The sequence below is a fragment of the Ictalurus furcatus genome, chromosome 2 (assembly GCF_023375685.1).
Source record: "Ictalurus furcatus strain D&B chromosome 2, Billie_1.0, whole genome shotgun sequence".
Taxonomy (NCBI): domain Eukaryota; kingdom Metazoa; phylum Chordata; class Actinopteri; order Siluriformes; family Ictaluridae; genus Ictalurus; species Ictalurus furcatus.
In genome coordinates this window covers 16667209-16739297 of record NC_071256.1, presented here as the reverse complement: position 1 = coordinate 16739297, position 72089 = coordinate 16667209, and the positions used below count along the sequence as shown (strand labels likewise).

Genomic DNA, 72089 nt, shown 5'->3' with positions numbered 1-72089 from the left:
CCGTGGTGAACCTCATCAACTACCAGGATGACGCTGAACTTGCCACCAGGGCTATTCCAGAGCTCACCAAGCTCCTCAATGATGAAGACCAGGTGAAGATTGCTTAGTTGTTGTGGTGTTTTTTGTTGTTGTTTTTTCTACTAAAGATGGTGTGTGTGTGTGTGTGTGTGTGTGTGTGTGTGTGTATATAGAAAAATTTTAGTGGGGTATTTAAAGTAACACTAGGTATATTTAAAAATAAATTGGTTATTTTAAGGTTGACCCAGAAAAATATGTGCTGTCACAGCTTCACAATAAAAATAAAAAGGACATAAGGACTTCAGGTAAAAATTTTCACAGAACTGGAGCAGCATGTTTCATTTCTTAACCGTTTACCGTTTCTCTCTGGAGGTGGTGGTGAACAAGGCGTCCGTCATGGTGCATCAGCTGTCGAAGAAGGAAGCATCGCGGCACGCCATCATGCGCTCCCCTCAGATGGTGTCCGCCATCGTGAGGACCATGCAGAACACGGCTGATGTGGAGACGGCACGCTGCACTGCTGGCACACTGCACAACCTCTCCCACCACCGGGAGGGCCTCCTCGCCATTTTCAAATCCGGCGGCATCCCTGCTCTCGTCAAGATGCTCGGGTAAGAGCAAGACTGAGGAAACCTTGTTACGCAAAGTGGTTTGTAGTGGCGGTGGAATCTCCGCATGATCTTGCGTAGTTTATTCAAATATTAGCTAAGTATAAGTTTACAAAATAGTCTTAATGGTGTTAACACTACACTCTAAAGCATTTTATTGCTTACGTGCCTTGAACTTGTTGGTATAATAAAATGCATTAAATATTTCACATTTTATAGTGTTCAGTTATACAAATGATCACAATTCAATAGATTAACAGCTATTTTTAATTGCTTGAATAATGGTCTGTGTGTGTTGGGGGCAGATCTCCAGTCGACAGTGTGCTTTTCTACGCAATCACCACCCTGCACAACCTCCTCCTGCACCAGGAAGGTGCTAAAATGGCCGTCCGCCTGGCTGGTGGCCTGCAGAAGATGGTTGCCCTGCTGAACAAGACCAATGTTAAATTCCTGGCCATCACCACAGACTGTCTACAGATCCTGGCCTACGGCAACCAGGAGAGCAAGGTGAAAAGGGATTCCATAAAAACACGATTGTTTGTGGCTGCTTTGTACTGTCGTTGCACCATATCCTGGCCTATTTCAGGTGTCTAAGCAAGCTGCCTTTTTGTTTCTTTTAGTTGATCATCTTGGCTAGCGGCGGCCCTCAGGCTCTGGTCAACATCATGAGGACCTACACATACGAGAAGCTACTGTGGACCACCAGCCGTGTTCTCAAAGTGCTGTCCGTTTGCTCCAGTAACAAACCTGCCATTGTGGAGGCTGGTGCGTTTATACAGACAAACACACACCCGCACACAATGATCAAAGTGTTCAGGTTTTTATTGGCTTTGACTTGAATGCCCACGCAATTGCAAAGTGTCTGTGTTTCGTTAGAAAACGTTTGTTTGTCTGAAATTACTCTACAAATGCAAAGCCTTAAATTTAATATGGATCACTTTTTAGGCTGTTTTTTAAAAAAAAAAAAATTTGCATGTTTTTCATTCTCCTTATTAGATCAAGAAATGTACTTGGAAGATGTAATTATCCAGAGTGACTTAGTATTGCACTGAGCTCGGTCAGGATTCCTGCTCATGGAGCTATCAGGGACAGTTTGAGTAAATGCAATAATCGAGCAGACATGGCTGGAAAACAGAAAATAGTCCAAACTGGTTACACTGCCAGAAGCATAGAACCTCACCATGTAGTATATCTGCAATGAATTTATACATATAGCAAATGTGACTGTGTGTGATGCAAATTAGATCTTATATGAAAAGTTTTTTTTAGTTTTTTTTTTATTTTTTTTTATTTATTTTTTTTTTAAAAAGTCCTTTGTTTTAGAATACATGTGCACACCCTGCTTGCAGAAATTGGCAAGTCTGCGTGTTTATTTTCACACTTTTTTTTTTTTTTCTTTTCAGGAGGCATGCAGGCTCTTGGCCTTCACCTGACCGACCCCAGTCAGCGACTGGTACAGAACTGCCTCTGGACCCTCAGAAACCTTTCAGACGCTGCCACCAAGCAGGTATAAACACACAGTTTGTAATTTATTACATAAAAACGAACAAAACCTGTTGTATGTAGGTATTTCTGTTCTATATTTTCAGTCTTGTTAACCTGGCTTTATTTTATTTAATTTTTTTTTGCGTGCTACAGGAGGGTATGGAAGGCCTGCTGGGCACCCTGGTCCAGCTGCTTGGCTCAGATGACATCAACGTGGTGACCTGCGCTGCTGGCATCCTGTCCAACCTTACGTGCAACAACTACAAGAACAAAATGATGGTGTGCCAGGTCGGTGGCATCGAGTCGCTCGTGCGCACCGTGCTCCGAGCCGGAGACCGTGAGGACATCACCGAGCCGGCCGTGTGCGCCCTCCGCCATCTCACTTCCAGACACCAGGATGCTGAAATGGCCCAGAATGCTGTGCGCCTGCACTACGGCCTTCCTGTTGTGGTCAAACTGCTGCACCCACCCTCACACTGGCCTCTTATTAAGGTAAAAGGTTTTCACCAACTGTTCAGAATTTGCTTATTTAAATGAATTATGGGGAGAAAATATTAATTAGATTATCAAAGTACTTATGTCAACCAGTTATGCAAATTTATTGATTAATCGCCTTCAAGTTAGCTATACATGTCTAATCATTCCGTTTTGCTCCCCCTCCCAGGCCACAGTTGGTCTGATCCGTAACCTGGCGCTATGTCCAGCCAATCATGCCCCGCTGCGTGAGCAGGGTGCCATACCCCGATTAGTCCAGCTGCTCGTGAGGGCACACCAGGACACCCAGAGACGCACATCCATGGGAGGCACACAGCAACAGTTTGTGGTGAGCATTTTGGCGAATGCCTCGAGTTAAAAGGACTATTTTTGTGGAAACTGTTTTTAAACATAGACTTAGATTGTGATTGAGTTCATTTTTTTTTATGCATGCTCTACAGGAGGGAGTTCGAATGGAGGAGATCGTAGAGGGCTGCACTGGCGCGCTCCACATCTTGGCCAGAGATGTGCACAACAGAATTGTTATCCGAGGACTCAACACCATCCCTCTGTTTGTTCAGGTAGGCTACAGCATAATGTTTTGCATATCATGCCAATGCACTAATCTTATAAAGTTCATGAATTAAAAGCACCAATACTCAAGAGCTGCCTCTCTCCTTCATCGTGCAGTTGCTGTACTCTCCGATCGAAAACATCCAGCGTGTGGCGGCCGGCGTGCTGTGTGAACTGGCGCAGGACAAGGAAGCGGCCGAGGCTATCGAAGCCGAGGGAGCCACTGCGCCCCTCACTGAACTGCTGCACTCCAGGAACGAGGGAGTGGGTGAGTGTGTATTTAGTGGGGTGGTCCAATCTAAACTGTGTTCCTAATCTTAGACAAATGATTAATCCCAATTTCATTCATACTGCCCTCCTTTTTTACGCTCGTTAGCTTTTTAGAAATGAGAATTTTTGCTGCATTTCGAGACACTTTCCGCTCAAAAGTACAAACCATGTGCAGGGGCCTTTTCTTTGCTTCAGCTTTTTTAGTCAGGTACAGTCTGTTCTATTTGGAAGGCAGCATAAGGACAGCTGTCATCTGAGGTTTCCTACTTTGGATGAATCCAAAGTAGCACAGTGTGTCCTCATTTGGAAAAGGGCAATCCCATAATTTGTTTCATCGGACCATGAAAGTTTCAGACTTACTGCAAACAAGCATTGCTCTGACGCTTCATTTGAAATGAGCAGTTAAACACGAATACAATATATGCTATTATAATAAACCTTGATGAAGACCAGGCAATTATTCTGATATGAAATGAACATGTTGATAAGGTTTTAATATCTTTCTTTTTCTCTCTCTAGCTACATATGCGGCAGCTGTGCTGTTCCGCATGTCTGAGGATAAACCTCAGGACTACAAGAAGCGTCTATCCGTTGAGCTGACCAGCTCTCTCTTCAGAACAGAGCCCATGGCCTGGAATGAGGTACACACACTTGGTAATGGAGTGTGCACACATGATTTAATTATATGGCTGTATTTGATTTTCTGTCCATCTTTTTTAGACTGCTGATATGGGTCTGGATATAGGAGCTCAGGGAGAGCCTGTTGGATACAGACCAGATGGTAAGGAGCTCTGCCATGTTTACCTTGTTGCATCAGGTTGACTCAGTTGATGGCAAAAGTGATCCTGATTTATTTTATATACTATTTATAGTATTAAAAACCATGATTCATTCATACAAATATTCAGAAAACTTAGGACTGATGGTATGAACACACTGAAACAGCCTTTTATTTCAGAGTGTAATTCTAACCATATCTTTATCATCAACTCCTAGATTGGTGAATGTATCAAATATGGAGGCGAACATATTCAAGTTTTACCTGAATGCATCATTAATATTTTGTATTTAAACATAGTGTGTGTGTGTGTGTGCCTGCCTGCACCACTACACTGCTTAAATATATCATTCATGTCTAAATATGTACACCCCTCCCGTCATAGACCCCAGCTACCGCTCTTTCCACTCGGGCTATGGTCAGGACGGGCTGGGCATGGATGGCATACTGGAACATGAGCTGGCTGGCCACCATCCTGGAGCAGAGTACCCAGTGGAGGGGCTTCCTGACCTCGGCCACAGCCACGACCTGATGGACGGCCTTCCTCCCACAGACTCCAATCAGCTGGCCTGGTTCGACACGGACCTCTAAACACATTCTCTCACACATACAGTCTGCAAGTAGAGAAGGTGAGAGACTCCCAAGTGGTGGAAGAGAAGGGGGGGGCTATGCTACCAGGTTTTATGTTTGTACTGTCTAGAATCCATTTTGGTGTGGTGTAATGATTAATTCCTTCAGAGAGGAGCAAGGTTAACATAGGTTAGCATGTTACTTTTTTTTTTATTTTAACTTCTTTCTCTTTATAAGATCTTTGTGGGTTGTACCCTCCATGATCTAGCAAATTTCTATTTTTACACTCATTTCTGGTAACAACTTGTTCCTATAATGCTGAATTGTTTTTGTTTGTTTGCAGCTGTATTGCGTGAATGAATCTGCATTGTGATATTTGCCTAAGGAGTCATGGAAGGGTTGCGGTGGGTGGGCGAGCATATCGGAAAGTGCCTGACACAATGCGCACACACACACACACACACACACACACGCGCACACACACGCACACGCGCACACACACGCACACACACCTACACCTGTTGGAGATGAGAGGGAGTTTTCTACGAGGAACAAGAGGAAGGGAAGCCAATCTCCCCACCCCTTTTTTGTTATTGTTATTATTCTGGACTTTTTTTTTTTTTTTTTTTTTTGGCCCTGATGGAGGAAGGAAAGTCAAGAGGGATTTTGGGAGCGGTTGCTTTTTAAGACTGGAGAAGGAAGGTCTAAAGATGGAACTGTAAACCTTTTTAACTTTTTATTTTATTTTTTAAAAAAAAAAAAAAAAGATGATCAGTCTATGGTACTGACCCTCCTAGCTTGGTTTTGACCTCTAGTATGTATTCATTCCCCCCCACATTTTTTTTTACACTTTGTTTCAGCAGTAATTTGTATTTCCTTTTTATGTCTTCTGTAGTTTTGAGTTATAGTGGACTTGCCTCATTTTGGTTTCTCAAATCTTTCTCACGTAAATGGTGTCGAACACTAATAATCGGTTTCCATGTAATCTGACTGAAAAGTGTAACGATGTGTAGCTTTTTTTTTTATTTTTTTTTTATACGATCAGCTGTTAAACCTTGGAGTATTGGGGTGGGAGAAATATATGCATTCTTATTAAAGACAAAAAAAAAAAAAAGTATGCCAACAGAGGCGCTTTTCAGTGTCTCAGTTCCAAATAAGGTGTGGGGTGAAATATGGAGAGTTTAGGGGAGGAGAGGGGGGACACGGGCTTGACAAAGATCTTGGGTTTTTTTTTTTTTATTATTTTTTTTTTTTTAATAAATGCTATCTCGAGGTAGTCTCTATTGAAGCGACGTCATTGTTTTTGTTTGCCTGTGCAGCTTCTTTTGGGAACATGGATAATGCCATAGCTAAACAATAAAAGACTTTTATTCCACTCTGTATCCCAGGACTTTATTTTTTATTTTTATGCCTCCAAGATTGGATTTCACTACCATGAGGTGCTGATTTGTATGGCATTGTTGGTTTTCTCAATTTTGATCAGTCAAATTTTGTAGTTTTTCCTTCCCCCTCCACAGGAGAAATGAGGATTCTCATTATCAATAATTAGCGTTATTGGCCTCCTGTGAAGGTTTTATATAAATTAATAATACGAATCACTGCAGGACATGTTATTTTGAGCAGAAATACACAGGGGTATTGTACACAAAGTGCCAGTTTCAAAAGTATCAAGTAATATTTACTTATACCCTTAAGTAATATCTTGTGATTCCAGACCTGAAAGAAAATACCATTGTGAATGATGGATAATGTTTCATGCTTTGGGTTTTTTTTGTAACATGAGCTGCATTCTTTTGAGAGCATACCTGTAAACAGATAAAGTAAGACATTTCTTTAATAAATGGAAATTGTATTCCTTGCCCAATTGCTGTGCTATTCGAGGAGTAAAACCATTCAGCACTTATAAGCATGTACTTATGGTAAAACTTTGGCTTGAGTCTTCCTTAATGTTTCCATTTTCCTGTCGGTGTGTCCTAATCAAACTATTTGCACATCTTCGTGACACTGCTCTAAATTGTATAGCATCATATCTTAGCCTGTCTTTCATGCTTCAGATTGATCACAGAGTGGTGGGTTGTGTCATCATCCGATTTGAAGCCCTTGCGTGTAATTGAGTTAAGGTCACTCATCTACAAAATCAGCCTTTCAAGGGAAATAAAATGATCCCGTGTGTGTTCAAAGGGAGGCATAATTGAGTGTGGGCACATGCGAGTTGCTCCAACCAGCTCTCTTAAAAATAGAACAGAGCCTAAGCTTTTCGGTAGCCATATTAAAATAAACGTCGAAAATCAGGTGTCGCAACTCTGTACTTTTGCTGCAAAAGTCTAAGCAGATGTATATTGAACATGACAGGTAAATTTTTTTTGTCATAAATATGTATGAGCAAATCATATTCAGATATGCAAATGCAGCAGCTGTAATTTATTTCTCATCCCTCATTTGTCAAAGAACTCAGTTGGTTCTATTTCCCGTAAATCTAAACAAATCGGTAACTTAAAACCATAGCGACCGTGAGCACCTTGAATATGTAACTTCATACATCAGCGATACGTCGGACTTGTGATTTCTCGGAAGAAGAAACAGAAGATTGGTAATAAGGAGTTGCTTTTACTACATGTACCAATGCTACTAGCTTAACTACAATTTTTAGTACCATTGGAAGTATTTACTTTTCATTGCAGTGTCGCATGGTAAAACTAGCTAGTTTTATCCATCATGAGCTCCATCAAATAGGTAAATTAGCAGAATAGAACAGTGTTTGAATAATAGACATAAAACCTTTAACCTTTGTCAATGTGTTTGGTGTCGTAAGTGTCGTTCACCCAGCACCAGAGTTTCCCTCCACAATTGAACTTAATTCTTTTATTAAATTCAGTATTTTCTTGGGGATAATTTAGAGATCATTGAAGTTATACACACAAAAAAAGAATTTTAATTGAATCACTTATTGATGATTGTGTGATTAATGATGTGTGCTTTGAGATGCTTTTAAGCCATTTTGGAAATGTACATTTAATGGAAATATGGGTGTGTGTCAATCAGCTACCTAGGTGGTTAATCTGAATGTGGTGTACACAGGTTTGGGCAAGGAGCCTGGCTCATTACAGACTGGGACACATTGGCAACATGACTACGTACTCGCACTGTAAAACGTCACCACTGGCATTTATCAACAACAGGTAGAACCGATAACGTTGACATTATGTGTCTCATAAATTTGTTAGCTTAGCTAGCTAGTGGATTTTTGTAAACTCATTAAACAATGTGTGTAGTGGCTAACTAGTGGATTTAAAAAATATATAAAAAATCATTAAACACTTAAGTCATTAAGCCTCAAACAAACTGTATATAGAACGTCAAAGTTAAAGTCGCTAACTTAAGTAATCATTTGAGAGCTACAACAATGATAATAAGCTACTTATGTTTGTAGATGAAGTTGGCTGAAAGTTTGTCTGCCTTTTTTTTCGAGCGGAGAGGCTTCAGAAAATATGACCTCATTTACAGCAAGGAAACATAATGGGCATCGATGCACCCTGGCTTTTGCTGTGCATTGTGGGATTTTCCAGAGTTCTGGAAGGACAGCCCTTAAGATGGCGGCCCCCCTGTTCAGCGGCCTGACTACTGAACTAGGGAGCCGATTGAGACGCACCCTATGTCATTGGCGTTACTTTCAGTGGTGCAACAGCCTGTGCTTATGACCATGACAATAACTCCAATGCCTTAAAGTAATGGCACCACACTGAAGAGTTGGTTATTCATTCAATGAGAATTTTCAGCCACAATTGCCAAACAGAATATGAATACAATTCAAGATTAATGTTCAGAAAATCTGCACTATCTATTTTGAAAATGATTGAGCGGCTAGTTAGGCCTTAGTAGCTTGTAGTGTAGCTAGCAACTTTATTTACCTAAAGTGTAGTTTAGCTATTAAAAAAAAAAAAAATTATATCATGAGTCGCTTGACAAATAGCAGTTAAGACACACACCACTAATATATGAAAAGAAGTAATGGTCTGAATATTTGCATTATTTATTGAAAGCAGAGATGCTGATGTTGCTAGCACTGTAGCACATGCTCATACTTGCGAGGCAAAAAAAAAAAAAAAGTTTTCTTTGTTGTGGTGGGAGGAATTTCACTGAGCCCTTGCCAAAGCGGCCGGCTCTGGTTTGAAGCCATGCCACGGCGCTTTGGCTCTGCCGGCGACTTCAAACAAATACCACACGCTCATCCCTCCATCTCAGACCGAAGAAGAAGAAGAAGAAGAAGAAGAAGAAGGATTCATCCAAATTGGCCCGAATGGCGGTCGTTTGTTTGTCTTTGTAATGAGCATGTGTTGTGCCGCAAAAAGAGAGGTGTGAGGGTTCTGAGATTTTTCCTCAGCTCTCTAGCAGCGCCCCTTAAATACACACACACACACAAGCTGAAACACACCGGAGTCATATATCAGTGGATCAAAGGGGAGCGAGGGGAAGGGAGATAAGGGAGATGGAAGGAGATTTTAGACAGAGCTCTCGAGAGAAAGAGAGGGGGAGGAAAATACGACAAGAGAACTCTGTGACCTCCACTCCCTCACACACACACACTTTGCTGGAGGCTACACACTGCACCTGTGTGTGACAGAAGCCCACATTAATGAAGACAGGGTCACAACCCGGCGTTTCTGAGCTCCATGATTAAGACAGAGACTTGTTTAACACTTTCTGGAAAACAAGTACATCCATTCATTTGACAGTCACTTTTATTCAAACTGGCTTAGAACTGAAGGAACTGAATCAACACCTTCTGGCCAATCAGGATTGAGAACGGCTAATGGAGGCGGAGCGGTTCTGAAAATGGTCAGATATGGGGAAGGTGGTTCACACATAATCGACCTGAATGCATAGTGTACGGGCAATTACAAATTTTATTTATTTATTTATTTATTTTGAGTGTTAAGATGTTAGAGATGGAAAATGTCTATCAAAATTATGAAATGAACTTTGTGAAAATAAATAAATGCAGTCTATAGTTAGCAAGAGTTTATTCATCTACATAGTGATATAAGCTAGAATACATGGTATATATGTATAAGATATATAGAGAGTATACAGTATATTAGCTAAGATTTTATGTGGTGACATTTTCTCTCTCTCTCTCTCTCACACACACACACACACACACACACACCACAGACTGCTTTCACAAGAACAAGAGGACTGTTGCCTGGCAACCGCAGAGGCTCATGGCCTTGAGAGGTACTTGTCCACACACACACACACACACATAAACGCACACACCCTTGCATATGGGCAGGTGTTCGCTGGTAGCTGGAACAGGAAGATGAAAGCCAAACGTCAACAGATCAAACAGATCACCTTTGAGGTAAAAATCCAATAAGACAGACTCCAAGCTCGTCTCTAAGCAGGTTAACACTAAGTGAACACTCTCTCTCTCTCTAACACACACACACACACACACACACACACACACACTAACTCTTGGCGCTATCCAGTGCAGGACACAGAATCGAAGGCTCGATGTCACATAAGTGATGTCATGTGTGATGTCGTGACTAAATGATGTCACAGCATTAGGACTGATGGAGCTATGTTAAAGTCTAGATGTCCTCGTGACTCCTGATATACAGCCAAATATGGAATGATGTGTGAGGAGGCATATTGTTACAGGAAAATAAATCGACGAATAAAGCTGAGCTACTAGTACTGGAGTGTTTTATTCCTCTTCCACCACTGTGATTTGCAAACAATTACGACATGTTGTTTGTTTTTGACTCTTTGACTATTACAAAGCACTGGCACTGGAGACTCCTTCGAAAAAATGATAAAACTATGACCATATCAAATTTACACAAAGTTTATACAAGTTCCTGTCTGAGTACTATAGAACTATATTAAATGTATTCGTATATTCGCTGTGAATGACCACTGTCAGAGCTACTGTTATACAACACCTTCTGACCAATCAGAATCGAGAATTCAATAGTGCTGTGGTGTAAAACATGGCATAGTAAACACAGGGAAGCACAAAAATGAAGCAGGTTCATGTGATTCTGAAACACTTGTGTTCTCAAGTGAATTTGACTGAGAGGTGGTCAGATGAGACATCCTGTGAACGTGATCCACTCCACCCTCAAGCAGCATTAAGGGATCAAGGATCTGCCAATCACACATCGCCCCAGGCCATTGTTCCATCTCAACGCCAGAGGCAGGTTGAGCTGTAGCTCCACCCCCTCGACCCCAGACCTCTCCCTGGGAAATCAGACACAGCGACCTTGTGACCTCGTGACCCGATGACCTCTAGAACCCCTTGTCAACCTATTCAGAAGATTTCCTTGTGTGTACAAGAGCACAATTTTTGTGAAAGACATTTAACATGGAAATATAATCCTCACTTCTTTGTGAAGATTAGATCTAGACACGCATGCTCACACGTTGTTTGTTTCTGGCTTGCAAAAAAACATGGAAAAACAGTGCGACAGATATTAATCATTACTAAAATATAATATTTTGTGCAGAACCGAAGAAAAGTTACAACAATCCTTTATTTTGCCTCTAAGCAGGTAAATTGTAAAATGGTCCTGTCTATTTTTATTATTTTTTTTTTACCTCAAGAAAATAATTTTGATGGCCTACAGAGCTAGAGTGAGACTCGTTTTAGCCCACGAGACAGACTAACCCTTCCCAAATACTTTTTTTAACATAAACAACAGAACAATGAAACCCAATAGTTGATACAGCTGTGATATCTCTGAAATCAACTGAAATCATCAGTTGACGTAGACATAGCATTCTAGCTTCTGGAAGGAAAAATAAACATTGCATGATTAACATCAGCTCACAGAAAACTTGTTTGCCTTAATTTCAAATCCCTAGTCCTTTTGTGCTTTGACATCATGCCCAAGTGATTATTAAAAGAAAAATGATTGACAATGTTGTATTGATTATAGTTTTACAAATAAGTCTACACAAACAAGAGAACACTGCATGTGTGACAGCAATTAATAATAGCTTAATGTCGACTTGATATCTCCAACATACAAACTCAAAAAAGTACTCAAAATACTCCATTTTAAAAATTGGTTTCTTTCTTTCTTTTTTAAAATCTATATATTATTTGAGCAGTTGCAGTTCAAATGAAGTTCAAAACATCTACCAGGAATAAAACACAACCTCCTCACTGACATCGAGTTAAAACAGATTTCAATTCACGTACATTACTCATGAATCAGTCCCTCCAGTATCTGGCAATCGCAGAAGCGAATGCAAAATCAAGCAAACTCCGCAATATTCAGTGGAGTTTGCAATTTTTCAAAATTACCGCAGATTTTTTGCAGATTTGGGCCAAGATGCGTCATGTGACATCATCACGACGTGCATTCAGCCAAAGCACTCTTCTATTCATGTGTGTCGAACATGAGTACAGCTAAAAGGGCTCCTTTACCAACAAACATCAGTGTGAAAGACTGTGCCCCCCCCCCCACCAAAAAAAAACAAAACTCTGCAAATCACATCACAAAATTTAAAAAATAAAAAGGCACAGCAAATTCAAGCATTTTTGGCCGCTACAATCACAAAATAAAAACTCAGCAAAACTCCTACACGGATTGGATAATACGATTAAATCTCGAGAGCAAGCTTATTGTAGCTAGTTAAGGAGCGGTCACGCTACACTTTTCGTTCCACTGACTTCCATTCATACGCATGTGAATGGTGGAGACAGGAAATGCAAGCTTCATGCGAAGAAGTTTCACATTTTGCTGCGTTCCAGTTTGTTCATTTTTGGTGAACTCTGACCTGCAAATTTGTATCACCTGAAGACGTGTGACCAATAGAAGACTGACACATCATGGGGTGGTCCATGGGTGTAGGAGCCATTATACATTTCAAAATCTAGGTCCCCCAATTTTCCTAAACTCAAATTTTATTTCACATTGCCTGCCTGTCTCAGAGGATTTCTGAGTTGGACAGTCTCCAAATGAATCCATTCTGCAACTTTTAGAAACATAATTCAATATAAAAAAAAAAGCTAACTTTCGCTATAATAAGCGCAGGGGTCAGACTCGAGTAGCTAGGGCTTGCTGAACCAAGCTTGACCAGAGCATAATGTCTGTCAGTGCAAGGTAACAAGCGAACCCTGGTATGTATTTTCAGAAAGGTGGCTACTCTTACGTAATGAAAGCGGAATGGATTAATTTGGAGATGATTCGAATATACCGTGATCAATGGAAAAAACCTTGTCCTGAGGTGAGGTCAGTTATGACACATCATTCAGATGCTATTGAGCACACTAACGTATAGATGAAAGATTTCCCACTTTGTATTTGAGGTAGGATATCATAGCTATTTCAGTGCATGAAATTGCTGATTGTTTGCTGGTTTTGATCGACAATTTTGTTGTCAAAATAATTATTTAGACTATGAATCTGCCAAATATGCAAACTCGATTTGCAAGCTAGCTAGCACACCTAAAGTGGGTGTATATACCATCGCTATGTGTCCATAAACAATTTAATGGTAACGTTAGTCAAAATGTTCACACAGAGATGAGCATCCTACAATATTTGAAGAGGAAGAGGACAGAGGAGGATGAACAGCAAGTCATAGGAGTAGAAAAGACTGGGGAGGACGAGCTTGTAAGTTGTATGTATAGCTACCAGTTAGACAGCAAGTTCACGTTACACCGTGTTGGAGGTTTGAGACGGGGGCACCATTGTGTGAGGATCGCTTCCGCTGTTGGTGAGTTGGGGCTATGAGTTGGAGACTGTGTGTTTTCATTTTCTGTTGTGATTCTGGAAAACGTTGTTTATTAAATAAAGTATATTATGCAGTTTATGGTATGTAGTAGTTTTTGTTTTATATTATAGTCTGTCTCTCTGACTGTGCACCCAAGTCTTTATAATCTGCCCTCCCCAGTATTCTTAATCTTCTGTCACTGCAAAAACCCTCTTACAACCACACTAATTAGTACATTCTGCTCCCCAAAGTCATTAGAAATGAGCATTTAAGTGCTTTATTTAAAAAAAAAAAAATCTTTTCGGGGAAGCATGCGCCCGAACCCCCCTAGCATTTCAGCATCCCCCCCCCGTTTCAAATTCGCACCAACGCCCCTGGAGTGACCTCTTCATCAAGATTATAGCAGTGTTGCACTATCCCGTTTTATGCCATTTTATACAACACAGCTTTAAATAATGCAGCTGTTTGTGGAAGCCCATTTTCACCTCGGAGAAAAAAAATAAATAAAAAAGGTAATCTTGACTTTTTCTCGCAATTGCAAGTTTAAATCTCACAATTCTGACTTTTTCCCCCCCGCAATTATGAGTTTACATCGTGCAATTCTGACTTTGTTTTTTCTCGTAGTTATGATTTTACATCACAATTGTTTTTTTTGCAATTATGAGTTACCTATATTGTGGTGTCACTGCATACAGGGACAGATGGTATATTTTAACATTGGCGTATGATGTCTTATGCGATTTTTTCACATACTGAAAGTTTATTGTGACTGCCGTTTTAGTTGATACATACTAGGATATGTAAGAGGGTTGTTATGTTACAGTGTGCAACAGAGAACAACAACAACAACAACAACATAGCAAGGGTGAAAACACCCTAATGGAATACTTTGTCACCTCTGGAAGGAGGTTATGACTTGGCAATAAATAATAATAATGGCCACATTAAATGCATCCAAATAAACATAGAAATGGTTATTTGAGGGAAAAAAATCTATCAGAGATTTGCAATGACCATTTGATTCTCCGATATTGAACGCTATTGAAAACTGATTAACATCCACAACCTTAAGCATATAAAGCAGATTCAAATGTTCTGCAATGAGTAGTGGACCACGAGTCTCAAACTGTGCTTGACATTACAGGAAGAGACTCAGTGCTGTTATTCTCACAAGGGAATGCTTCACAAAATATTATGAAGCTATTTCAGAAAACATTTTGTGTGTGTGTGTGTGTGTGGGGGGGGGGGGTAGATGGGATGGAGAGTAAATGAAACACCACGTTCCCATATACTTAAGCCCATCTCCCTCACTGCAAGTGTAATTCATTTTATACATTCATTCTGCTTGTTTTGCTGACTGCACACACACAGTCAGGGTTACTCATTCGGTGGTACACCCTTAAATATTCATGTTTGGCCACAGCAAGGCCCAATAGGGGGATAATGAGGACCACTGGGACACCTACCGGATTCCCTTGAGACTTTAATCTGTCTGTTTCTCATTCACACACACACAAACACACACATACAAACACATTGGACAGTCAATAATAATGAATGTTAGGAGGACTGGGACCATGTGTACCTATACACACACACACACACATAGAATAACAGACCTATCAACTTTAAGTAGGGTCAAAGTGCACTGCAGTAAATAAATAATTGGCCATGGATTCGGTTCTTGTTATTTTGACACAACTCCAATTCAAAATGTTAATATTTATATTTATTGACCCATATCCATTTTTGTTACATCGTCCATACATTTTGTTTGAAAACATAACTGTCCAGTTATTTACAGACTACGCCATGTTTCACACTGTGTGCTGAAGAAACATGGAGGAAAACATGAAATGTAATACACAGGTGGTAATGCTTTTCATTTGTGACATGAAGACAACACTGAAAAGCAAACATTTGAATGTGCATGTACATTTTGCAAAATTGAGTAGAGGAAAGGACACAGCAGGCTGTATTTCAACCATTGCGTTTGATTCCTGGGCTTTAAGGGAATACTTAAACACTTCATACATAGTATACAAGAACACACGTCTTTGCCTAAAGAACAGAAAACCAGTTTGCATCAAGCTAGCTTATAAAGAAAGTCTAAGAGGACGTCTTTGCAGTCCATCAGTAAATATTCCTTCCATCCATCCATCCATCCATTTTCTGTACTGCTTATCCTACACAGGGTCATGGGGGAGGCTCAAGCCTATCCTAAGGAACTCGGGGCACAAAGTGGGGGACACCCTGGATGGGGTTCCTATCATTTGCATGGCCCAAACGCACACATTAACACACTACGGACAATTCAGGAAATGCCAATCAGCCTACAACTCCCAGCCTTTGGATGGGGGGGAAACTGGAGTACCTGGAGGAAATCCCTGAAGAGGCAGGAATTGAAATCCAAACCCCGGAGTTGTGAGGCAAATGTGCCAGTAAATGTTCCAAATATGTAAATTCAAAAGGTACAGTAAAGTTTTTCGAGACAATTTGGATGGCTGTATTACAGTAAAGTCACTCTTTCTCAAAGGAGTTCTGGTATCCATTTTTTCTAACCTCTTTTTAGAAAAAAATTTTTAGAAAATTTTCTAAAAAATTTCTAACCTCTGAATAAGTCCTGTTTCTGAAGGGACCAATTTTTACATATGTTTCCTCTAACAGAAAGATTTATAAGAGCCTTCTACAAAAATACAGAACTAACAACTGCCCTGAGACTACCATGCTAAGTGAGATTGGAGTTGGCTTTCTACAGTAGCCTACAATGAAATGTGAAATTACTGTCCTTGGTAATTGTTAACGATGGCACTGATCCAATATCAACAAAAAGTGATGGATCTGATATAGGATATCAGGTTCTGTGACAAATAGCAATGATTGGAATTGGATTTGGAAAAGAAATTTCTTTCTGGTACTGGAAATGTTTACATACAGTATAAAGAGACATGACTGGTTTTTCTTTAGGATTTTCATTAGGATTGATTTTACTATATTATATTTATACTTTGTTATTATATTTACAATGTCAAAGACTTTTTTTGTATGCAAGTTTAAATGTGAAGTGCTTCAGTTAAAAAAACATTTCCAAGCATTAAAGAAAACAGATGGGTATTGGTATCAGTTTTCGATATCAGTATTGGAAAAGAAATTACAAATGTGATATACAATGGGGTCCTAAAGTGTGAGGCTAGTGAAACCACTTCTATATTGCGTTCTTTTCTAATGTAGCACTTTTTTCCCATTACTTGAATGAAAAGTAAAATCTTAGAAATATTTACACGTATTTAAGTATTTCTTAGCATTTGCTTTAAAGTTTTGCTTAATGACAGTGTGCACTTGAGTTGGCTTAGACATAAGTTTGTGTGAAACCTGACGATCCTGATGATGAAAGATCAAATCCATCATGTTTCAAAGGAAGGGATAAGACTCAAGGAAAAGCTGACCTCTTGTACATAGGAGTTAACATGGTTAGCATAAAAATCTGATTAATTTAAGCAAATTATGGTACAGAATCTTGATATTGGACATTTCATTTTTTTGTTTTAAATTTTTTAAACTTTGAAAACTTTAAATTTTAAATGGGGAAAAAAGCTTAAGCTTTAAAAATGGGTGGAAATATTTCTATAACAAGTTAAAAAAAAAAAACTTGAAGGTGTTTTTCAAAAGTTGGAGATGTTCCACAACAAAACACTTCAAGAATGTTGTCATATATGCATAAGCTTTCTTGTACAATGAAATTATTAGTTTGAATGTTCTCATAGAAAATAAAGTAAATATTATAAACAATAGAACGACGTTGAAGGTTTAAAATGTTAAATATAGGAACAAAGGGAGTACAGAATTTTCAATTCGTCATATAAACTCATCTATGACTATTTGGTGTGTGGGTGTGTTTTCTTTGTGGGGACCAATTTTGTGGCGGCATTTGGCTGGTCCCCACAAGAAACTGTTTTTTTTTTCTTCTTTTAAACAAAACCTGCAGCTTTATTTGATATTTTATAGTTATATAATTTGTAGGTTTCCTTTAATGAGTTAGAAGATAAGGGTTAGATTTAAGTACATTAATTAGATGGATTAATAATGATGTCAATGGAAGGTCCTCATAAGGATAGTATACATAAGTGTGTGTGTGTGTGTGTGTGTGTGTGTGTGTTTGTTTCTGTCTTTTACTGTCATTGAATGAAGTTCATCGACAAATAGAATGAGCAAAGCGAGCGATGACACTGCTGAACAAACATGTGCACACACACACACACACACACACACACACACACACACACACACACACACACACACACACACACACACACATATAAACACATGAGAATAACACCTCAGTAGACACCAAGTCTTTTTTTTTTGTTGTAAATCTCGCCTGCCTGAGATTTACACACACACACACACACACACACACACACACACACACAGATTAAATATGGATTAAGCCGATTTGCATATAAATCGCTTTGTGGAATATTAGTCACGCGTAATGATGCAGTGTTTGTGTGGTGTAGCGACATTGTGATGACTGAAAAGCTGCAGACCTCCATCATTCACCAAGAAGAGGAGGGGAGGCTGAAAGTGCAAAAGTTTGGCACCCTTCGGACAAAATTATGTGGTACAAATTCGATTTGATTGCAAGTTAATAATTTAAATATAAAACATAGAAAAAGTAAAAGAAATAAGTCCACATGTGGAAAATGTGAAGTAGAACATGTGAGCTGTGTAGAAGCCACATTAGGGGTTAACATTCTTGTTAAATTGTTTTGATAAATTTTTATAAATTGTAAAATAGAGAGAGATACTGTATCTATATGTATAATGTGAATGTAAATAATTCACTGAGCTCATACATACTGCTCCTCCATAAACACTTAAGAAAACCTGACCCTACTATCAACTGGAATCAGTCATCCATTTAAAAAAACAACTTTAAAATCCATGCTGTTTAGTGCAGCTGTGCTTTTAATTCCGCTGACAACACTAGACTAATAGTAAAACACTGAATGCCTGATTAGCCAGGACAGGTGTACCTGATAAGGGTTAGACCCAAACACACGTCCTGTACACCCACACTGCAGTCAGACCACGTTAGTCAGTCTTTTTGTGAGGGTGCGTTGTTTGGGCATGAGATTGATGGATTATATTGTCTTTTATCTCACCGATATGTACAAAACAGTCCAAGACTAAAAGTAGTCAGATTGCGATTGAAGGAAAGGCCTTTTATTTAAAAAGGAGGAGGAGAAGGAGAAGGAGGAGGAGGGATGTGATCAGTCTGGACATGTTGTCTCTTTCTTTGTTTCACTCGCTTTGACAGCAGACTCATTCAGTCTCTAAATCAATCCTTTTCCCCCTCCTCCCATCCTTTTAAAGCAGCACAGGTGGGATAAAGACCTGCAGGGACCTGAGTCTCTTTTATGTCAGGTGACACCCCCATGCACACACACACACACACACACACACACACACACACACACATATATACCATGACTGTGAGATAAGAAATGAATATTCTTGTACATTCTTGTCAGTAAATCATAATGGTGTTAAATCAATTAAGTCAGAGCTTCAGAACAGCACCAACACTGTTCTTAATATGTATTAATATAAATATATTGTGTAAGGAACTACACTATATATGTGCTTACACTTACACTTAACCTGTCATAGATCCACGGCTGAAAAAAAAAGCCAACTCGTCCTTTCTCAAGACTTGTCCATGTTACAAAGCGCTGACACCAGAGACTCCATCCCTCACCACATCAACAATTAATTTTTTTGTTAAATAACTTTGTTTGGTAAATTCTTAGATTTTCCGATCTTTGATCCGCCATACAAGTCCATAAATGAAGGTGTTACTAAGAAATGCTAACATATTACAACAAGCACATTAATATAAACCTCTGGTTGGAATTAGAGAATGTCAAAACTACTATAATAGAAAATTACTGAACACCTTCTGGCCAATCAGATTCAAGAATTCACCCAGAAGTAGACAGATCCAATAATAAGTGTCCTTCTTAGGCTGGCATTGATTTCTGACGATATTTATAAATGTCTAAATTGGGGGAAAATACATACCTGAATTTTTTTCGATTGGTATTACTTATGAATATGTTTACATTACATCTGTAGGGAATTTAATTTTACAGCTGAGAGAAGAAGGTGGGCCAATATGGCTGACTAGAGTATAAATTGGACTGCCATATTCCCTCTGTATGCAAAATTGCTGATAATGTAAAAAAACAAAAAAAAAGAAAAACAAAAACAAAAAACATTCACCAAATGTTTAAAACTTTTCCATTAAGCCCTTGTTCTCAGTTATAAATTCCTGGTCAAACTAAAAGGCATTCATTTTCATCAATTTCCTATGCAAATCTTGTTCAGCCATGCTTCAATCCAATTCCACCCAATTCCATCTGCCCTCATTAATCCCCTTCAAGGTCCTGATGGAAGCAGCAAAAATGAGGCATATTTGAGTTCCCTTATCATGAAGCTAATGTGTCAGGTTTAAACATGGTGGCTTTACAACATCAACATACACCATGATATGGGGAGTTCATAGATTAATATTTGAAATCATTGCAGATCAGAAGAAGAAAGGGATAGTTAAACTCTTGCATATGATAGATAGAGGTCTTTCTTTGTAATAGTAAAGAGCCAGTATTGCTGAACAGGAAGGTTTCCAGAACTGTGCGTGCGAACATGACATTCCCTGAGGAGTGATGTCATTGAGGCCTGGCCTGGAAGGTACTGCTGAAGTCAGCATGAAGCACACAGTACAGAGCTGAGCAAGATGATGAGTCTCAAGAAGGTGTGTTATGGCAGGGAATACAATGAATCATACAGTGCTGCGAGTGATTTCACAATTTATTTATTCTGTAACTGGTGTGGAGTGAGAACTTCATTTCTGTCATTTTGTAGATGATTTTCTTCAAAATGACTTACACATGCTCTTTATTTTTTTCCTCCTCCTCATCATCATCAATAAATTGGGAGAGTGTTGAAAGTTAATACAGTGGTTCAGCATCGGTGCCATTGTTGTGGCATCTTCATAATTAGGAAATAAGTTTCATGTTATGTTGTGCATATTGTGCATATCAGGTGGCTATAAAAATTTAACTACATGCATTTATACAGAAATGTATATGGATAAGAACATGGCTCCAAATTGAAGTTCAATTTCTAACAAAATAGTTTTATAGCTTAACAATGTCACAAAAGCCTGAAGATTTGCGCATGTAGTAATCATAAAGATAGCTTTGTAGCTTCAGCAAAAACCTAATGAAGCTGAGTGCTAATTGGGTTTATTTATTTTTAAAATTAGGTCTTTAAGAGGATCACTCCTAGTCTGAGGTGTCATAAGGATATAAAATACATTGCTTTTCAATGTGTGATCGACAGATTTCCTGGATCCTTGTGTTTTGTGAATCCTCTTTCCTCAGATAATAAGGAGCAGGAATCTGAAGTTACAGAGGTTTGTAATTGTTCAAAACATATCCAAATGCTCTGTGGAAAATATCCAGTGCCCATAATGCACTGCAACAGATTTCTAACGAGGATCCAATTACCCATAATGCATTGTGATGTTTGTAAGAAATTATTGAATGGAGCGACATTTCCAACACACGGGTTTTCTATGCACTGCTGCCATCTGGTGACTGTTTAACACACAATAAACATCTTACACCATTTTTTTTTTTTATCATTATGATGATGATGATAATGATCATCATCATTATCATCCAAGCCTAATTCTGCCAACCTTCTGAGTAATATAGATCTATATGAATCTAAATGATTGGACAGATGTGTTAGATGTATTGTGCAGGTTCATATTGTAAGTATTATAATTACTTAATGTTGGCCCAAAATGCATGGATTCTCAAAGTTTCTCTCAGTGGTTCATTCCTTACTTATCAACCTAGTGTATTCTTCTGTAGACTTAAAGAAGTAGAGCTAGAACTTTATAGATACAATCAACCTTAGCCATCCAAAATACTTTTAAGAAACCCTTTTATAAGGATGTATACATTTTCCAGTAACTACAGCTTTAGAAGAAAGACTGGAGGTAGAAGGAAAGAAGAAGAGAAGAAACCTTTTTTTTTCTTAGAATGTAATTGATAGAAATAGGCAAAAATATTTCAAATATTTAATTTGATGCTTTTACGTGATTTATTCATAATTTCATGCTTTTACGTGTTTTGTTCATGTTTTGATTTTATACGTCCCAGCTATCATATTTTTCCAGAATACATATGGCTATGTATAGGGACATAACACAACAGTGGGCCAAAATGTTTACAAGGCATTTGGAAATAGGATCAAAAGATTTAACCACCAATATCTGATACTTGAGCCTTGAGGTCTGGGCAATAATGTGGCCTGATTGTAACTTCTGGTCCATATCTGAGATATCAAGGATGAGTTGTGTCTGTTCTGGCAGCCATATCCAGATGTGCTCATCACCATTGTTCAACAGCTGTATGTGGGCCAGGTGAGAGTCCTGGGATACCAAGTCCCTTATTTGCTATCTGGGTCCATATACATGTCTGTACTAGGCCAAATTTAGAATATTTCAAGAACAATTTTCTGAGATTAAGCAGATCATTATACTATTAGTAATCATTAATGCCAGCAGTGTCAACTTAGCATTACCTTTAAACGGTATCCTCACCCCTTTAATGGACAGAAACAAAGCTACTGTGTCTGTACTTAATTGTCGGCACATTTAGAATTGTTGAGCTCCAGATACAGTCGCACATGACAACTTTAAGAGCTCAGAAATGTTCAAACATTCAGTAAGGAGGTTGTGGGGAGGTGGTGGCTGAGTTATGAGGCTGTAAATTGACTCAGAGCAAAAACTCATGGGGTGGAGTCAGACCGGATCAAGCTGGGTGGAGTCTAGCTAAAAGTCCTGTCATGTTTCAGGCTAGATATGTGTTGTGTGAGTTAGGGGTTAAGGATTAGAGTTCGGTTTATAGGAGGAGTTGGGTCAGATCCAGCTCCACCCCCTGCTTCAGCAGTAAGGACTATTTCTACTGCTTGGAGCCTCAGGTATGGCCTTCCTCCCAAACTTCTGTTATTCCATTTTGTAACTCCATAGAGATTACTACCTTCTGGTAGACAAGACTAGAGCGTTAGTCAGATGCTTTACTCACTTCGCAGTTGAACATAATACATTTTTCTGGATATCTTTTTGGGGGTGACAAAAAAAGTGTGCAGTTGTGCATACAAATTAAAATCTTATAAAATCTTAAGTGAAATTTTCTCACCAAGATGCAACTTTATAATTCTAAGGTCATCATACAACTTTTGATTAATTTCTGGCAACAATACACAATACAGCATGGAGGAGAAATATATGTGTTGCGGCTTAATGATCACAAACACTTAATCTTAGATTAATTACAAAGGACATGTATGTAGTATGTACAGTATGTAGCTTACTGTCCCTCCAAAGTCCTTATCTTCTTTTGTTTTTGTTTCCATATTAGCTTACAGAAATCAAATATAAACAACTTTTATTAAGTGTTTTAATAAATAATTAATGTATGTGCACAACAGTTAATGACAGCACCAGAAAAATAAAAGGAAAAGCATGCACATGAAATAACAAGTCTGCTGCATTATGACACAATCTGGAGTGTAAGGTCGAGCGTGACGTCACGCCCGGTGCGGCGGCTGTGGATGATGCTCTGTCCTTCAGCGTAGAAAGAGAAGGAGAGAGAGAGAGAGAGAGAGAGAGAGAGAGAGAGATGGATGGATGACAGAGAGGGGAAACGTGGAAGACGGGACGAGACGAGTGTGTAGAGTGTTCTGGGAACTGGAATACCGGAAATGTCGCCATCTCTTTGTGTCGGAATTGAGCAGTATTAAACCTCACGCGCTCAGCATCAGCAACCTCCATCATATGTGACCTGATCATCTGTCCATCATCGAGCCCAGGACTGAAGAACTTTCACCTGCTTATTTCTTTTCATCGCTCATCTTAAAGCCTTATTATATACAGACTTTTTTTTTTCTGAAAGGAAGCTATATACACATCACTGCGTGTCACAGAACTGCGCGTTGTCGTAAGTGGCCCAAACCGTTCTCTAACCGGAAAGATAAAAAAGAAGACGTTTTATTCTTTACATTTTCACAACCCCTTTGACTTTGTGCTTTGAATTTGTGCTTGATCGCCTGAAATCGGTTTGTTTACGCAAGGTGAGCCACAGCATCCTTGCCACGACGTCATGACGTCACATACACACCGATAGCGCGCCGACGTGTTGACGTTGCACAGCTACCGGAAATGAAGACATTTATATGCACATGTGTATATTTTTTATTCATAGTTTTGGGTATTTATTGTGATTATATGTGTAAATTACTTCAGGGTTATACCTTTTTTTTATTTTAATTTTTTTAAACCAAAACTGTTTGAATGAGATATACAGTACCTATGGCATCTGTTACTATGGTTCATTCCATTACTCAAAAGTACACTTCCCACAAACACCTGCTCTACAGGTGGCGTTAGCGTGTGGCTAAACTTGACTAAATAACCACCTGGCTCATATGAGGCAGTAGTTACATACCTGTTTATAAGGATTTATTTTAGTTACATACCTAGTTACAGTTATTAACCCTGGTTTAGTACAGAAAGAATACCTGGCTTGATGAGATAGCAGTGTAAGATGTGGTTCTTGTGAAGAGAAAACATTAAGTACCTACATGTCACATAAATGGATTCTTTGGTTTGTCCTTCAGTGTTCTATGAAGAACCCCAGAAATATAGTTTTAGTATGATAAATGATGGTATTAGAATGCCATGATTTTATTATAAAATGTATTGCTGCTTTTTTTGTTTTGTTTAATACACCACAATGGTTGTGGTACAATACACTGTAGTAGTCATACTATATAGCTATAATTGTCAGTTTGTCTGCTATAGTTGGACAAAATTATGTTGGCCCAACGTCTCTATTGGGTGGCGAAACTGGGATTCTCTAAATAATGTTTTGATAACATTTGTTTCCAAAGGCACATTTTTCATAACAACCCTGTCAGTGTTGAGCCAACATCAGCAAAGGCTCACTTCTTGCACCAATGTTGCCAAATGCACACTTTTTACAAAAACTCTGCTAAGGTTGGTCCAAGGTGGATTTAAAAGTGGCTGAACATTTGTCAACCCTGATGGCCCAAAAGACAAAATGACATTGGGCCAACATTGAGTGCAAACAGCAGACATTGGCCCTACAATGGCCCGATTTCAATTTGCTACTTGTGCATGATTTTAGTGTGATGTACTGTTTTATAATGATAATTACTAAACTATCAAACACAATCCAATGATGCTACCATGAATTTACAGACATGATTTAGGGCATGTTCTAACATTTTTGTAGCCACAGACCCCTTTACAGATTCATGTTAATATTATAAATATAACCCAACTGTTTATATGCACCATAAGCAAACAGCTACCATCCATTATTTATTTTAGTGGTGAGAGATTTTTATTTCTTATATTTTCTACCCACAGAACCCAAACCAGTTACAGGTAATAACTTGGTTGCACTTTTGGGTTAGCTTTATTTTAAACCCATTCATGTGGCTATCCAATTAGGCTATAATAACTACATTACATTTACATTTATTCATTCAGCAGATGTGTTTATCCAAAGCGACTTACAAATGAGGAAAAACTAAAATAACGCCTATTATGTTTTTTATTTATTTATTTAATTTATTTTTAAAAACCTCATGGATCACCTGGTTATGCTTCATGGACTCCATGTTTTGAAAAGTTGTTTTACATTAACATGGTTTTTCCTCTTTGACTGCACAATCATTACTGATTACAGCAAATATCTCGGGAGTACATTCACTTACAGTTTCTTACCACAAGGTCACCATCAGAGACCAGCAGAATTTTGAAGGACCCTTACATCCCATTAGAAATGAATCAAATGCCTCCCATTCATGGAGATGACTATGCTTTTCTTTTCGCTCTCCAGCATGGTTGTCAAAACCACTACAAACCAAGCCATTTGTTTATCAATGCAAATTCAAATTCAGGCTTAACATAAAGGAATGTCTCTCTCTGTGTCAGGAGGTCCAGTGTCCCATGGCAGACATTCTTGGTCCTCGGTGAGAAGTTGCCAAGCTGGACGAGTTGGGCTTTGACCGCTCGAGAACAGGCTCTCACACGCCGCTCCCTCTTGGGTCCATTCAGGAGGAGCAGTATGTAGGTGACGGAACCAAGGAAGCTGACCCTCTGCTGCCACACACTGCCTATCGGGACGCAGAGACCATCACCGGTCAGTGTAACGTCCAAGTGCACATGCTTTTAATAAACCTTTAATTTAGTCACTCAGTGCGTTTACATGGACAAGAATAATCCACTCTTAAACCGGTTAAGATGATAGTTTGATTAAGAAACTACCATGTAAACAGCAAATTTTTAATTACCTTAATCTGATTAAGGTCATACTTGAAGTAAGCACTAATCGAATTAAGACATGTGGAGTACTCCTGTTTTAGTCGCATTATCGACGTGTATTACAGACATGTAAACACCTTAATCACATTATGAACGTCGTGAGAGAGTTTTCACCGCATTTTGTGACAGGACATGATCACACACGGCAGTGCTCAACATTTTATGGCGAACAAGAGAGCATGGCTGCGTCCCAAACTGCATACTTGCCTACTATAGGCCTGTAGTGGGGAAAAATACATGTATCTATAGACGGAGAATACACAGTTTGGGACGCAGCCCACGCCTTCATACAGTTGTCTATTTGCACGTACAGCATGACAAATAACTAACTGCACTTAAAGCGTCCGTATTTTTTTTTTTATAAAAACACCCAAAACTGTATACGGTACCATAATGAAGATGAACTGTATGTTGATACATGAAATTCTGGAGGGACGTCGAACGGCGTGGCGCGGTGATGTAATGACGTGTGCCGTTAATCTAATTATGTTCTATAACATGTAAAACGGTACATGAAAGGTGTATTCTAAAAGCGACTCATGTAAACACCTTATTTCACATTATTATCTTACTCAGAGTAAGGTCAATAATTAGATTACTGCTGTCCATGTAAACGTAGTCACTGTCAAAGGCACACATCATATAACATCACTGCAGGTCTTTGCTTGTTCGAGTGAAGTGCTTTTGCATTTGGAAGACCAATAAATGTTAACACGGCTAGTTGAATCTGATACTGTAGCACAATCCCATCCCAGCAAAAAGTAGCACAAATGAAACATACATGAATGGCATAGGTTTGATGATTATTTAATTTCAAGGGGTGCCAACTTCATGTTGGTATCTTCAGGGGGTAGTTTTCACTGAGATTATATATGTATGCGTGTGTGTGTATATTTCTAAATTTTTTTTTCAGAGGTATGTCTTTTCAGCAGTTTTGTCTTTTTTCCTGACCATGCCTTAAGTCTCTCTTGTCCATATTTCCTCCACTTTCATTCTGCTTTAATTTTCTAATTCTTATTTATACCAGTCACCTCTCTACATATGTGTGACAAAGGGCTGCCTCCAAGACTGTCTTTAAGTAATCCGCCTGGTAGGCGCGGGCAATCCGGGTTAATCAGCCTGGAGAATTCTGGGCAACTGAGTTCACCCTCATGGCTGCGCTCACTGCGCTGCTGCCCTCTGCTGGCTGCGGGTGGTGTAGCATCTCCTCTTACAGTTTAAGCTAGTTTTATGTCTTTTTGTGCGTTTTTTCAGACGTAGTCGACTTTCATATGGCTGTATTTGTATAACTGAGGAATCAACAAGGCATCGATTAGAATTTTGGGATGCACCCAGTGTGCTCAGATATATTGAATTCCTCTTGTATTTGCAGCGCTGTTGTTCAATGACTGGCCACTACGTGCTTTAAACAGAGCCTTACCTTAAGGTGAATTTACACAGTTATGTTTAAGGAATGTAAGTATGTCAGTAATGTCAGTTGTTTTCTGTCTCTGCCGTATCTGTGCGCAGATGTGTGTAACAGCACCGAGCTCCCTGAGGTGGAGATCATCAGCCTGCTGGAGGAGAGGCTCCCAGTGTATAAGCTGAGGGCTGACAGTGTGTACGGCTATGAGCACGACGACTGGCTGCACACTCCTCTCATCTCTCCGGACACACACATCGACCTGACTGCCGAGCAGATCGAGGAGACCCTCAACTATTTCTGTAAGTACGGATGGGTCACCCTAGTACACGGTCTCCTCATTCTCTATCCACCATCACTGATCTGTTTGAGCAGAATGCACACACCAAAGGACTAAAGTGCCACCGCATCACTCACTTTAAGCAGAGATGAAGTAAGGGCTTTTTCTTGCTTTAATGATTTAGTGCTGAAATGAGAACATGTCGATATTTTTGGTGTGTAATCGGGACAGAGGATGTGAAGTACAGATATAGCAGTAGTGATGGAGGGGGGAAGAGGACTGCCAAGGGTGCTAAAAATAGGTAGAGAACTTACATATCTAACGTACGTACATATCTAATGCAGAGGGGTAATTATCACCTCTCTCTCTCTCTCTCTCTCTCTCTCTCTCCCCTCCTTGCATCACTTGGGTGTTGTGTGGCTCTTGCGCTTGCAGTACACACATGACTGTGCTGCCGGGGGAGCTTTAGAGCTTTAGCTAGCTTGTGTGTTTTAGAATAGAAAACGAGATCGTCAGAGAGAGAGAGAGAGAGAGAGAGAGAGAGAGAGAATGAGTGAGTGGGAGGATGTACAGGAGTGTTAGGGATGAGTTCACAGAGCTGGAATGCTTCATCATGGACTGCACCTTTGGTAATGTGTGGGTGGGTATGTGTGGGTATGTGTGGGTATGTGTGGGTATGTGTGAGGCTGTGGGGGTGTCTGTGTGTGTGTGTGTGTGTGTGTGTGTGTATTGGACATGTCCTTTGCATGTCTTGCTGTCTTCTCTCTCTCGCTCTCATTATTGTCTTTCTGTATTGCTATTCTCTTTCTTTCTTTCTTTCTTTCTTTCTTTCTTTCTTTCATCTTCTCTCTCTTTCCATCTTGCTATTCTCTCTCACTCTGTCTCTCGTAACCATCTCTCTTTCTTTTCTGTCTGGCTATCTACCTCTATTTGTTTTTATGTCCTTTCAATCTGTCTCTCTCTCTCTATCTTGTTCCTTCTCTTCTATGCTGGGTATTGTCTTTTTTCCTCTCTTTTTCCCTTTCATTCTTTCCCCATCTCTATACCTGTATCACCTACTTTCTGTCTTGCTGTCTTCTCTCTCTCTCTCATATTCAGAGTGTTTGAATGTATGAACTTGATAATTGAAAAAATATTATTATTATTATTATTATTATTATTATTATTTTTCACCTGTCTGTTGTGCCAAATCAGCCGCAATGTATACATAGTGGAAGGGGAAGAGCCAGCAGAGGGTGCTGCTGTATTGAACATCAACATCAACACATGAACACAAGAGTTTGCGTAATGCGACTGTAGGGCAGGTATTAAATTTATATAAACACATTTTCTGCCATTTGAAGATTAAAATAAACTGTTATTCTGTCAAAGTTTCTCAAAATGACATCTCTATAAAATAAAAAGAATGCTTATTAACATTAATAAAATTAATAAAAATATGACTGCAGTAAAGTTTTTTTTTTTTTAATTTTTTTTTTAATAGTATTTAAGCTTTTCCACACATCCGCACCTTTTTATAGCTAGTGAAAGTGTTTTCTTTATATTTACTTTAAACATATAGGAATGCTTTGGAGTGTAGTTCAACAACAGAATTTATTTCAGAGACTTTGCTGCAGAACATGGGGTTTCCAAATGATAGGCACCCTTACAGTTAATATTTGATGAAACCCCTCCTGGAGAGGGATCTTAGACAAAACAATATCTGTTGAGGCGCAGGTTGTGTGATGCTAAACTGGTAGCTGTAAGCTTCCTCTAACTGTTAATCGTCTAATTGTCATTTCCTATATTAGACATACAAATTGTTTAAATTTCTTCTTTTTTTGGATGAAAGAGTGAGAATCTGTCCTTGAGTATTCCTTTAAATATAAACATCTTAACAGGAAATAATTTCTTTGCTTGTTGTGTTTGAGGCTGCGAGGAGGTGGCTCTGCCTTCTGGATGTGTGTGTGTGTGTTTGTGTGTGTGACTGAAACAGCAGAGTTATCTGAGCTGATGCAGTTGCCGAGTGCTGTCGGCATGGCAGCAGTTGCCGGGGTAATCATGCTCTGGCGTTGGCGTAGCGAGGATCATGTTAAGACACACAGGGAATACCTTGAACGTGTTCACAGCCAGGCGCTGACTTTTTATCATAACAACATTGGAAATTCACCACTGCTGTAATTAATAACTGGTGTAGATTTATCGCATGGATAAGCCTGAGAGAAGAACGTCTGGTTTCTATGAGGGTCTCTCTTGGTTCTACCCATAGTGCTATGCGCTGAACGAGTGGGCCAGATGACTAAGACCTACAATGACATTGACGCTGTCACCAGACTTCTGGAGGAGGTGAGCTGAGGGCTTTTTGAATATTTGGTCTGAGCTTAATCAAGAACTTTGAATGAACCAAGCAGTTTGGAGTTACTTTTTTTCAGCTTTCAACTAGTTTCATTACTCATAATGAATAAAACACTAGGGTGTGTGCTGTTCTATGAAAATAAAAAACACCAGTGTGGTGCGATGCAGTCCAGTGCAAAGTCCAGTTACTATTATCATCCGGAAGCCGAGCATGTCCTGAAGCGTTTTATTCTTCTTATACCACAACAATTAGCCAACAATTAAAATTTTTCTTTGTTAAAGAATGACACGTTGTACATTTTATCCATTTATAGTTACATTTCATGTTCAAACAGATGTGCATCTCTTTAAGTTAATAAGGCTGAAAAAGTGCAGCTTGATAGAGAGAAACTGTAAAACTCAATGTCCTCAACATTGAAGACATTCCCATGGTGGAAAACCTAAAGTTACAACTTTACCTCTGCCTGAAGACTCCTTCCATAAAATATTAAATAAACATCTTGTAGGAAGATTCACCGTATCTTTCGAATGCTAAATAACAACACATTTTAAAAATCGGTTTATGATTAGTCTTAGATTAGGCGTCTGTTACACAAGCCTCGTGAATGAGCTGTTAGAAACAATAATGTATTAGAATGTATATTTTGAATCATAGGACACCTGGCAGCCAATAGAAAACGAGTATTTATCGTTAAAAGGAATTTAGAGTATTTGGAGCCAGCAAAACTTGAGTTTCAATAAAAATGAGTTTAAATACAGCTTGTATGTGAAGTCTGTAATACAGATATTCTAATCCTGTGGCTAATCTTATCTAAATGTACAGTATGTTAGGGCTTTTTTTTTGCACAAATGCACACAAGTGAGCGAAACATCTGTGTGGCTGTACAGAAAGAACGGGACCTGGAACTGGCTGCTCGGATTGGCCAGTCCCTGCTGAAGAAGAACCGGACTTTATCTGAGCAGAATGAGTACCTGGAGGAACAAGTGGGGAACATCAGAGAGGAGGTGAGACTGGTTGACCAGTCAGAACCTGGCAATCCTTAATCTGTTACTGCATGGTGTTGCCATATGGCAACAATTAATTTATCTCCAATTTTTTGATAGGCAATAATACAAAACTACTATTTTCCTATGTAATTGGAAAGGGGGGGGGTTTAAATTTGACAAAAATCAAAACATAATGTGAGAAGTTAAAATGTATTTTTTTGTCATTTAAACCAGTTATATATTTTGTTAAGTGGTAAAATGTAATTGTTGCCATATGGCAACAACATGTGATAATGGTAATGTGGTATGTGCGTTTATGAACTGAAATAGATCTACATAGCAAAAACACACTAGGCTTCCCTAATAGTATATTTAAGTTTTTTTTTACATTCAAAGTAAGAACTGTTGTAATTTCAGACATTTGCAATTGTACCTTATTTTCGAAAAAAATTTTATGCTTCAAGAGAAAGAATTAAGATACTTTCCACCATTGCCACACAGTAACAATTTACCAACTATCCTCCCTAAAAATGTTTTTTTCCCCCCCACATTTTTAAAAACTAATCCAAGGCATAAAAATTCATAAAAACATTTTTTATGTATATGTAATAATTCATGCAGTAGAAGGTTAAAGCAGACTGTCAGACTCTTCTTCACATCTGTGGCTATATCTTCTATATGTTAGTGTTTATCAGAAGAGTTTGTAATAAAAGACATTTTAAGAACTAAGAACTGTTGAGAAAACATCAAAGCCTGGCACATTGGATGGATACTATAAACAGCATGAGATTTGCCAGTATATCTAAAAACGCAAATGCCAGAGTTTGATTAGTTCTTATTATTCTACTAATACTTATTATTAAATTCTTATTAATATTCTACTTTTTTTGCTCAGTTGTACATATCTAACTACATGGTGAATGAATGGATAATAGAAGTTGCACGCTTCTATTATCCATTTCTATAGATCATTAGAAAATAGTCACACATTTAGCTACGCCGGACAGAACACTAATGCTAATACTAAACAAATACAACATGCAGATATATGCTTTAAATAATGTAGCTAACTTTACGAACTTAACTAACTGACCTACTTAGTGCCATTTCTCGATGTTAAACCTGACTTACATTTACATTTATTTTAGCAGACGCTTTTATCCAAAGTGATTTACAAATGAGGAAATACAAGCAAAGTGATATATCAAGCGGAGAACAATACAAGTAGTGCTACCATGAAAGATTTTTTTAAAGGTGTAAGAGCCAGAATTTTTTTTATTATTATTTTTGTTTAAACAAGGATAATGTGTGACCTGCGTGAAGTTGGCCCCCCCACCAACGCAAAATGTCAGCAAAATAGTCTCAATCGTTTGTGCTCCGTTTGTGCTGGATTGTGCCGTAAAAATTTTCGTTTGTGCTGCTTCGGTTCAGGAGATATTAAAAGAATATTCAAAGGTCATTCTGAGTCTGGTCACCCAGCCCCCCCACACACTCAAAATTAACCCGAAATAGTCTCAATCGTTTGTGCTTCGTTTGTGCTGGTTTGTGCTGATAAAAGTTTCGTTTGTGCTGCTTTCGTTTTTAAAATATTAGGCATTGAATTATGGTGTGGTGACGTCACCAGCCCCCCACATGCTCATATAGGTCATATAGGTCATTCTGGGGTCACGGGGGGGGGGGGGGGGGGGGGGTTGGGAGTGAGTGACCCCAGAATGACCTATAAATATTCTTTTAATATCTCCTGAACTGAAGCAGCACAAACGATAATTTTTACGGCACAAACCAGCACAAACGGAGCACAAATGATTGAGACTATTTTGCTGACTTTTTGCGTTGGTCGGGTGGCCAACTTCACGCAGGTTAATGAGTGGACATTAGTGATGTCTCTCTCTCTCTCTCTCTCTCTCTCTCAGGTGGCCCAGCTCCATCATGAGCTAAATCTAAAAGATGAGCTTTTGCAGTTCTACACCAACGTAGCGGAGGAGAGTGAGGAGGATGCCACAACTTCACCGTTAGTCTGTTTGTAAAAAAATTAATAAATGACAAACCGAAATACACATTCACTCCTAAGTGTACATTCTCAGACTAAACATGGCTTTATGAATAATAAGTATACCCCTGCCGTTCCTGTGCGCTGTACTGTAGTATTGTAATAAAGTCATTGTGTAAATGTGTTATGGTAACAAGCTGCTCTGTGTTGTGTTTGCAGGGTCAGAGGTCAGCGTGGCAGGACACCGTTGCCTTTCCCGAGTGGCTCCAGTGTGGATGTGCTGCAGAGGAAACTCAGAGACCTGGAGGAGGAGAACCTCTCTCTCCGATCAGAGGTATACAGAGTACACACAGGAGGACACATATACTGTATGGTTAGAGAAGAGATTGTTTCAAAATTCCTGTGTCCTCGAGACTTTACCGGGTTACTTTAAAAATGTATTCTGTTACAGTTATTACTTCATAAAAAATTTAATCAATAACGTAATCCAAGTATCACACTATGAAAGTAATGTAATATGATTATTTTTGGATTACTTCAAGGTCACATATGTAAATAAAGTCAAGAGAAAAGCAATAGGATCTAAAATACTTTTATTTAGAGCTTATTTTAGAGCTTAAAACATGTTCAGTGTTTGGATTTGTTTTAATTAATTAGAGAAATAAATAAGTAAAAGATTACTATCCCTGAATTTCTTTGGCTATTTTTGAATAGCATTCAAAACAGTGTTACAATGAATGCAGACTTTAATACACTGAAAAAGACACACTATTAGCATCACATAATATATATAATATTGGTTTCACTCAGCCCACATTTTTTCCTACACTTTTTTGAATGTCCATGGAATAAAATAAAATATCAGATGCCACGAGTGTACCTTCTGCCATCATTTACACTTTTGAATGACCAAGTAATACAAAGCAATGTGAAAACATGAAATTAAAAATGACCTTATATGGTCATGGGCATTGTTTCGACTCTGGACAGCTTCATTTGCTGCTATTGTCAAGCAACTGTTTGACGCTGTACACAACGGCGCCTCACCTTCGCCGAGAGTAGGCTAATGGTTGAAAGGCAGGAATTTGGCCAATAGTTACTGCAAATCTTTTATAGTCGACCAATTGGTGTGCGAGAAGGCGGGAATTACAGAGAGGGGTTAAAGCAATGCAAATATGCACACACACGATAAAGTATTAGACCATAAGCACATCATAATGAAACTAATCCCGGATGTTTCCTCCAATTTAGGAATCTCGGCCAGACGCTCTTTTAAGGTCTGAAAAAGAGGACATATTGACACCCTAACAAAAGCATTTCAGAGAACAATATATGTTCATTTCTACCCAATTAACTTTGCGCAAAATTGAATTCCGCTTGCATTAGGAGGTTGCTCATGTGAGTCACGACTGGCGAGAGAGAACCAAAACGATAATCAAGCAGCTGTCTATATTGTGTCAAAAGATTCATTTCTTTGGTTTTAAATGAAAAGTTATTATTATTATTTTTTTTTTTTTACAAAATGTACAAGTAATCTGATCACTTTGTTTTTTGACATAACTCTAACAGAGCACTGTTGCCAGTTTTTTGTATGTGATTACATAACACCGTTACATGTATACTATTACTCCATAAACCTGGTTATTGCTTTATGTCTGACTGTTATAAAGTGCTGATTCTGGAGACGTGTGTGTGTGTGTGTGTGTTTCTCTGTTTAGGCGAGCCACCTGAAGTCAGAGACAGAGACGTATGAGGAGAAAGAGCAGCAGCTGGTGAACGACTGTGTGAAAGAACTCAGTAAGTTAAACAAGCCACAAGTTGGTGACTTGAGCCCAAGAGTTACATCAATATTTATGAATGGAATGTTACTTGAGTCGGGTTACGCAGGCGCTTAAGTCAATTTTCTAGGCACATCTTTCAGATGATGTAAATTACCTGCGTGTGGTTCATGACTCCAGTTGTGGTTGCCAGATTTTTTTCTTTTGTAGAAGTATCTGAGACTGGGTTCTTATGTACTCATTTTCACTCATGTGAATCAAAGAGGGCTTTGGCTGAATGCGTGTTGTGATGATGTCACATGCGGATGCGGAAAATCTGCGGGAATTTTGAAAAATTGCAAGCTCCTCCGTATATTGTGGAGTTTGCTTGATTTTGCATTAATGTCTGCGATCAGACAATCGCAAAATCCTGGAGGGACTGGTATATTGATAATACATTAGTCACATAATTTCATTTAAGAACATGGCCTCCTCCAGCTTATAAAATTTCACTTGATCCAGCACTTCGAATTATTTTGCATTTTATTTTTTCTCGTGAAATGAACTGTCTGGTGGTAAGTGGTGCCTGACTTAATGCTGCTCCACGCTTGAGCCAATATTACACCAGAAAAATGTGCTTAAGTCTAAGGTCAGAATCACGCATTACTAAGACACGCCTCTGTTTTACTCAAACTCCACCCCACGTGCGTAACTCTGGCGCAACTTCTTAACAGCGCTTAAGTCTGTAGTTTTGTCTGAACACAGATGTGGGCAATTTCAGTATTAAATCCTCACTCATGGTGTGCTTAACTCAACTCTGAATATGGTCTCCAGGACAGTCCAGTCTGCAGATCTCCACCATCGCGGAGGAGCTGACCAGGAAGACGGAGGATGCGGCTCGCCAGCAGGAGGAAATCACACACTTGCTTTCGCAGGTTGTCGACTTGCAGAAAAAGGCCAAAACGGTGAGCACCTGCACTCACACAGAAAAACCTCTCGGATACAAAGAGAAAAATGACATTCATTCATTTGTGCTTATGTGTGTTGACAGTATGCTCTGGAGAATGAGGAGCTCTCTCAGCATCTGGTGGCAGCCAAAGACGCCCAGAAGCAACTCACAGCCGAGGTACAGCAGATCTGTGACATCACAAACACACCATTTCTAATCTTATATATTTACATAAAAAAGATATTTGTTATAATTATACAATCCACACAGCTTCAGGAGCTTGGAGAAAAGTATTTGGAGTGTATTGAGATGCTGCATGAGGCTCAGGAAGAGCTGAAGAACCTGCGGAACAGGAGTGTGTCTGCTGGAACACCGCGGCGTTTCCATCCTCTTGGACTGTTCCCTATGGTGCATAAACACACACTCGCACACACACTATTATCCTGCATTGCTGCTTAACCCTTGTGCATCAATTAAAAAAAGTTACAAATAGGTCCACAGAGGACAAAAATGTCCATGTCTAAAAACTGTCATAAAAATATTATACATGATTATAATTGTCACCCTTTAAATGCTGGTTTGTTTATATAATGCTACAGATGTTGTTTTAATTTTTAAATTTAATTTTAGACATTGATTTTGATGCATTCATATTTTTATGCAGTGTCAGATTTTACAAAAACCTACCACTCAGGTCCATAAAGGACAAAAATGACCATGTCAAAAAACTGTCATAGAAATATTATATATTATATTATATATGCTTTATCCTGGTCAGTGTTGTGGGGGATCTGGTGCCGGATCCTGGGAATGCTGGGGGTGTGGCGGGAATACATCCTGGATGGGACACTTGTGTATTACGTTACCTAAATAATGCTATACCTACATTTAGAGCTAGCATTATTTCTCTCAGCCAATCAGATCAAACCTGAAGGCAAAAATTATTATGATTGGGAAAGCCTATGTGTACGTGCACGCTTTATATCTTGGTGGAGACCAAAAGTAAAGACAAGTGTGTGTGCGTGCGTGTGCTTGTGTGTGCGTGCATGTGCGTGCATGTGCGTGCGTGTGCGTGTGTGTCAGGACTCTCTGGCTGCTGAAATTGAGGGAACTATGAGGATGGAGTTGAGTCACGAGCACCCAGAACACGAGGAGCAAAAGTATGAAGCTTTTATTTTTCCACATTTTTGTTTATTATGAACTGTGTTCCAATATTACTTTTAAGATACCATCGTTGAATTCCATTTATTCCATTTCACTTTTTGTCATTAGTTGAGCTCTACAAGACTGTAGATTCAGGAGCAGAAGTTACCCAGAATGCACTGTGATCTTAACAAATGATCAGAACAAAATAGTTTCTGGAATCTCTGAAATATAATTTGATTTGCATTCATACTGAGGTTTGTGTAGATGACTGCTCCGTCTGTAGAAGACAGATCTTTGCTGGATTAGAACTCCCTAATATTTCATGGCCCCCCTGGAAATCCTTTGCTCTCTCTTAACTCTCTTTTCATGAAGCATGTGAACAGTTAACACCTCTATAACATTTTAGTACTTTTTTGTACTGATTATACATGTGTGTGTTTGCAGGGTGCGTCATAAGCGTGTGTTTGAGACGGTTAAAAACGTTAACCAATCAGTAAGGCAGCGCTCGCCGGCTCCGCCTTCTGCTAATATCCCAGGGTCCAATCAGACGCTCTCGTCTCTAAGTTTTGCCCTCTCTGACAGCAACACTGACAACACTGCTGCCCTTGATAACCGTGAACAGAGCATGCTCCTGGAGGTGGAGTCGACAGATGCCAGGTGGGTGGGGATTAACACTGACTCCAAAGGTTTTAGGTAAAGAACCAGGAATGTTTGGTTCCTTAGATTTTCACTAGAGCTATGAGGCTAACATTACGACTGTTAGTTAGCATCATAACATAAACAAGCCCATAATTACAAGCTTAAATTGTTCATAATAGGGTAGCTGTCCACTCTGGTTTAGAAAAAAAATCTCCTGTGTGCATGTGTGGCATTTCCCCCCCCTCGCCTCCAGTTCTGACAGCCCTGAGAAACGTTCCAGCTCGGAAGACCTGAAGCTGGCATTGCGCCGACTCTCACTGCGCCGACAGAACTGCCTGAGTGAGCGACGTTTCTTTGAGGAGGCACGTGAGAGGAGGCACCATGATGCTCCCCTTCATGGCATCGTGTCTGGAGAGAGCATCATGTCGCTGGGCTTGTGGTCGAGCCGGCCGTACCTCCCAGACAAGTTGCAGATTGTCAAACCATTGGAAGGTGAGAAACTTCAGGCATTGTGGGTAACATATGAAACCGTTAACCAAAGTGAAAACAGACCATATCCATCAAAAAAATGTCAACTCAACGTACAATTTATTTGTATTTGTATTTCCCATTCTTCTTCTTTCTCTGTCACGTTCTCTCTCTCTATATGGCCGCTTTTCTTTCTCTCTCTCTCTCTCTCTCTCTCTCTCTCTCTCTCTCTTGCTCTGTCAGGCTCCGCCACCTTGCAGCACTGGCAGCAGTTAGCTCAGCCTAACCTAGGCGGGATTCTAGACGCCCGTCCCGGTGTCGTCCCAAAGGGTTTCCGTCCCCTGGAACTCGATCTAGAGGAGGTCTATCACTACAGCGACTATGAGGAGGATGAGCCGGGAGAACAGTACTTCCAGAACCTTCCCACCACCACTACAGCCAATCCCGGTATTGGCCACGCCCCCTCTGCCTCTCCGTCGCCCTGCCTCAGCACTGGCCATGCCTCTGCAGAGTTCTCAGGTGGGGTAACTGTAGTTAAATAATACATACAGTAACATGCAAGTTTGTGTCTCTTTATAGTATTTCATGCTACTTGCAAGGACGCTCATGTATTTCATGTAATAATATATGCTGTACAGATTAATATCTGAATTCTGTGCTATGTAAAAAAAAGTATTCTGATGAAATTTTATTGCGTGTTTTGCAGTGCACTACCCGGGTAAGTGCATGGCCCACACCAGTTCCACCTACACGTTCACTACCTGCAGGATCCTCCACCCATCTGACGAGGTCACCAGAGTCACGCCCAGGTCAGACAGTCTGCACTTTCTCTCTAAATTCACTTTAATATAAATAAATGTCAATGTATTTACATTAAAGTACAACGCCAGAACCAAAAACATCTATAACAAACTGCCAGTACTTGTATTCATAGTCGTCTTCTTCTCTCCAGTCTAAACCCTGTCCCCACCTCCTCATGTTTGATGTCGTCCAGCCTTCGCTCCACCCCCGCAGCCACGCCCTGCACACCACGCCGCTTAAGCCTCTCCCAGTCCCAGTCCTTCACCAACTTACGTGACTCTACTAAGACCTTTAGCACGTCACTGGGGTTAGTGCGCCTCCTACAGGAGCGTGGGATCTCTGCAGCTGTCTATCAGCCACGTAGCTGGGACAGGGCGAGTGGGAGTGTCCATTTATCCACCTCCATCCTCCCTCCGTCATCCCCTCAGGACTCTCAGAAACCTTCTACTCCACCAAACTCCCCTGCCCGACACACTCCTAGCCCCCACGCTGTTGATCTGGACAACCCTGCTGACTTTTCATTCAAAAGCCCGTCCTATGAGAACTTCCTAGCCTCTAAGCCGGCACGGTCCATTCTGAAAGAGGTGGCGGGGGGGACCCAGGCGAGGGATTGTGAGAGCCAGACGGATGTCAGCGTGTACAACCTGAACCTGGTGGATAAGCTGAAGAGGCTTGGGCTGGCAAGTCCAGGAGCCAGTGGGATCTCAGGGCCGCGTCCCATACTGGGCTCTCTTGGTGGCCTGAGGAGGACGGGCTCTCCCTTTACACCCCTAAACGAAGGGTTAAGGCGCAATCGGAGCTACCCAGCTGTGGTCGGAGCAAGCATGGCTATGAAGGGCCCTGGACCCCAAGGAGACGAGCTGATCCTAGCTCAGAAACTTCCCAAGCAGACTAGTCTCAAATAGACAAAATATAAACACTCAAACTACTGTATTATATGTATTTAAGTGTAAGTTATGCCCTCCACAAGCAAAATTCAGCCTATTTGCACTAGAGCATGCTCTGACTTGAAAACAGAGTCTTCTCTTATCTGCCCATAACCCTGTGTATATATATATTTCACACCTTAGTGTGTAAAGCCCAAAGTAGAGCTTCATCACCTTCCCTCACAGACACTTAGGGGGAAATACCATAAAGAAAGAATCATCAAGCATTAAAACAGGCAAAATCATTATCATTTGGCGTAAATACAGCAATTTCACCAGTAACACAGCAATTACACCTACACTTTATGGCCAAAGGTATGTGGACACCTGACCATCACACCCATATATAATATGCTTGTTGAATATACCATTCCATGGGCATTTATTTGGACTTGGTCCTCCTTTTTGCTGTTATAATAGCCTCCGCTCTTCTGGAAAGGCTTTCCACTAGATTTTGGAGCATGGCTGTGGGGATTTGTGCTCATTCAGCCACAAGACCATTTGTGAGAGCTCCAGTTCATCCCAAAGGTGTTTAGTGGGATTGAGGTCAGGGCCACTTATACAGGACACTTATGTTCTTCTACACCAAACTTGGCAACCGTATATTCATGGACCTCTCTTTGTGCACAGGAGCATTGTCATGCTGGAACATGTTTGGACCTCTTAGTTCCAGTGAAGTATAATCTTAATGCTACAGCACACAGGCCCGGGGTGGCTGTGGCTCAGGTGGTAGAGCGGGTTGTCCACTAATCGTAGGGTTGGCGGTTCGATTCCCGGCCCACGTGACTCCACATACCGAAGTGTCCTTGGGTAAGGCACTGAACCCCAAGTTGCTCCCCATGGCAAGCTAGCGCCTTGCATGGCAGCTCTGCTACCATTGGTGTGTGAGTGTGTGTGTGTGTGAATGGGTGAATGAGACACAGTGTAAAGCGCTTTGGATAAAAGCGCTATATAAGTGCGCCATTTACCATTCATTTGCCACACAAAGTCATCCTGCACAATTGTCCTCTTCCAAATTTGCTGCAACAGTTTGGGAAACACCACATATGGGTGTGATGGTCAGGTGTCCACAAACTTTTGGCCATATAGCGTACATAAGGGGTGAGCAATATTTTAAGGGAATTTTCATGATATATGATAAGCAGGGATCTATTACAGACTGGGCACATGTCCATTTAAGCTGAATTGATTAGACTGACTGGCCATTACACTAAGTCACACGCAACACCAATCAACATCAGCGAGTTAATCCAACATGAGCCAATGAATGTAAAGCCACTGATTCTGAAATAAATTTGGAAATGTTATTGTTGTGTGGGTCTGAACTGATAAACGGTGAATAGTCACTTATGTCCTAACTGTTTAGAACTGGATCTAGATAAATGGATTAAAGAACAAAAACATGGAAATCTCTAAACTTAAAAAGAAATGAGAAGCCAGCAATCCTTCATTTTTAGTGGGCCAGATTAAAAATGAGCCACAAACTAAAATGGGCCAAAGAGCTCAACATGCATTACTCCTGACCATTGAGTCAGAGCTTGTTGAACAGGTGATGATTTGGTGGATAAGTTTGAGATAAAGCAAGAAAGAAACCAGTCAGGTAATAATTTTGATAAATGGATGTATAATGTTGTAATTGTGGTTTGGTGGTCATGTGTAGTAGGGTGGGTACAGTGTCCCTGTGCAGGTTCCGGTGCCAGAGGTGCAGATTTTACTAATGCGTCCCTGATGTAACCTAATGTATTATTAGTGAGACAAATAAAACGCAATAGCATACAGCTTAGCCAAAGACTACATGCCACCAAGTAATAAAAATAATATACAAAAATTACCATTATACTTAAAAAGTATTATATATATATATATATATATATATATATATATATATATATATATATATATATATATATATATATATAAAACGGATGTGCTCCCATCCCAGTGTCAACCTGCATTCTTCCTGTGAGAGGAAGAAATACAATAATACAATCTCAAAAATAAATCACAAAGTACTAAATGCTTGGGCAAGCTCAGGCTGAAAGGTTGGAAAGGACAAATAATATGCATAATTTGAACTTTTAACAGACGAATGGTGAAATTATGTATCCATGTTCAATGATCATCAAAAGTTAGATTTTTTCCAATCTGTATAATCTCATGTTGGCCAACAGAGGGCGCTATTTGAATGCTCAAGAATATATGTTTAAGTTTCTCCAGATGTGTTTTAGGGAACACGTACCAATCGTCATCTAGAGCAGGAGACAGTGACCCATTTAACTGTAAAATAAATAAAATAAAATAAATAATAATAAAATCCACAGACTCCCTGAGTACAGATGTATTTCATGAACATTATTTAAACGTGTACCAAAAATATATTGTCTATATTTTAGAGGCTTACAGCTATTTATTCCTGAATTTTCCTTCAGCGGAACACATTCGGTCCAGGTCAACATTATATATAGACCAACATATTTTTATGAGTTATTGAGGTTTAGATTCAATCCATTAAATTGCGATGGCCAGTCAAACAGGCTAATAATGATAAGCACTGAACATTAATTAGAAGGGAAATTTGTGAAAAAAACTTCCTCATAGGACACATAACAAAATGTTGATTAAACAAAACTACACTGCAAGAAGCAAGTGAAAATATGGGCAAATGTACCTAATATTTCTCATGTTGAGATTATTATACATCAAGTGTAAGAATATTCAGCCTGTCATAGATGCTTCTACTTATATCAAGCTTTAAATGTTTTTATTCTGCTGGCAGATAATTTGTCCAAATGAATGCTGGAAATTAGAAAAATTACCTGCCAATAGAACATGAATATTTCAAGAAAGTCTAGAGATAGGTTTAATAATCATATCTTATAATAGGAAATACGATACTGTTGTCTATGTTGAAGATAGTTTCTCTTCAAGTAGACAATGTTTCTTTGTTCCTGACATTAAATGTTTAACTGTTTAACATTTTAAAACGTTAAAGATAAAATGGCTAAGAGGTTATAATGTTAAAAGGTATAAGGTTAAAACATGAAAAGATAAACCATGTTTTCTGAAGTTTAAAAAGTAAAAATGTAGTTTGTTATCTTATGCTAGGTGGCTGCTACGGTATTGCTTGACAGTTGCTATGGTATTGCAGGCAGTTGCAAGGTGGTTGCTATGGTGTTCCAGAAAAAAATCCCACTTTGGAGTGTTGCTATGCGGAAAAAAGTAACTCCAGTCTGTCTATAAAGGACATCGTATAGGATCTAAGTCTTGTGGTTAGTCTTAAGTCTCTTCTTAAATCTAAGTCTGAAGATGAACAACAAGAAAAAGAAGAATTATGAAGAACAGTATGAAGTTCTTTGGATATTGGTTGTTTTATATTTGGTTTATGACACTCGTTCTCTCACTCAGCCACATGTTGAAGATTGTCCACAAGGGGAATGAGTGTATTGGCACTGAGTAAAAGTAGGGGCATTTTACACAAATCGAAAGATATATCCTGCTACAATGGGCACAGGCTCACCAAAACTGGACAGATGACATCCTAAAAAACATCACCTTGTCTTCTTCAGCTGTCCAATCTAAGTGAGTCCGCACCCACTGTAGCCTCAGATTCCTGTTCCTGGCTGACAGGAAGTGGAATTTCTGCTTTTGCAGCCCATCAGCTTCATGGTTCGATGTATTTTGATTTTGAGAAGCTTTTCCTGTCAGCTCGTACCAGTCTGCCCATTCTCCTCTGACCTCTCTCAAAAACAAGGTGTTTCCACCTATAGAACTGCTGCTCACTGTTTTATATTTTTTGCACCATTCTGTTTAAACTCTAGAGCAGTGGTCACCAACCCTCTTCCTTGAGACCTACCTTCCTGCAGGTTTCAGCTCCAACCAAAAGCTAACACACCTGTTTTAGCTGATCAAGAACTTCTTAAGGGAATGATTAGATGGTCAGGTGGACATGATTATGGTTGGAGCTAGGAAGGAACCTAGGAAGGTCGATCACCATGAACAGGGTTGATGAAAAGTGCTCTAGAGCAGGGGCTCCCAAACTTTTCCTGGGCAAGGCCCCCCAAATGGAATTAACATTTGACCGAGGCCCCCCTTTTGCAAGATGTCTTTAAAACACATTAAAAATACAGACTTCTAAATACACCCCCCCCCTTTTTTTTTTTTTTTTAATTAATAATGACATCTTACATGTTTACATTACATTAGGAATTGATTGTGTGTGTGTGTGGTTGTCTGAGAGTGAGAATGTATTTTTCACACCAAATTGTTGAGGCCCCCCGGGCGCCCCCTGGTGGCCCCCACTTTGAAAACCACTGCTCAAGAGACTGTTTTGCATGAAAATCCAGGAGAACAGCACTTTCTGAAATACACAAATCAGCCGCAACAACCATGCTATGGTCAAAATCACTGAGATAAAAATTTTTTCCCCCATTGTGATGTTTGATGTGAACATCTGTCACTTTTGACCTGTATCCATATACAGACCAACCACCTCTAGGTTTTCATTCTGAGATGCTTTTCTGCTCACCATGGTTGTTAAGAATGTTTTTTTTTGTATTTAATGCAAGTTTTAGATGTATCACTTGTATTTAGCATAGTAACATTTGTTGTGTGTCATTAGTAATTCATATCGGTTAATAGTTGGATGATATTGGAAGTACTTAGTGATTTAAAGCAATGTCACAAATGAAATCCACATCTTGGCATAAACATTAATAACAAAAACAGGACTTTAGAACATTCTAGTTCTTCTAATCCACTTCAGGACATGATTCATGTCAAAACACGGCAGAACTTCAGAAGCCTAATTCTTCATTACTTCTTCATTTGTCTGTGCAGAATCACAGATGTTTGCAAGACATTTACGTCATTGAGTCGGATATTAAATACCAGAAGTAATTGCTTGTCCAGGCCCTCATGTTTTCGGACAGGACTACATGTGTAGTGGCATGTACTCATGAGATGTTTTCTTCCACTACTATATTGATTTGTTCAACTAAGCATAGAGTCTGTATAGCACATAAACAGTTTATGGAGGTTTGATGCATCCAGTAAACTTGATTTCAAGAGCAGAAAGTACCCAGAAAGCATTACAATGGAAAGCAATTACATTTCATTGGACAAAATAATGCAGATTCTAAGCATGAGCGGTATAATACTTGCTACATTTACGTGTGCTTTAATTTTATGCCACAACACTGTTAACTGCTTGATTCTGACCAGTCAGAAGGTGCTGATTAATCTTCTATAACAGCAGATCTGACAGTTGTTCCAGATACAAGGCAAATCACAGGTTTATATTAATGCACTCGTTTTATCACATTATACTTTCTATAGTAACAGGGTGGGGGACATGACTGCTTAATGGTTAGCACGTTTGCCTCACATCTCCAGGGTTGGGGTTTCAAATCCTGCTTCTGCCCTGTGTGCACGGAGTTTGCATGTTTTCCTCATGATTCGAGGGTTTCCTCCAGTTACTCCCAGTTTCCTCCCCTGGTCCAAATACATGCATTGTAGGCTGATTGGCATTTCCAAAATCATCCGGGCTGTGTGAATGGGTGTGTGATTGTGCTCTGCGATGGAGGCACCCTGTTCTGGATGTCCCCTGCCTTGTGCCCCACGTTCCCTGGGATAGGCTCCAGGCTCCCCCACGACCCTGTGTAAGATAAGTGGTATAGAATATGGATGGATAATCACAGGGATGGCTAGGACTAAATTATTAAGCAATGCGTAAGACACAATCTTTCATCACAGTCATTATGTACATTGCTTGCCCCGCCAACTAGTCTGTCACGGCTGCCATGTCTTCCAATTACCAGCAATGAGGACTCTGTTGGCTTCCCTCTTCAGGGTCGGTCGTGCTACTGACCCTCCAGTGATGATCCTGATTTAGGAAATAGGGCACAAGGTTTTCTAATCACCAGTGTTCTGGCTCTCCTGATCTTCTGGCGCTCCAACTGACAAAAATGCAGACACTCTAAATTCCAGACTCTCAATTGACCTGATTTTCCTTCCTAAATCGCCAGCGCCCGAGGCTCCTGACGTGCCCAATTCGCAAGCACTCCAGTCCATAAATTTGACTGCACTCATGAACAGTCTGCCTAGCACTTTATTTGACCAACACTTGAATATACAGTAACTGCTTGCTACCTTCCCACTACTTTGCTCACATCATTGGTTGTGTTTTTATATTGTCATTCCATGCACCTTGTTTGCGGTTGTGACAAAACAGTTTCTCTCGAAGATCAGCCAACATTTATTTAAAAAATAATCCAACATTTACGTACTTTATTTATCATTTAGTTCACTGAACTACTTCATGTCTAAATATAGCAGAACCTCAGAAGACATTCTCTTCATTTCCTGTTTGGCTGAATCTTGAATGTTTTTCTGGTTTCTTACTTGACAGGACCAATATACTGGAGTGCTAGCACTTTTTATACTCCTATTTCAGGACCTTCTGTTCTACACCTTGCTATTGTGGTTCTCATGACAAATGAGTCATTTGTCTGTAGTGCCTGTTGAGGCATTAGTTGACGAATTAGTGTCAAATTCCGTTTGTGTCTGTAATAAATCGAGAGTACACGCTCAAATTGCAAAGCCTTGCTCTTATATCAAAGACAGGACCAAGCCTTCCCATTATAACCATTAAAACCATTACACATTCTATGATGGTTTCTATTGTTTTTTTCATTGTTTCAGCAGGATTGCCTTTTATTTTTACTGGTTATGATTTATTGTCTTGGTAAAATTTTATGCTTATAGACTTTACAACTTTTACAAATAAATCTCAGTGTTTGTTGCTTTGTTCTTTGTTGCTTTGTCTCCATTTCACATCTAGCATAGCCAATCCACCTACTGACATGCTTTTTGGGGTTGGGATGAAACCAGGGAAAACAATGAAATACCACACAGACCGTATCTGAGCTCAGGATCAACCCCTGCAGCTGTGAGACACCAATTCTACCCACTGTAACACATGTATATAACACTACTGTTATGTATTATAGAGCTGGTACAGTATTTATTTTGCAAACTGATTTTTATGTATGTATATTAAAATTTTGGCATGCATACTTAAAATACTAATATGCATACTTATTTTTTAAGTATGCATATAAAATTTGTGTCCATACTTAATTTGTGTACAGCCTTTTAAAAAGCTTATGTACTTTGCATAATTATTGTTTAGTATTTTTACTGATTTGTAGTTTCATATTTCTTTGCTTAAAGACTTCTATGTATCAGTAAATTAGGTAAAGTTTGCTTAGTAAATTAATCCACAGGGTAAGCTAGTTAAACTTTAGCTGGCTCCTGCAAGTCTGACCAGGATGAGTAAATTGGATGAATTAAGTGTTTCAGCATGATCCAGATGCTCAGACTGACATATAAGGAATAGTAAAAACCTATGGCTTGATGAATGACTGCATTGGTGAGTTGGCTTAATGGGTAGTGTTAATACTTCATGTTCCAAAGGTTGTTGGTTCAGTGCTGAACTGTGGTCACTTCTGTAGTGTTTCATGGTTCCTCCTGGGCTTGTGTGGTTTTCTAGTTTTCTCCCACCTCTAAAATTATAGTATGCATACTTATTTTTTACGTATGCATATAAACTTTGTGTCTATACTTAGTTTGTGTACAACCTTTTTTTTTTTTAAAGCATACTTATTTAGCAAGCTTATTGTTTAGTATATGTACAGTTTTTTTTATTATTTATTATTATTTTTTTTTTTACTGATTTCTACTTTCATTGCACAGTGATTTCTGTCATTGTAAAATAATGTTACAAAGCATTCCTTTATTTATTGATCTACAGTTAAATAAAAGTTAAACTGGGAAATTAAATAGTAGGCTGTAAAAATGTACCTATTTCTGGACATTGCTTTATCTAAATATTCTACATAATGAATAAAAATCATAAACATGACACTTGTAAATAAAACAATTTTATATATTAAATTAAAAAATATATAATATAGTTGTCTTGAATATCTCTACAACTCATAAAAAATATAAATGGGGCCTCCATCAACTGAAAACACGCTGTCAGAATTCAAATTTAAAGTAGCATTTTTGTATTTAGCTACCTCTGTTTCTGAATAAATCACAAGTGTGTTTTGATTTGATGGTCAGAAGCTGTACTAAATGACGAATAACCTAAAAATCACAAAAATGACACTTTTATATATGCAATTTATATGATCCTTAAAATAAAAAGACAGCTAAATAGTGAAAAAAAACTTAATAATTGTTGGAATTATACAAATGAATGACAATAACTTTCTAATAGTCCATCACCTGAATCTTTCTAATTGGCATGGGCCTCCACTCAGTGTTATTCACGCGGAATTCATTCAATGTTACCTCAATGAACTTTCTACAGTGAAAAGAAAACCCGCTCATTTAAAAAACAGTTAGTTGAGCTGAGCTTCAAACCCTGGTCACGGGCATAGTAAACTTTACGTTACCGCTGCACTAATTTAGCACACATACAGTGGCCTCCTTAAGTACCTATACTACGAGACTCGATCATGCTCACTTTATATTTTACATAATCTTGTAATTAGAAACTGGATTAAATTATCATAAATTTTGATGAGAAACGTAATATTTTTATGTGAACCATTTGACCACACATTACATTTTTATTGTACTGTGTTCAGCTACAGTATGTTGTTCCATGCGCCACCTGGTGGTTATTGTGTGAAGCACAACAAATTAATTTAAATTCTTAGAACCGTGCCTGCAGTATACCACGTGATCACACGTGACGAATCGGGTTATACCGCGTGAGAAAAACACGCATTCTTAAAGGCCACACCTGTATGAGATGGCTAATATATTTTTATACTTTAATGCTGTTAAATGTTCAATTCGGATTGGGCAGTAGTTCCAGCTGCAAAGTTTACAGTATATTAATGTGGTCATTCAAATACATTACTGTTTCTATAGCAACAATTTACACAGGGATTTGTATGGATTAAAACCATGCTCCGTACAGACTACATATGAATCTATGAGGTGGGCTTCTAGTGGGCTTGAAATAATCCCTCTACTCTCTACATACAGAGGGGTCCAGAAGTCTGAGTCTACTAAATCCACATTCTTTTTGGATTTTATACAACATTTTTCAAGAAAAGTAGAATCTTTTACCTTTTACAAGTTCAGAGTTTTTTGGTATTTGGTGCCTCACCTTTTTGATTTAAATACAGTGTGCACTTGAGTTGGTATGAACTCCACAAGTTTGTACAAAAATATGATCAATTTTAATTCAATTCCATTTAGTTTTATTTGTATAGTGCTTTTAACTTTTAAAAGTATAACTGTATCCCTGATAAGGAAGTCAGAGGTGATGGTGGCAAGAAAAAAGTCCCTGAGATGATATGAGGAAGAAACCTTGAGAGGAACCAGACTCAGAAGGGAACCCATCCTCATCTGGGTGATTTTAAACCAAATCCACTGGAGTGTCATTGAACACAGGCTTCAGTAGAGAAGAGATTAGGTATGAGGAAAACCTGGCCTTTTGTACAATGCAGTTAACATGGACTATATCACACATTTGCTTTTAAACAGAGATAGTGAAATAGTGAATAGTGACCTAGGAATAGTGCAGAATCTTGAATATTAAATATTCAAGATATTGAACATTTACTTTCTTTGTTCTGAAATTCAAAAAAATTCAGTTTGTTTTCTATAAATAGAAAATATTTATTATTATAAAAATATTTTATATAATCTCTAAGATTTTCAGTGTGGTCTCAGAATTTTGGACCCTACTGTCAGAACTAAAGCCTGTTAATCCCTATATAGTGAATATAAAATAACATTTTCAGAATCATATATAAACATTATGTAGTAATGTTTTACTCCCTAATTAACAGGTATAAACCAGTGCCTTATATTGTTGTAGGAGTTTGAGACTGCAGAACCACATTCCTATAAACGATTCACGACCTGCGGGCGATTGTGCAATGGCAGGTAATTGCGCTGCCAATCATTCCGTCAAGCTAACCCCAATCTAATAAGAAGGTAATTTGGTGCAATACGTTGTCATGGTTTTGTATAATACATGTGCTAATCCGTTAATAGGGACAGTGATGAGATTAACATTTGTTCATATTGCATTACCGCTTTGTATGATGTCCCTTTTATTAAAGGTCAACAGAGGTTAGAGGTAATGCAGTTCTGCTGTTGTAAATATCTTCGATATTGTTTGAGTAGAACAGTGTGTGCGCATGCGTGTGTGTGTGTGTATGTGTGTGTGTGTGTGGTGGGGGGATTAGAGGGTCAGCTATAGAAAAGAGCTGTGAATGTGGGCCATGTGATTCATGGCTATAATAATTGCACCAATAGCACACACTCTCACTATTTCACACTTTCTGAGATTGAGCTCACTCCTTTGGGTAGTCAATTTTCGCCAACTGATCGGCTACAAGATTTTTTCCTCTTTAGATGGTGTGTTTTTTAGTGTAACACATTTTGATAAATCTGACACTTGTATAGGTTGTGATTTGTGTGAGCTCACTGCTGAGGTCAGATGTACACTGTGTTCTTTCATTGAATATAATAAAAGAGTTGCAGTGAAATACAGGGATTGCAGAAGTAACAGAGCAATTATCAATACCATCTGTACAATTTCATCAGTATTATGTTGCTGTTGTGTTATCAAGCGTGATTGGCCAGAAGGTTTTGATTAATCTTTTGTGACAGCAGAATTGTGGGTTGTAATTCAGATCGGTCTACATGAATGTGCTTGTTCTAATTCTTTATCGTTATCTGGAGTAACAACTTGTACAGTATGTCAGACACTCTACACGAACTAAATGAACATATGTACATTTTGATATGGTGAAGTTTTCTGTGAGGAGGTTTGGAAGGAGTCTCCAGTGTCAGTGGTTTTTAACAATCAGAGATAAAGCTGTAACTTAAAAGTTTTCCGACATGGAAAAGTCATCAGGTTGGGGTCTTTGTGCATTCTCAGTGTTTTGTTTTGTTTTGTTTATTTAAAGAGATTGATGATAAAGTTAAATAAAAATTTTATATCCGGATTTCTGTAAAGCTGCTTTGAGCTGAATTGAATTGTTGAGGAAATGAGTCTGCTACAGTATAACATAAATGATAACAGGGGCTTGTTTTTCAGACATTCCCCAATGTTAAATGTAACTATTAACTATTAAAATAAATCTTTAAAAAATGTTATTGTTGACATATTTCTGTATTAGGCTATAAGAGGAGCACAAATGTGAGATTTTCCTGTTTATTCACCACTAATTGCCTCTCACAAAACTCTTTAAACCATTAAAAAGACAGGCTTTCTGTGATTTTGCTTTCCAATCCAGAGACTGTATCTTGCTCCAAAAAAGCTTATTGTGTCGCTGTGTCCAAATGTTTGTTTTCCCATTGGAAGACTTAAGTGTAGAGAGCCAGTCAGACTGCATCCACAAGATTCTGAAGCTTGTGGCCTGAAAGTGTGAAACCGATATCAGATGCTCTGTATTTTGTGGGCATAGCATCTGCGACTGAGACCAAGACCTATTTACTCTTGGTTGTTTTATGCGTACTGACTATCAGGATTATATCTGGATGGAGATTATCCATGCTTAAAGTGTAAATGCACCCATGACTCTTTTGAAAGAGACTTAAATCTGATTGCTGTAATTAGACTTATCATTGACTGCTAACCAAACTTCCAATATGGGAAGTTTTGAGGAACAAAATTCGATTTCTCAAAAGACTGGAATCTCCTCATAAACACTGTGAACACTGTTTTGAATCTAGCATGTGTTTGTGAAATATTGTAAAATGTTCTATATCCATTGGTCAGATAATAAAATGATAACATTAATTAGGTAATAATGTGACATTTTCTGGTAACAAATGCAAAATGCTTTTCATAATAGTTATCTGCAAAGCAGTGCCATCATATCCATCATCTGTGTTCCATCTTGAGTGTTGCATTTAATGTGGAGAACTTCATTTCCGCGTCCATGATCTATCTTTAACCACAAAGCACTTATCGCCTCCTAGCACTTTTCCCTAGGTCCTATTACACAGGCCTTTTTGTATATTTCACCTGCCCCCGTTAACACTAGGACTTGTAGGTAATGTAGTGTCATGAGCAATGATTTTGAAGGACAGAGCTTGCATGGTTTGAGGCCAAAGTCGAATTCTGACCCGGTTTATTGGAAACACATCTACAGCACTGTGTCACCCAGACCAGCTTTCTCTTCCTCAGTCACACACAAGACCACAAAAGCAAACGACAAAAAAAAAAACGTTCTGAAAAAATTTGGCATAAGTGTATATTGCATCATCAATTTACAAACATGTACATCAAATACATCAGCATCATTATAAGAAGAGGGTGAATAGTAATAAATATATTCTTTATTTGGGAAAGTGAGGAGTGAGGCATGGCCCCTCATGAGGAGTAATCATATTCCTCGGCACTTCGGCGACCGAAGTCCATCCAGCCCAGGTAGTCCCGGTCTTTTATCCGGTGGTTAGCGCTCAAAGCGCTCGCCTTGCTGTTCGCCATTGAGTTCCGACGAACAGAACCTGAGAGAGAGACCAGAGTGAGAATGAAATGAAGTTTAAATTGCATACTGTCATGCAAGACATCACATATTGAAATTTGTATAGCATGATATGTTAAGCCTAGAGTGTAGAGGTGTAATGCAATGCCACTATTTGTATCTGTATCAGAATTCGTATTTAAACTTGAAGTGGGCATGGCTTAAAGCAGAAGGTTTAAAAAAATATATTTTTTTAAAGGACTGTTTACTTAATCCTGTTCACGCAATTATTAGTTATGTTTACACCTGCCAGTGATATACTAGTAGAACTAGTAGCCTAATTTAAACCACCGCAGCCCTGACCAGGCAGATACTAAAGACGAATGAATGAATGCTGTAAATGCATTGTTCACATTAATAGTCATGCATTTTGTTTGTCCTGTGAGTCCTCTGACCACTCACGCATCCGCATGAAAGTAAAAACCTCCCTTAAGTGTGACTTGCACTTGTTCTATGATTAAAAAACAAAAACCAAATAGTTCGTCTCCTATTCATATCTGTATTTGAACATTATCTGTTTATTCTATATAATGTATTCGTATTCGGTTGTTTCCCTACTACAGTGAAACCTAAAATCTTGACATATTTATAACATATTTCAGATTTTTGAATGTTGGGTTACCAACATTATTCCTTCATTAGCACATGGCCAAATAGTCTAGAAGATATTAATAGTAAAAAAAAATTGCCTGATATCTAGTTTGCTTTTTGCCCTTTCGGAATGTGATATAAATATTCTCAAATAATTTCCTAGCAGCTTTTTGGATCCCACTGGATGCAAGGCTGGTTTTTTTTTTGTGTGTGTTAAAAAAAAAAACAAAAAAACAAATCCCGCCTACTCCTGTTGGTACCTGCCCGTGACCTATTCTAATGAATTTAGTTAGTTCTATTTCTCAAAACCCTGATCAGGATAAAGCATTTACTTAAGCAAAAATAATCCAATGTGTTCCTTTCTATGTAAATACATTACATTATTTACATTTCGAGACATTATTCTTGACATTTTCATTGTAAATCTTTCAGAGGTCATAGAGTTTCTTCTTCAAATCAGGTCTGGTGATATCTTGTTTTTTCTTCAAAAATTTTTTTTCTTCTGATTTTGCTTTATCCTTTATGTTTAACTGGTAACTTCTTTGAGTTAATTTTTTTAGAGGTACATTTTCTTCCATGGGTTGTGAAAACTTTTGCACTCAACTCCATTAATGAGACTTTTGCTTTGTTTGAAAGGCTCTCGCTTTATAAAGTTTCTCCCTGTCAGTAAATGAGACTTTGACAGAAGGAGAGGCAGACATGGAAGCACGAAGCGTAAGTTTTCGTCTATGTCGGAACTGGTATGACAGATGCATATCTGCTCCAGATGTTCTCTCTCTGATTCATTTCGCCCACATCCAAGAGCTTCTTTTGCATCTCTGGTTTTGTTCCATGCTCGGATGCATTGTTAGAGATGTCTCGGGGTACCTTAAACTTGTACTTTCCTCATTTTGAAGAAAAATCGGCATATTTTTCTTATTTTATCCTACATACATACGGTCTACATTCACTATCCAGATATACTGTATGCACTATGTCAACATACTGTATATAAAACACTTTAAATATGTTTTCAATATCCAAAGTACCTCAATTAAGGTCTTAAAAAAAAACAAACAAATTTCCTTTGTATATGATTTGCAGCTACACCTCAGAATTCCTAAGAGTATAAACTTATATAAATAATACATAAATCATAGAAATAATTCCTAAAGAGTGTTAAGTAAGCCATCTGCATTTAAATTGCATGTTCAACGTGTTTATGAGAAGATTCTTATTAATGTACCAGTCTTGTACTATCAACTATCCGCTAAGTTGAACACAAGGCAAGATACAAGGTCTATGGCTAATGCTAATACACTGTAATTTTAGCTGTACAGAGTCTTTTCTTAGTAATGTACCAAGATATCTGAGGGAAATATTGTTATTCCAGACACTTTTGTCACATTTCCAGTGTCACTGCACCTTTCCATTGTGTATATACAAGACTTCATGCTAGTACATCAGTGCCTTCAGTCATTAGCTAGCTTATGCTAGGCGTTTTACCCATTTGAATGACAAATGTGTCAGGAATGTAGCATCTCATGTTGAAGAAGGAATATTAGTACATCGTTCCACCATATAACATACAATAAGGAATCATTTCTCTATTTCATGTCATAGGTTTCGAGGAAACGATATAGGCAGACGTAGGCAGAAGTTTTTGACCTGTTTGGGAGTTAAAACGAGCAAACGTCTGACAAATCATTATTAATTAAAGCCTAATTAACATGAACAGCAGAAAGGGTGCTAATTTCAGCTCACGCTGGTTGTGAGGATGGCAGACGGAAACATTTTTCAGTTTTTGCTCCTTTTTTGTCTGAAGGCACCTGCAAAGCTGTCAACTCTCAGCTCCTTAATTGATTCTCACTTGTAGGTTTGGATGAAAGTATCTACCAGAGTGTCTTATAATAAACATGTAATTGTAAAATGTTGGTTCATCTAATAATAATGCAAAAGACAAGCAGTTGTATAGTAGTAGTGATCACAAGTTTGGGCTTCAGGCTTAGCCAGAGTTAGCTGGAGCTAGTTGGTTAAACTTAGCTTTTATTGACTATGGAGCATTTAATATTGAGCCATAGATTTTTGTCTTTTTAGATATAAAGTCCCCCCTGAAAGTATTGGACCAACAAAGCCAGTTCTGTTTTCGCTATACATTGAAGACATGGCATCTTTTGTTTGAAACCACCCATTTTTTCAAGTGATCAAAAAATACTGGACCATGTGACTGATAGGTGTTCCCTGCTTCCCAGGTTTGCCCTGTTAAATTGATTGTTTAAAGAATTAACAGCTCTAGATGTCTACTCTTGGATTGAGCTGTAGGATTTGCCTGGGAAGACTGCATTTGTTGTTAAAAGGATAAACCATCATGAAGACCAGAGAGCTGTTTATGGGAAAAAATCTTTTGATCTCAAACCCAAATGTATTCAGTGTATAGCCAAAACAAAAGAACTGGCCTTGCTGGAACTGTATAATTAATGTTTTCACAATATTACAAGAAAAAGAAACAGAAAACTAAAATAATAATAATAATAATAATAATAATAATAATAATAAAAAATTAATTAAATATACAAAACACAAGTCCTTACAATAAATTCATAAACATTTAAAAGAGCATAATAGTGTGCCTCATATTTTATTTATTTACTTATATATCATTACAAATTATGCTATAGTTAATGGAATTTCAATAGACAAAATTTCTGGTATTCCCGGATTATTATTTTTTAAATTCTTGATAAAAACTAATAAAATTGTTTGGGAAATTGTCTAGTGTTATAATTTTTTTGTATACTGTTTCTGCTTACGTAACATGCTAAAATACGAAACTTCAATAGTTCCTAAAGAATTGTGAATAATATTTGTGATATTTTAGTAGGAATGGATGACAACTCGGTTCAGTGTCATGGCACAGTGAGTGTTTTGTGTGAGTTTTGGTGAAAGTCGCTGAAAATGCTTTTAGGTGTGATACTAATGCAGCAGATGGGAGACTTCTTAACACACACATTTCTAGTCTGCTTCAGTGCAAATTATAGATGTGTGTGAAATTCACACTTCCCACACTTGCACAATAATTCGCACAGACACACACACAGGGAAAGTGTGTAGAGGTGTGTGTGTGTGTGTGTGTGTGTGTGTGTGTGTGTGTGTGTTTGTGTGTGTGGTTGGGCCTATTAGATTAATGCTAACTGGTTTCTTTTAAATGTTGCCTAGCTGTTATGTTTCATCCCACGCTTCATGTCTAAGTGCATTGCACCCACATGCACATAATCGCTCCGTGCACTGCTCACTGTAGTGCCATTCCTCGGAACCACAGCATTAAGCGCTTCACTTAGAAGCCCTGGGGCCACGACGGCACATGTGATGCAACTCAGTGTTTACTGTTGTTGACCGTTGCGATGGTATTTATCGGAAGCACCATGTAGTTCGTGCTCAGCCACGATTATGCTAGCACGCTAAGAAGGAGAAGGAACAAAGGGAATTACGCCCTGGGAGGATTCGCAATTAGACGGCACTGAAGCCCTGAGCTGATATCCTGCTCTCAGGTGCGCACCCAGCTGTTTGAGGTTCCTGTTTAGGCCTGTTCATGTTACTGTGTTTTCGGGAAACAGCCTGAAGGCTTAACACATGACACCGAAATGCTGTAACAGCTTTCAATTATACTGAAGTTCAGCAAACTATTAGTCGGGTAATGAAAGACTTCTGAATCCTCTGCTGACAAAAACAAATAAAAATGATTTAATAAAACTGATGTGGCATTTGATTAAACATCTGTTAATGTGCCAGGACACAGATAGACACTTGAGATGGCAGAGTGATAGACGGAGTGTCACTATAGTATGCTGTATTTTGGTAACTGGGAAAAAAGAGGGTTTTTTTTTTTCATTTTAAGAAAACATTGATGTAAATTGTTTGTTACTAGAAAATGTAATTTACAAGAAAATGTTTTTTTTTTTTTTTGGTGTATGCATTTGGGTCATATTAATTAATATTAAATTATTCTTAATTAAACTTTAGCTTTAAATTGTTGGTACCATTTACATCACACATACTTTATGCATTTATGCAAACTTGAAAGTCACACTGAAGGACAGTTAACGAAAATTAAAACACTAAATAGATGTAAAAACAGAGAAACAATCAAATTAATTAATTTAGAAAAATCAAAGCACAATGGGCTTTATTGTTGAGAAATGTGGTATAGTATCCCCAACACCACCCCCCCGAATTTTTTAGTAATTCAGTCATCATATGCACACACACACACACACACACACACACACACACCACATTCAAAATTCACTAGCTTTGAAATGATCTCTAAATCATACTTTCAGTCTTATGATGTGTGTGTGTGTGTGTGTGACACTACACAAATTTATCACATGCAAAATAACAAACACAAAAGCTGTCTCTCTTCCTCGTACCTGCAGAGGGATCGCAGGTGTAATGGTGATATTCTGAAAGGTCGAGCAAAGCAGCAGTGTGTGTGTGTGTGTGTGTGTGTGTGTGTGTGTGTGTGTTACATGTTATGATGTATGGTATAGCTGATTCTCAGTATAGTATCAGTTGTTGAATAATGCAACCTCATTATTCAGTGTTTTCGGCAGCTGGACATTTTTACTGTCTCACTTTAAGCTAAATTGCACCGTTGCCCTGGGATACGACTGCACATACTCTTGTCCCTCTCCTTTTGTTTTCATTAGATTCCAACCCTCATATTTCTGTACAATCAAATAAATGAAATTCATAAAAAGAATGAGTAGAATAAAATGGGTTGAAAAGGAAAACACAGAATTAAAAAAAAAACAAAAACAAAAACAAATAAAAAGAAATCAGAAAAATGAAAAACATGTCATTCAAATCTAGATAAAACTAATAAAAATATCTGTATAATTGAGAATCAGTATAAAATCAACACAATTCAGCTTCACAAAATGAATTAATCGTCTATTAACTTCAACATATTTGGGTAGAAAAATACAAATAAAAGCTGTTAATAAAGAAAAAAACAAGTAACAAATAATTAACAAATAAAAGCTATCTCTCTCCATCTCTTTCTCTCTCTCCCTCTCTCTGCCCATCTCTCTCTCTCTCTTTCTGCCCATCTTTCTCTTTCTCCATCTCTCGCTCTCTCTGTCTGTTTTTGTCTTTCTCTCAGTTTCTCTGTCCCTCTCTCGGTCTCTCTCTCTATTTCTCTCTCTCTCTCTCAGATCTCTTTCTGTCTTTCTCTCGGTTTCTCTGTCCCTCTCTCTGTACTGTCCTGTCTCTGTATGTTTCTCTCTCTTGCTCTCTCTCTTTCTCTTCCTCTATCTCTGTTTGGTTCAGTCTCTCTCTCTCCCTCTCTCTCTCTACCTTGAAACAATTTTAATTGCAGGTAGCAGTACATACTTGTTAGTTTAACCCTAGTGATGGGGTCACAGTTTGTGTGTGTGTGTGTTTCTCACCTTTCCTGGAGATAAGTCTGGCCAGCAGCTCGTTGAGGTTGGCACGGGGGTTGGTGTCGTGTCCCGCGCTCACGCTGGAGTCCATCTGCGAGGGCAGAGCGTCGTTCTCTTCCTGTGCTGGAGAGGAGCGGGTGCGAGCCGCAAAGGTGACTGAGAGGGCGGCCAGAAGCACGCACACACACACACCGCAGTTCATCCTGTGTGTATGTGTGTGTGGATGTGTTTATGTATGTGTGTGTGGAATTAGAGATACAAAAAGAGAACAATTGTAAGTACAAGCTCTTCTACTTACTGCATGTCATCTCCTATTGAAGTATTGGAGTATTTAGTAATGAACTTGAGCAAATGAGGTAGATAGATAGATAGATAGATAGCTGGATAGAGTCATGAAAATTATTTATTGCATGATAAGTAAAAAAAAAATTAAAATAATATCTGATAAAATAAAACAGAGGTAAAATAGGAAGTAAAAAAACAACTAAAATCAACAACTTAATCAAAAGTTGTCTTGTAAAAAAAAAAATATATACTCATTCTCTATACAAATACTAATTTCAAAAGTATCACTAAAATGTGTAAAACATCTGCAAAATAAACAAGTAAGAAATAAAGTAATTGTAAAGTAAAAACATTAATCATTAAAAAAAGATTAATTAAAAAAGTAAAATCTATCTGTCGTTATTGCTGTAGGCGGTTTGTTTTAAATAAGGCTTCATATCAATTTCAGCCAAAATCATGACTTTTGAGCAAGTTAGCACATTATAGATATGAAATATTTCCCAGCAACCATATAGTATTTCCATAATATATGTAATATAGATAGATAGATAGATAGATAAATAGATAGATAGATAGATAGAGAGGCATGCAGACAGTTAAAGGATTTTACCTTTCCTTGTTGAGGAGCGTGTCCTGCTTGTATGAGAGTGAAAGCAGTTGTTCTCATGAAGAAAAGCGAGCGACATTTATAAAGCCTACCAGCTGTGACGTAATCACACACACACACACACACACACACACACACACACACACAGTTGCTCTATTGCTGTTCTCCCTCTGTACGTCAGCACATGTAAATAACTGAGAGAATAATAATAATAAAAAGTTTGCCCAGTGAAAATGGCAAACATGAACTCCTCCAATAATTCACTGTATAATCATTGATATGCTTTACAAACGCAGTATAACAGAGGGAGAGGGTCGGCACATGCGTTTTGATCACTGGGTAAATTTATGCATGTCTATAAACCACTTTTATCTCTCCCTTAAGGACTTCTTCTTTCCAGTATTTACATCCATCCATCCATATTCCGTACCACTTATCCTACACAGGGTCACGGGGAGCCTGGAGCCTATCACTGGGTTTCAACCCATCCCAGGGCACAATCACACACACACACTCACACACTATGGACAACTTGGACATGCTAATCAGCCTACAGCGCATGGCTTCGGACTAGAGGAGGAAACCGGAGTACCCAGAGGAAACCCCCGAAGCATGGGGAGAACATGCAAACTCTGCATACGCAGAGCGGAGGCAGGATTCCAAGCCCCAGCCCCGGAGGTGCGAGGCAAACTAATTATTCTGCGATATATATTTATTAGACCAGTGTGTCCTGGGATATTAAGTAGTTAGGTTGAATTCTCTATTCTGATTGGTCAGAAAGTCGTAATTTCCTATAACAGCAGCTCTGATAGTAGTTTTTCCCCAAGGGTTACTTAAATATTTACATATTGTTGTAATACATAGGGACACGGTGGTGTAGTAGTTAGCATGTTTGCCTCACACTTCCTGGGTTGAGGGTTCATTTCCCGCCGCCCCCTGTGTTCGGAGCTTGCATGTTTTCCCCGTTCAGGGGTTTTCTCTGGGTAGTCTAACAGTCCAAAGACATGCATTTTATGCTGATTGGCATGTAAAAAAAAATGTCCGCAGTGTGTGTGATTGTGCCCTGCGATGGACTGGCACCCCGTCCATGGTGTCCTCCACCCTGTGCCCCATGAACCGTGGGATTGGCTCCAGGTTCCCCACAACGCAGTAAGGATAAGCGCTACATAAGATGGATAAATGTTGTAATATGTTGTCGTTTCTATAGTAACACAGTCTGTTACCATAGAAAACAAAGAAAGACAGGGACTTGCACAACAGACGTGCCACGTAAACGCGTTAATAGCCCAGGTGTAATTGTTGATATGGTGAAGTTCTCTGTGAGGAGATGTTTATTTAACATTTCTGGAAGGAGTCTCCAGTGTCAGTGCTGAGATTATGTTGTAAATTTAAAAAAAAAGAGAAGTTTTCTGACACAGGAAGTCTTCAGTATAGAGGAGTTTATGTGGTGCGGTTTCCCTGTAACATCACTTGTTTTGTGATTTTCTGTCTTATGAACTTCAAGAGAAAATAAAAAGATAAGTTGATGAGGGAACGACTGTTTATAGCTGCTAGAATGTAAGTGCTAACTTGTTCGACAGATGTTCCACAACATTAAACATTATAACTCGTCCATAAGGATGATCAGCTGTTCAACAAATATGAATCTTTATAAAGTCCTCATTCACAATATCATACATTTTAAATTCTGTTGAAATACTAATGATCTGTTTTGATGATCGATGATCATGTTTTGAAGTATCGATGATCCATATATATATATATATGGATCATCGATACTGTGCTTTAGCAGGCACCATAAAGCTGTTTGTGTATTTATGAATTCAGAGAAGGCGCCTATATTTGCGCATGTGCCATACTTCCTCACATTGGTGACGTGGGATGAGCCATTAAATTTGCTCAAAGCCCTCCTCCTGCACCCCTAGCGACACTTCCTGTCTGGAACTGATGGACCAACCAATCGATTGCTAATTGTCCTCTTGTGAATGTGTTCGGATGCTCAGTTCGTTTAAATATTTTTATATTGGACTGACAACTTAATTACACTGAGTAATAATGGCGTTGGGCATGGAGATCATAGAAAGGGTGCAGTAAAGTCTAAGCCTTTGTGTATATTACCAGATGAAACTTTATTTCTATTTCTTTATTACTATTTATTAATAACTATTAGTAGTATTAGTACTAGTAATGTTAATAGATTTAAGATTAGATTAAGGTTGGCTCAACTGACGTTATGTAACATTATTTAACATGAACTTGAACAGCATTAATGCACCATCATTAACACTGGAGTTAAAAAAAATAAAAATAAATTATCCCAATAAGCCAAATTATCAAACTAATGTTTATCTTACTGTTGTTAATTAACTCATTAAATTACATTGTTAAGGGAACCTTATTCTAAGACAGTACCTTTTTGAATTAATTTAATAAAGAATAATGGAATCTAGCTTTAACAAAAATTGCATTAGTTTCTCATAATCAAGGCTATTGTGAGTGGAAAATTACAAAAAAAAAGAAAAGAAAGAAGAAGTCATTTTTACATGTTTGAGAACTGGCAATATAAAATTGGAATCTATAAGAATAATTTATTCACACTTTATTTCTTTCATTTTTTGGAGGGGTGAAGTTTTCTGTGAGGAGATGCAGAAATATATGGAAGGAGCCTCCATTTCCCCACTTTGTAACAGTCAGAGATAAAGCTGTTCTTTTAAGTTTTCCAACCAGGGAGTCTAAAGATGCAGGACTATGTGGTTTCTCTGTAACATGACAAGTTGCATTTTTGTCTGAACTTTAAAGGAGAGAAAAATAAAGAGAGGCTGGTGCTGCTATAACACAAGTGAGAACAGGAACTAACTTGTTTTGTGGATGTTCAACAGCATTATTATTCATCACTGGCAAATTCCTCTGGTATAAGAGGAATAAACACTTCAAAAAGTGGAGTTACGGAAAAATAATCAAATTTCAGGTGTTAACAGTAACACTGCTTCACATAGGGCTGCATCTCACTACACCCTCACTGATTATATTCCTTTAAAAACACAACCCATTGTGTTTTATTCCTTACATAAGCTTTAGTCAGTGCAGATATATTTAGTTATTTAAACAAATGTCAGTTAATACATTTTACACTGTTACTTTGTTAACATTTGCTTATAGTTTATTAAAGATACATAACCATTTAACATTTGCTAGTGCTCAATTATACAGTAAATAATGTTAGTTAAGGGAACCTTAATGCTTCTCATAATCAAGAAATATATAAGAAAATATTACTACTACTACTACTGCTAATAATAATAATAATAATAATAATAATAATAATAAGAAGAAGAAGAAGAAGAAGAAGAAGAATAGTAATGATAATAAGAAGAAGAATAAAAGTATTGGTAGTGGAATCAGATGTTTGGAAAGTACCATAAGTCATTTGAAAATGGAAAGAAATAGAAAAGCCTCTCTCTTGCAGTCTCTTTTGGTTATCGGGGGTAGCATTTGCTTGGACAGTGTGAGAACACTTGCGTGGGAGGTGCAGTGGGGCGTGAGAATTGATTGGCTGGCGCGTGGGAGGTGTTGGTGTGATTGCGCTCCCTTTTTTTTCCAGGTACATGTTAGAACCTCCTGTTGCATGTTTTCGGTCTGCCGTAACAGGCCAAGTTCAGAAACCTTGCCTCTCGGTTGGTTAACGGGTCACAGCACTGATGCTGGAATGTCACACATGCATGATTGACATCCTTGATCTTATGGAGCTAAGCCGGTTGTGGCAGCTGGACATAGTTTTCTAAAGACTTGGGTTCCATTAAGCTGATTTGGTTCCATGCGACGATGCTGTTGGTTTGAGAGCAATCTCGCCGATGTTTTACACCTGAGAAGACATGAAAAGCCAATGAATAATGATTTATGGGTCGTTCAGCTTAGTGTCAGCTTAGTGAAGGGTGGTGATAAGACAGGAATGATAACATGCAATAGAATTTTTCCTTTGGGTGGTAATTTCCTTGCATGCTTGCTTTGGAAGTAGTGGCCTGCGGTTACAAGCTTGAGCTGGAGCAATGCCTCGCCTCAGTGGTGCCTGGAAGCCACAGGTGTTGCTGTGTAAACATGAGATCTACCAATAGTTAGGAGTAACAGAAAAACACGTACACAGGCAGTGTAAAGAACTCAAAGCTTCAAGAGTTTCTTAGGTTTCATTAGAGTTTATAACCCTAAACTTTTGACTTCTCAAATCTGATTGGTCAGAGGGTACTGATCAATTTTCTACCTGGCTGCAAATCATGGGTTTATACCATTTCACTCTTTCTAACATGTTATCGTTTCTATGGTGACAACAAATTTACATTGACTTTTATGGTAGATGCTTTTTTATTGTAGACGCTTTAGTCACATAAATTAAATCTAAAAATAATAAAAAAAGAAAAATGTACAGTGAAGTTTTGTCATTTATGGAAGTCTCGATTTGTCATAGTTACTATGAATGTGACAAATAAAGACAAGTCCGAGCCTTGTTTTCATTTCTAGTTTCTATTTTTGGTGAACCATGCCTGTTTATTTTTTACTTAATTTCAAAATATCTGCCTGAGATTTGACCCTTGCTATGGACACTGATGATGCATCATGGATTCAACACATATTCCACTTTGCTACTAGGATGTTAGATTTAGAGCTTGAAGGTAAAGTTTTTGGAAGTAAAATGAGTACTTCATACAGTTTGTACCCTTTCAGGTGAGTGTCCCTGGGCCTTAAGATCCAGTGTGTGGGATTTTTGCTCTTAAATAGAGAATATATTGAATCTTGATTTCGTTGTGTAATAGGAATGCAACCAAATACAAATAAATTATTCAGAATAAAGAGATATTGTGTTCTAAACAGATAGAAATAGGAACGGTGCATGCCAGAAAATTTCACATACAGTTCACCAGAGCTGGGATCCCATGGGACACATACACGCAAGGTTTTTTGAGTGGGAGGTTTCTACATTCATGCAGGCAAGCGAGTGGTTAGATATGAAACCTACGGGTGTGTGTGAGCTTGCCAGAAATATATACCTACTTTTCCAGCATTTTCCATAATGATAAGGTTCATTAAAAATAATAGAATACTAACTAGCTGCAGCTTTGTAGTAGATTCTGATAGTGTGTCTGAAACCGTTCCAGATCTTTCTGGAATGTAATAAACCCCAAAACTGATGTAAATCTGATAAAATATTATTAAGTGGCTATTTTTGTCAACGTTTAACACTGTCATCCTCACTAAACTGATCACCAAGCTCAATTATCTGGTCATCAACACTTCCATAAGCAGTTGGATTCTGGACTTCCTAACCATTAGACCAATAGTCTGTTAGATTGCGCAATCACATGTCCTCTAAACATCAAGAAGACCAAAGAGCTCATTGTGGACTTATGGAAATCTAAAAGCAGAAGACACTCTCCCATTTACAACAATGGGACTGAAGTAGAGCATGTTTCCAGCTTCAAGTTCCTGGGTGTCCACATCTCTGAAGATCTGTCCTGGCACCATAATACTTAAAATTAGACTGAAAAGGAGACTGAAGAAAGTTCATCTGTCTCCCCAGATCTTAACAAGTTACTATTGCTGCACCATTGAGAGCATCCTGACCAACTCCATCAGAGTATGGTATGGCAGTTCCACAGTGTCTGAAAGGAAAGTACTGCAAAGGGTGGTCAAAACCACCCAACACATCAATAGTGCCCAACTTCCAGCCATTGAACACTTCAGCACAATAGATATCTGCATAGTGCGTGCAACATAATCAGGGACTCCTCCTATCCCAGGTAATCTGTTCAACCTCCTTCCATCCAGGAGGAGATACAGTAACATTTGTACCAGAACCAGGAGGCTCAGGACCAGCTTCTTCCCCATAACCTGTAATCATCCTGCGGCACTATTCTGTATTGTATATTTTATATTATCCATATACAGTGTTCTCAACTAATATTGGCACCCATGGTAAATATGAGCAAGTATAGCTGTGAAAAATTTTCTTTATTTTTTAAACATTTGATCTTTTGTTAAAAAAAAATCATAAAAATACTCTGCTCTCATGGATATCAAACAACTGCAAACAACTGTGTGCAACAATTACTGGCACTTTTTTAGTCAATACTTTGTGCCTGATGGGGTTGGAGAATACATGGTAAGGGATTGAGACCATTCCTCCATACAGAATTTCTCCAGATCATTCAAATGCTAGGGTATATATATATATATATATATATATATACAGTATCTCACAAAAGTGAGTACACCCCTCACATTTTTGTAAATATTTGATTATATCTTTTCATGTGACAACACTGAAGAAATGACACTTTGCTACAATGTAAAGTAGTGAGTGTACAGCTTGTATAACAGTGTAAATTTGCTGTCCCCTCAAAATAACTCAACACACAGCCATTAATGTCTAAACCGCTGGCAACAAAAGTGAGTACACCCCTAAGTGAAAATGTCCACATTGGGCCCAATTTGCCATTTTCCCTTCTCGGTGTCATGTGACTTGTTAGTGTTACAAGGTCTCAGGTGTGAATGGGGAACAGGTGTGTTAAATTTGATGTCATCGTGCTCACACTCCCTCATACTGGTCAATGGAAGTTCAACATGGCACCTCATGGCAAAGAACTCTCTGAGGATCTGAAAAAAAGAACTGTTGCTCTACATAAAGATGGCCTAGGCTATAAGAAGATTGCCAAGATCCTGACACTGAGCTGCAGCACGGTGGCCAAGACCATACAGCGGTTTAACAGGACAGGTTCCACTCAGAACAGGCCTCGCCATGGTCGACCAAAGAAGTTGAGTGCACGTGCTCAGCATCATATCCAGAGATTGTCTTTGGGAAATAGACATATGAGTGCTGCCCGCATTGCTGCATCAAATTGGTCTGCATGGCTGTCGTCCCAGAAGGAAGTCGCTTCTAAAGATGATGCACAAGAAAGCCTGCAAACAGTTTGCTGAAGACAAGCAGACTAAGGACATGGATTACTGGAACCATGTCCTGTGGTCTGATGAGACAAAGATAAACTTATTTGGTTCAGATGGTGTCAAGCGTGTGTGGCGGCAACCAGGTGAGGAGTACAAAGACAAGTGTGTCTTGCCTACAGTCAAGCATGGTGGTGGGAGTGTCATGGTCTGGGGCTGCATGAGTGCTGTCGGCACTGGGGAGCTACAGTTCATTGAGGGAACCATGAATGCCAACATGTACTGTGACATACTGAAGCAGAGCATGATCAGTATGCAGTATTCCAGCATGATAACGACCCCAAATACACCCCCAAGACGACCACTGCCTTGCTAAAGAAGTTGAGGGTGAAGGTGATGAACTGGCCAAGCATGTCTCCAGACCTAAACCCTATTGAACTTCTGCGGGGCATCCTCAAACGGAAGGTGGAGGAGCACAAGGTCTGTAACATCCACCAGCTCCGTGATGTCATCATGGAGGAGTGTAAGAGGACTCCAGTGGCAACCTGTGAAGCTCTGGTGAACTCCATGCCCAAGAGGGTTAAGGCAGTGCTGGAAAATAATGGTGGCCACACAAAATATTGACACTTTGGGCCCAATTTAAACATTTTCACTTAGGGGTGTACTCACTTTTGTTGCCAGCGGTTTAGACATTAATGCCTGTGTGTTGAGTTATTTTGAGGGGACAGCAAATTTACACTGTTATACAAGCTGTACACTCACTACTTTACATTGTAGCAAAGTGTCATTTCTTCAGTGTTGTCACATGGAAAGGTATAATCAAATATTTACAAAAATGTGAGGGGTGTACTCACTTTTGAGAGATACTGTATATACATACTGAAACCCATAGAAAACCTGTGGGGTGAACTGAAGAGGAGAGTTTACCAACTAAAAATGCAGCTTAAGATGGGATTTAGTATTTAGTAGAGCATCCTTTTGCTGTTATGACCTGCTGCAAATGAGATGCACAGCCAGACACCAGCTTCTGGCAGCGTTCGTGAGGAATCTTAGTCCATTCCTCATGCGAAATTGCCTCCAGTTCAGTAATTGAGCCTTCTTCAAATCCCACCAGAGATTTTCTATTGGGTTGAAGTCAGGTGACTGTGATGGCCCTGTAGAATCTTCCAGTTCTTCTTCTGCAACCAAGCATTGGTGGAATTTGAGGTATGCTTAGGATCATTGTCCTGTTGAAAGGTCCAATGACACCTCAGCTTCAGCTTCCTCACAGAAGGCATGACATTTTCTCCTAGGATTTCCTGATACTTCAGTGAATCCATCTTGCCTTCCACACGTTGCAGGTTTCCAGTGCCAGAGGATGCAAAGCAGCACCAGAGCATCACCAAGCCACCACCATGCTTGACTGTGGACAGAGTGTTCTTTCTTCATTCTTCTTCTTCCAGACATACAGCTGATCCATCGTGCCAAAAAGTTCCAGTTTTGTTTCATCGCTCCACAGTACAGAATCCCAAAACTTCTGTGCCTTATTTATATGATTTTGAACCGACTTTTCTTGTGCTTTTGGGTCAGTAGTGGTGTACGTCTTGGAGTCCTGGCATGGAAAACTTCTGTGTTTAGTATGCTCCTTACTGTACTCACTGAAACCTCAGTGCCTGTTTCCACCAAGTCTTGCTGCAGGTCTTTTGCAGTCACTCGAGGGTTTTTCACAACCTGCCTTCTCAGAAATCTGGTTGCAGCCATTGATAGCTATATTTTACTACCCCAACCAGGTAGTGTACACTCAACAAACCCCTAGCCAGTTCAGGTATTTCATGAGTTCTAGCTCAAGCACACCTGCTGTAAACAGCTGAAAGTCTGTAAATTTTAAGAATAATTTGCAATGGGTTTTAAATAATTTTGATTGCAACTGTATATACACTACCAGTCAAACATTTGGAGACTGAAATGTTTCTCATGATCTTAAAAACCTTTTGATCTGAGGGTGGATGATTAAATGTTTGAAATCAGTGTTGGAGACAAAAATATAATTGTGTCAACATATTAATTTCGTTCATGAGAAAACTAACATTTTATTTACAAAAAAATATTTTTTAAATGGATGACTTGAGTGAAATATTCAGAAAAGCAGCCAATAAGTGTCCAGCATAGGTGGGAACTCCTTTAATATTGTTTAAAAAGCATCTCAGGGTGATTCCTAAAAAAATTGGTTGAGAAAATGCCAAGAATACATTTCTGGCAAAAAGGGTGTCTACTTTGAAGATGCTAAAATACTAAATTATTTTGATTTATTTTGGATTTTTTTTTATCACGGCATAATTCCCATAGTTCCATTTATGTTATTCCAGAGTTTTGATGACTTTAATATTATTCTAAAATGTGATAAAAAATGAATAAATAATGACTGGTAGTATTACATTATATATGTATATATATGAGATACAATGATACAACCTCAGATGCAAAAAAAATTAATAAAAATGCATTTGACCCATATGCATTAGTCAGCAGACATAATAGCCTAGTCTTAAATCTTACACTACACTACTACTCTTTAGCAGTAGATGCTTTTAAGGAAGCCCTTCATTCTCAGTTGATATCTGTCATTCCATCTTCAAACAAACCGTCAGACAGATTGAGTGGGTTCACTCTAGGGACAATTACTGCATTTGGGTCAGTATTAGCAGCAATTGTCTATATAGGTGAGGTGTAATTCTTCTCTGAGTACATTAAGTGCTGCTTACAGTATCTCATTTGAAAAAGAGTTTTCTTTGGCTATGTGCAACAACTAAGACAAGTTTCGGAGGAAGGCCAGAGGTCAAAGGTAACAGTCTATAGCTTCGGGGAAAAAAGATTAAATCTGCCATTAACTGAAATCATATTAAAAGTAATTGCGAATGACCTTTGGCGAGATCATGTGCAAAGAAAATCTGCAAAAAAGAAATCGTTGCTAAATTTTGCCTCACGCAGATGTGTAATTAGAGGTATGATAAAACTTAGGATATGATGGTTAATTATCACATTTTAGCCCACGGAAGTCAAATCCCTAGAAAAATACCATCCACTATCCACTAAGACCGAATGTTAACCTCAGGCAGAGAAAAAAGCTCTCGATTTGAGCAGGTTGTTCGGCGAATGATAAATTGTTCAGAGAAGAAAAAGAAAATGAAAGAAGTAAACCACTGAGTGAAAGTGACGAGGGTTAACACCACCCGTATTGCCTTGGGTCTCAGAATGACAGGCCATACACCCTGACTTGGGTAAACAACGTAAATAATTCAGACTGGTATTAACGTGTGTGAATGTGTGTGACACTGCTATACTGGGAAATTAATCGCATCGCTCTCTAGGTGTTCGTAAAACCAAGGAGAAAGGTGACTCAAAGCAGGATTTCTCACTACCTGGAAGAGCTGAAGCATAAATGATGTGTCAAATCGAAGCATAAATGGTATACAGTATATATTCACAAATTAGGGATGCAACCAAATAGAAATAGATTACAACAGATAATGTGTCTTAAACAGATGCAAATATAGATACACATTTTTTCATACATCCTTAGTACCTGCCTAATCAGGGCCACTGTGGTTTAATTTTGCTACTTGTTTGTTTATATTTTGGGAAATAAAACATTATGTTCATTAGAACATATCACAGGAGTGTACAAACAAAAAGGGTAATGATATGAGCAGAATAGTCATGAATAGAGATACAGATACTTGGAGCTCCAAACAGGATGACTTCCTGTTTTTAATTTTGTTTTTTTTTTTTATCTGATATTACATGTTGATCTGCAAGGCAAGGCAGGATTTTTCATTAACCGTTCCCTTTGCACAATAGCAGTACAATTGTTGAGGCAACATTCCTGCTGGTTCTTGATTACAGGCATATGATTTATAGACAAGCTTTAGTTACTGCCCTGAAGCCTCTGGATCCAGTTTGTTATCAAACTTGCTGTTGATCAAACTTGTTGTCAAGACTGTAGTATATCTCATGTCTCATTTTTTCTACTGCTATTTTTGCTTGCATCATTTTATGGGATATGTAAATGTGTTCCACTAAATCTGACTGTATATTGCCTTTATGCCAAGAACTGGTAGTGGAGGCGGAGTGCAGGCAGTTTATTTTAAAGCACATGACAACAAATGACAAAAGCTAGACAGTGGGACATGCAAAGACCAGTCATGCATCCCAGTTGGCATACTATCGATACTACATAGTATCCGAGGTGAGAATTAGAGTGGCCTGCTGAAAGTATCCTAAGGTCTACTATTTCCGGTAGATTTTTGAAGTGTGGATCTGTGGACACTTTTTCAGCGAATATTGCCCATGACTCCTTGCATGAGGGAAGTGGAGTTTTATGACGGTTTGCTTCACCAAATTCGAGGATGCATTTTAGAGAGCTGTAAATGTTATACAACATGTTAGTATGTCCCAGTACTTGCATACTATTTTAATACACCCTCAAAAGTATGTACATTTTAATCACAAAAAGAGTACATACTTTTAGTACATAGTATAAGTAGGTAAGCACAGGGCAGGGCTTAAATACGGTGCTCATTATGCTTAAACACGAATCAGGTGCGAACAGTCAAGTGACGTGGTCAGGTGATCTGCAGGGCCTGATGGGATTCCTAATTCTACTCTGTATTCAGAGCTACCATGACACTTTATTTTATTATTATTTTAAAAAACAAATCATATTACTGTTCTTATTTAATGGTCTTGTTTTACTTGTTTCAAGTCACTTTCTTTTCATTTTCAATTATTTATAAGAGTTTTACCTCACAGTGTTGTTAAATGCTCAATTCCAAATAGTTAGTTGTTGATATGGTGTAGTTATCTATGAGGAAATATTTATTTACGATTTATAGAATTTTGGTTTTCTGACATAGGAAAGTCTTTATTTTTTATTTTTTATTATAGAATCATGACAGTCTGTGTGGGTGGTAATACCTATTAATAACTATTATCATTTGAACAAATATTAATTATCCTCTTGCATCCCATTGCATACCTCACGTCATCACTCTTAAATCCTGTCAATTAAAATAATATTGAATCATGCGAACTGTTCCCTCATTTATTATCAGCACTTCTGCATAAGAGATACTTTAAACTAACGAGTAATAGCCCGGAGTTAACGACAGATCACGACTACACTTTTTTTTCATGAGATATCTGTGTGAGTTCTGTATTTTCAAGATGATTGGTCATTACATGCCTCAAACTCGAGCTGCACTCTCATCTCCAACTGCATATTTGCAATCCGACGAGGACGCCTAAGCATCACAGAAAAAAAGCTGCCATAATTATCTTTGTACAAGGCAGTGTAGGAGAGGCAGTGGCTCATTGTGCTGCATTTATGAGATGCCGGAGCCAATGGCACTTCACGCAAAATGAATCAGGCCTGGAGAGGCACCTGGGTAAAGCTGAAAGACGCACCTGTCATCCCTCCCCCACTTCTACGCCTTCCATATCTCCATAACAGAGAGGAAGATTTAGAGAAAATAGACTGGGAATTATTCTTGCTGTTCCCCAGTAAAGCTGTTCGCAGATGATGTTTTTGAAAAGGCAGACCCAGACCATTAAAAAAAAGTTTAAAGTATGAACTGGAGGGTTTCACAGTGGCTGATCCTTGGGTGACCATTTACTTGGTTCCACCACTCTGTTAGATTTTGGTGCATTTTGAAAGATAGATTTTAAATACATGGCTTGGCTTCATTTGATATGTACATGTATGTGCATGTTACGAACCCGGTAATGTGCAGAATTTTAGAGTTGACTATTCTTTTGCAGTTTCTTTCTCTGTCTCTCATCTATGTGCAGTATATGAATGAATAAATATGTAATTTTCTTTTAAATATCTGAAACAGCTGTATTAAAGATCGCAGTAAAGTTGTTCAGAATAAGATTGTGAATACATAAATGTAAAATAGGAACTGATGGGCACTCTATCTGCCCTCTTCTGCATACATGAGTTCATAGACACCTGTGTTATTAGTG

At 38.6% G+C, this 72089-nt stretch overlaps 3 protein-coding genes across 4 annotated transcripts in view; 2 read left to right on the top strand and 1 right to left on the bottom strand.

Annotated features, from left to right (window-relative positions):
- The window catches only part of LOC128623880 (catenin beta-1-like), a 14269-nt gene extending 7629 nt beyond the window's left edge, over positions 1-6640 (top strand). For both annotated transcript variants that reach the window (XM_053651024.1, XM_053651032.1), the window contains exons 4-16: positions 1-92; positions 391-629; positions 932-1133; positions 1247-1391; positions 2030-2133; positions 2265-2603; positions 2776-2934; positions 3047-3166; positions 3276-3426; positions 3948-4069; positions 4149-4209; positions 4592-4835; positions 5120-6640. The exon at positions 1-92 is cut by the window's left edge and continues 162 nt beyond it. In XM_053651024.1, coding sequence (XP_053506999.1) covers positions 1-92; positions 391-629; positions 932-1133; positions 1247-1391; positions 2030-2133; positions 2265-2603; positions 2776-2934; positions 3047-3166; positions 3276-3426; positions 3948-4069; positions 4149-4209; positions 4592-4797 — 1940 coding nt within the window. In that variant the 3' untranslated portion in view covers positions 4798-4835; positions 5120-6640. The remainder of the gene's footprint in view (positions 93-390; positions 630-931; positions 1134-1246; positions 1392-2029; positions 2134-2264; positions 2604-2775; positions 2935-3046; positions 3167-3275; positions 3427-3947; positions 4070-4148; positions 4210-4591; positions 4836-5119) is intronic.
- Positions 6641-25671: 19031 nt separating this feature from the next.
- Positions 25672-41464, top strand: trak1b (trafficking protein, kinesin binding 1b). The gene is made up of 15 exons (XM_053651014.1): positions 25672-25820; positions 27512-27706; positions 29933-30009; positions 30907-31023; positions 32919-33016; positions 33215-33329; positions 34714-34792; positions 35587-35717; positions 35804-36109; positions 36785-36861; positions 37292-37504; positions 37740-37978; positions 38198-38473; positions 38661-38763; positions 38907-41464. Exons 3-15 carry the CDS (start codon positions 29959-29961, stop codon positions 39658-39660), a joined length of 2559 nt encoding a protein of 852 aa, XP_053506989.1. The 5' UTR covers positions 25672-25820; positions 27512-27706; positions 29933-29958; the 3' UTR covers positions 39661-41464.
- A 10357-nt stretch (positions 41465-51821) lies between these two features.
- Positions 51822-59831, bottom strand: cckb (cholecystokinin b). Its single transcript, XM_053651002.1, has 3 exons — positions 59160-59831; positions 58271-58467; positions 51822-52233 (listed from the first exon to the last, which is right to left on the bottom strand). The coding sequence occupies exons 2-3, from the start codon at positions 58464-58466 to the stop codon at positions 52097-52099; spliced, it is 333 nt and encodes a 110-aa protein (XP_053506977.1). The 5' UTR covers position 58467; positions 59160-59831; the 3' UTR covers positions 51822-52096.
- Positions 59832-72089: the final 12258 nt, after the last annotated feature.

Coding starts and splice junctions, on each gene's coding strand:
- trak1b (XM_053651014.1), top strand. CDS start 29,959: ATGACTAAGACCTACAATGACATTGACGCTGTCACCAGACTTCTGGAG. Junction 35,718..35,803: donor TGCAGAAAAAGGCCAAAACG/GTGAGCACCTGC, acceptor GTGTGTTGACAG/TATGCTCTGGAGAATGAGGA. Junction 36,110..36,784: donor CTCTTGGACTGTTCCCTATG/GTGCATAAACAC, acceptor CGTGTGTGTCAG/GACTCTCTGGCTGCTGAAAT.
- cckb (XM_053651002.1), bottom strand. CDS start 58,466: ATGAACTGCGGTGTGTGTGTGTGCGTGCTTCTGGCCGCCCTCTCAGTC. Junction 52,234..58,270: donor CAGACTTATCTCCAGGAAAG/GTGAGAAACACA, acceptor TCTCTCTCTCAG/GTTCTGTTCGTCGGAACTCA.